General features: G+C 37.7%; 5 protein-coding genes and 2 long non-coding RNA genes across 8 annotated transcripts; 5 read left to right on the forward strand and 2 right to left on the reverse strand.

The window, feature by feature from the left end:
- The first annotated feature begins 639 nt into the window (after nt 1–639).
- Nucleotides 640–2,613, forward strand: LOC133739210 (heterogeneous nuclear ribonucleoprotein 1-like). Its single transcript, XM_062166947.1, has 3 exons — nt 640–656; nt 755–1,004; nt 1,190–2,613. Exons 2-3 carry the CDS (start codon nt 783–785, stop codon nt 1,949–1,951), a joined length of 984 nt encoding a protein of 327 aa, XP_062022931.1. The 5' UTR covers nt 640–656; nt 755–782; the 3' UTR covers nt 1,952–2,613.
- Nucleotides 2,614–2,804: 191 nt separating this feature from the next.
- LOC133739211 (uncharacterized) lies at nt 2,805–4,867 on the forward strand. The gene is made up of 5 exons (XM_062166948.1): nt 2,805–3,276; nt 3,370–3,497; nt 3,590–3,702; nt 3,844–4,029; nt 4,618–4,867. The coding sequence occupies exons 1-5, from the start codon at nt 2,939–2,941 to the stop codon at nt 4,645–4,647; spliced, it is 795 nt and encodes a 264-aa protein (XP_062022932.1). The 5' UTR covers nt 2,805–2,938; the 3' UTR covers nt 4,648–4,867.
- A 13,825-nt stretch (nt 4,868–18,692) lies between these two features.
- Nucleotides 18,693–22,450, forward strand: LOC133739618 (AP2-like ethylene-responsive transcription factor ANT). Its single transcript, XM_062167398.1, has 9 exons — nt 18,693–19,460; nt 19,545–20,133; nt 20,237–20,319; nt 20,502–20,510; nt 20,600–20,688; nt 20,781–20,854; nt 20,953–21,003; nt 21,100–21,176; nt 21,518–22,450. The coding sequence occupies exons 1-9, from the start codon at nt 19,148–19,150 to the stop codon at nt 22,201–22,203; spliced, it is 1,971 nt and encodes a 656-aa protein (XP_062023382.1). The 5' UTR covers nt 18,693–19,147; the 3' UTR covers nt 22,204–22,450.
- Nucleotides 22,451–31,731: 9,281 nt separating this feature from the next.
- Nucleotides 31,732–35,279, forward strand: LOC133739701 (transcription factor bHLH74). 2 transcript variants are annotated; one of them, XM_062167489.1, is made up of 8 exons: nt 31,732–33,370; nt 33,495–33,728; nt 33,814–33,879; nt 33,969–34,037; nt 34,248–34,319; nt 34,445–34,588; nt 34,675–34,756; nt 34,847–35,279. In XM_062167489.1, exons 1-8 carry the CDS (start codon nt 32,771–32,773, stop codon nt 34,870–34,872), a joined length of 1,293 nt encoding a protein of 430 aa, XP_062023473.1. In that variant the 5' UTR covers nt 31,732–32,770; the 3' UTR covers nt 34,873–35,279. The 2 variants fall into 2 exon arrangements, with proteins under 2 accessions (XP_062023473.1, XP_062023474.1); XM_062167490.1 differs by having other exon boundaries at nt 34,535–34,588.
- A 1,296-nt stretch (nt 35,280–36,575) lies between these two features.
- On the forward strand, nt 36,576–38,670 carry LOC133740605 (uncharacterized). The gene is made up of 3 exons (XR_009861327.1): nt 36,576–36,802; nt 38,083–38,189; nt 38,453–38,670. It is a non-coding gene; the product is annotated as an uncharacterized LOC133740605 (long non-coding RNA).
- A 1,502-nt stretch (nt 38,671–40,172) lies between these two features.
- Nucleotides 40,173–41,960, reverse strand: LOC133735524 (uncharacterized). The gene is made up of 3 exons (XR_009859081.1): nt 41,572–41,960; nt 41,304–41,490; nt 40,173–40,410 (listed from the first exon to the last, which is right to left on the reverse strand). It is a non-coding gene; the product is annotated as an uncharacterized LOC133735524 (long non-coding RNA).
- A 10,782-nt stretch (nt 41,961–52,742) lies between these two features.
- Nucleotides 52,743–55,985, reverse strand: LOC133736142 (probable xyloglucan glycosyltransferase 12). The gene is made up of 5 exons (XM_062163578.1): nt 54,902–55,985; nt 54,512–54,820; nt 54,059–54,349; nt 53,843–53,956; nt 52,743–53,726 (listed from the first exon to the last, which is right to left on the reverse strand). Exons 1-5 carry the CDS (start codon nt 55,664–55,666, stop codon nt 53,103–53,105), a joined length of 2,103 nt encoding a protein of 700 aa, XP_062019562.1. The 5' UTR covers nt 55,667–55,985; the 3' UTR covers nt 52,743–53,102.
- Nucleotides 55,986–71,137: the final 15,152 nt, after the last annotated feature.

The raw sequence follows: 71,137 nt of genomic DNA on the forward strand, positions 1-71,137 counted from the left end.
AACCGTCATTCCACTGTTACATGAACAGTTGATAACAATGATCCGCTGGGAGGCAGATAGAGGGAAAAAAGACAGTGGCAGAGTCGTAAAAAAAATTCAAATGAGGGTAAAATTGTCTTTTTTCATGAATGAACAGTGATTATGGCAGCTTTGTATTTTTCCATAAATGCAAGGGCAAAATCGACTGTTCACTGTACTTAGAACAGTGTAACAGTGCATCGACGCTTTATATATGTATAATAATTGGAAAATGTTCAAGTCGAAATCTTTTCTTATGCTCTTTAATTTTATTTGTCGCATCTAGAATTCAACAAGTTCGCAACTACATTAATATACTTGCTATATTATCATTGTCATTATTTGTCTGTTTTGTTTGATTATGCAACAACATATTGACTTAGAATAAAATACTTATGTCTCACTAGATTTTTTTTTTTTTTTTGAGAAAGCTTATGTCACTAGATTGAAAGAGTACAAAATAGAAAGGAAAAAAAAAAAAAAGAGAGAGAAAAGAAGGAAAATGGTTTCTGATATGTGTATATTGGGCCAATAAACAGTAAGCCCAATACTGATCCGCAGAGGCCTCGTAGTCTTTTTCAGATATAAACTATTACTAATTTTCAACAGTGGGCAGTAAAGTCCTGCAACGCTTCAGGGTCAGTTTTTTTTTTTTTTTTGTTATCTTTGTTTATTTCCCTTCCCCCCTGTTTTGGGATTTTGGTTGATTTCTCAGGGTTTTAGGGTTTCTGTGCAGCTTCGTTTTCTGGGTTGTAATTCGTCCAATGGACTCTGATCAAGCGAAGCTCTTCGTCGGTGGTTTGTCTAAGGACACCACCGAAGCCACATTGAAAGAACACTTCGGCCAATACGGCGTCGTTTCGGGCTCGACGGTTACCAAGGACCGCGTCACGAGCAGTTCTCGAGGGTTTGGCTTCGTCTGGTTCTCTGATCCGTCTTCCGCTGATAAAGCCCTAGAAGACTCGCATGTCATTCTCGGAAGAAAGGTACACCATTGTAAATTTCAATTCAATTTCGGTGTTTCTTCTTTAGGTAAGTATCTATTAGGTTTGCTGAGAAAGGAAAATTGAAGCGGAATTGGAAAATTAGGAAATTTAAACTTGAAGAATCGTTTTTTTATAGTTAATGTGGTACATTTAATTTATGGGAATGCATAATTTAATGTTGATAGGTAGATGTGAAGAAAGCGAAACCCAGAAGAGCCTGGGCATACCCCAAAAACCAAGAACCACTGCCACCGCAACAACTGCAAAGTAGTAGTTTTGAGAGTGGCAGTAATTTTAGAACAAGGAAGATTTTTGTAGGGGGATTGTCGCCGAGTGTAACTGAGTTGGAGTTTAAGAATTACTTTGAGATGTTTGGTAGGGTAACTGATGTAGTGGTGATGATGGACAGCGCAACTCACCGCCCTCGGGGCTTTGGTTTCATAACTTTTGATTCAGAGGAGTCGGTGGAGAATGTAATGCAGAAGAACTTTCATGAGTTGAATGGTAAGTTTGTGGAGGTCAAGAGGGCTGTGCCGAGGGAGGAGAGTTACAGCAACAATGAGAGGGGTTATCAGCCGGGCAGTAATCGTCCTCGATATACCGGTAGTCCTACTACATATGGAGTTCTTCCTACTCCTGCACCTTATAATGGTTTCGGAGGGTTTACTGGTGGAACAGGTGTTTATGGGGGTGGTTGGTACCCATCGGGTGGATACGCTGGGGTTCCTTATGGCATTGCCCCAATTGTTCCTCAGGCGTGGGTGTTTCCATACGGCAACACTTTTTATCCTGCCTACATGAGTGGCGGGGGATGGGTGGCGGCTGCTGGTGGGCATAACTTGTATAACAGAGTGTCCGAGCCAGCTGTGAATCGGCGTGGTTTTGTCAATGAGCATGCACCAGCGGATGTGAAGTCATCTGGGGTTGAAGGGGATCGAGAAACTTGATGTTGATGGTGCTGCTTGACGAGGAAAATCAACTAGCTAGGTCTTGACAGATGACTTTAGCCTCTAACCATTTTATCCGTACAGGATGACGACCTTTTGTAATATAATTGTTGCATTCATGATTCAGACAGTTGACTTTGGAGCTTAAGCATTTGCAGGATTGATTTAATCTGTAAAAATGATTAGTCTTATTTGGGAATTGTTTTTCAATCTGCGTTGAAAATGTAGATATTTTTTCCTTTTGTTCTTTTTCTTTAATTTGTAATTGATTGACATACCAAAACATCCCCCCTGAGGTGCGGCGTTCTTTGCACTTGTACAAAAGGCAGATGGGGATTGAGAATATGTATCTGGGTACATGACCGGATGCGCTGCAACATAAAAGTGATTAGTCGTGATTCTATCTGTCTGTTGACAAATGTACATAAATTTTCCCCTTCTTACTTGCAATTTGCAAACCCTTTTCTCTTGTAATTGATTGGCATTACCCAAACATATCATATATTCTTCTTTCCATATGGATTGGAGATACGAATCTGGGCCGGATCCTCAACATGGAGCTTTGGTTGGTTCATTGCATTGCTTGTTTTTCAGCCACATCATTCTTGCGGTTTCTTCTCCTTCACCTACGTAATTCAACAAAATATTGTTCGATATTCGCTTATCGTACTCCTATATCTGATGTTCTGGTCCTCATTTGACGACCAGTGCTATAAAAGAACGACAGGATTCTCCGACTTCAAGCTGTCTGTGGAGCTTTATCCCCGTGTTATTAGGTCCTCCAAATCCAAAAATTGAAAAGGAAACCTAAATAAATAGTTTCATCCAAAAAATTGTAGAACCAGGAAAATTACTAATTATCTTCCAAAAAAAGAAGAAGAGGAGGTTTTCTAATTAGGCAGCACGTGCACTGCACGTGATAGCCTCTCTGAGGCATATGAACACGTACTGTGTGGTGGTGCCAAGAAAACAGGTGAAAGCGCAAGGATGCTAATTCTGAGCCAAGCTCCCACCGGAGCCTTATCGGCCAGCTGTTCTCGCAAGCCCCCTCTCAAATTCACCAACCCGAACCCGCCGATCTTCTCGACCCGAAAACCCAAATTCCTTTCCAGACCCAAGCCGTCGTCCAAGTCCCTCAACCTCACGCTCGCTAAAGCCGTCGACGGAGGCGTCGATTCCGCCTTCAAGCCGCTCCCCAATCCTCCTCCGTCGCCGTTAGACAATGACCAGCCCGTCTTCGTCGGCGGCGAGAATATGCCCTTGGAAGGCGTCATTCAGTTCGACAAGCCCAGGCCCAGCTCCTCTGCTCGAATCAGAAAATGGGGGTGAGCAATTCATCGATTCAGAAACCCTAATTTCCTTCCTTGAAACTTTTACTTTTACTTAGAGGAATTTTGGGATTGCTGTGTGTGTTTCAGTAAGGTGGCATTGCTCGCCGGCGGGGATGTTCTGGCTTTGCTGACGTTCGCTGCAATTGGGAGATTCAGTCATGGCTTCCCTGTTTTGGACTTTGAAACCCTCCGCACCGCTGACCCTTTTATTGCCGGTAGGCTTCTCTGTTTTCTTACTTGTAAAAAGATTCAGACTCTGGTGTTTGTTTTTTTTATGTTGATGGAAAATGGAAATGTGGTTGAGCAGGTTGGTTTTTGAGTGCTTATTTCCTCGGAGGCTTTGGGGAAGACGGACGTGGAATCAATGGTCTGCCTAAGGCTGTTACTGCTTCTGCTAAGTCATGGGCCCTCGGAATCCCAGTATGTTTAAACATTTTGTATCCTATAGTTTCTTCGGTGTAATTTGGTTCTTGGCTCTGGCATTGTTCATTCAGTTGGATTATTGAATAGCTGTGCACATTTTGTTTACATGCTGAAACTTGAGATGCTTTTGTTGGGCAGCTTGGGATAGTCATAAGGGCGTCAACAGCAGGTCACATTCCCTCCTTCAGTTTTGTGTTGGTATCAATGGGGAGCACTGCTGTTCTACTTTTGGGATGGAGGACGTTATTGTATAAATTCCTTCCTGGTGATAAGAGCAAAAAGAGTGATGTATATCGCCGCGGTAGCCCGTTTGAGTTGTTTGAGGTACGAAACTGTTATGTATCTGAATGGTCGGTTGGAAGTTTTACCTTTGTAATCATAATCATTTCCCTCTAAATGCAAGGTTTTGGTGCATTTACTTATTTCGTAGAGGTTCTCGCATGAACTCATGTCCAGGAAGCTGCTCATTGTGCTTAACTCTTTACTTCTACACTGCATAGGAAAATTTGAGTTGATATTTTACAACTTACTATTTCAAGTTTTGATCTTTGTTGGTAAGTAAAATTTCTGTCCTAGAAACTTAGTGCAGTTGAAATTAGAAATCTTGAAAATGGTACCTGTGATCTTTTTGTTCTGAAATCATGGAGGATACTAGAAGCAAATAAGTCATGAACTACCTTTAGCATGAGAATATTGTCTCAGTTGTGCTGTGTAAGTTAATTCTAATCATATGTTCTGTTTATAGTGTACTTTAACTGGACAAATTCAACATATTACCCTTGCATTTGATTATGCTAATTGAATTACCCAATTAAGATCAACCTCTCTTATATTTCTTTTATCACTCTTTTGACGTTTCTTAAAACTGTTCTGTCATACATTGCCTAATCAATGACTGGATAATTGCTGCAGTTGCTCACATCTCTAGTACGAAGATGGTGATGATCAGTTATTGAATGTCCCTGTACCATATGGCGAATACTGATTCTGACATCAGCTCTTCTCATACTTAAGAAGTCGTATGCAAAGCTAAGAGAATAGATTGACTCTGTAAGAAACTGCTTCTTGTGCGCTCTTTGGTTGACTGTTAACAACTGTCAACTAATGTGTTTATATAGATGCTTTGTTTTCCATATAATTTGGCCGAGAAGGTGTTTTGATAGAGGATCTTTCACTTGGTTGCATGGTTACAAATATAAGGTATATCAGCATAGAATTCAAAATTGTTATGTGCCGTGCTTGAGTAGTGTTTTGAATCCCATGATGAAATTTTCTGATTTGCTCATTCTAAGCACCTAGCTCATTGTTTAAAGTTTAAACTGACAGGGTGGGAATATATATAGTTCGAACTTTGACCTGCCTCCTTAAAAGTTATCACAACTCATTGCTTCTACTGCTGAGCAAAGCAGGAGTAGTGAGTCTTATGGACAGGCTGAACTGAAGAAACAAGGCCATCCCAGGAAATGGGCATGACTTGTGGAAGATATAAGGAAATGGGCCTGACTTATAGATAGGATATAAAGAAATGGGCCAGGCTTATAGATAGGATTAAGGAACTGGGCCAACTTATGGATTTGGTGTTTGATGGCATCTTATTGGGCAAGCTTCTTTTATGCCTGTAAAGATAATGCTGTGGGTCTTGAACAAAGCCATGATGACTTTGACCAAAAAAGAAAACAAACAAAAACATGGTGACCCAAAACTAGTGCGAAGTTTTGTTTTGATGACAATGAGTTGCAAACCCTGTATGTGCTCCAAAATGGGACTTGCTGTTTAAAATAAGTCAATAACCATTGATCAACTAGGGTTGAAAGTTGTTGAACAAAAATGAAGTAAGAATGAAATAAGGTAAATAAAGTAGATTTGACATGTCTGTGTGTCTGTTACAAAAGTCATAGCTATACTGTAATTTGTGTAGTGCTAGATAGAGGAAGAGGCTGCTGTAGCCGTTCTCTTGTAATAATTCATGCTGCCTAGGACGTCCCATCCCCCAGAATCTGCCAATTGAGGACCCACTGCCCCTATCTTAACCCTTTCATTTACTTTCTTCCTGGTATTGCTATGTTGATTTCTGATATATCGTCCCATTCTGAATGCTAACCTTTTCTTCTTTGATCTCGCGTTTAATTTAGATATCTTGTATTGAATATACTCATAATTAAACTTTTAAGTTTAGTTTTTTTTTTTGTTTTTTTTTTTTGTTGTCACTTGTCAGGGGATAATTTTTACTCTCTTCATTTCAACACGTGCCCTTTTACTCCGTTGTAACAAAATTCTCACGAGGAACAGGTTCTTTCTTTCCAAGAGCAACATGTTCATAGTTCAGATAAATATGGATCGTCATAATGTATAAAATGAAAGCCCCAAGTAATTAGTTATATAGGGTTTAGGGCCATTACTTATTCACTGGTGAAGGTTTGGAATTTGGATAGGCGTGCTTTTCACCAAATTCTTGGGGGTAGACTGGGGAATAGGCATGGGGTGGGGGGTCAGAAAATGTTTGCACAGTAAAAAAACACCCATAAAATACCATAAAAAGAAACATGCTTTCTTCTCTGTATTAATTCTTGTTCCATTTAACAAGCAAAACGAAACGAAACCACAAGAAAAATCATTAATAAATGGGTTAATTCTTGTTTACCCAGAAATCACGTGGGCACACCAACAAGTTTGTATTGTGCCTATTTACACAAATCTTAGGGGAAAAGACCAATAGGGGTAGTCTTTTCTTAAACTAGTGTCTCCTATGTCCTATGCTTACTTTTGGGTTTAATCTTTGTTTTTTCCTAAAAAAAACTGTTCATACTTTTGAGAAAAACAAAACTAGCCTTCAACATGCCCAAGTTTTTCACCTAACGGTTACTTTAACAGGCGGAATTACTGCTGCTTGTTTCTATCTTAAGCTGAGCCAAATTTTCTGAAGAAATAGAAACTCTAAGCCTAAAAATAGTACAGGAATAAGGCAGGAACAGATTAAATACTAAAACATTGAAAATAACGACAAGATGGATGAGCAATATGAAAATATTTATTCAAACATAATTACAGACTAAGATTTCAGAGCCTCATTCTCAGGAAAACAGCTAAGAAATTACTTTAGCTATCCATAAGAATGGTTACAGATACTTACTTGTAATGGAAGCACACTGCTTTATACTAGACAGGAAGGAAGGAGCACACTGCTCTTATAGCATTCTTGAGAGAAAACTCTTCTGCTCAAGTTTATTATCTAGAATTTTGAAAGCTTTTCTGAAGGTGGATGTTGTTGATGTAGGAATTATTCGATGCTCTACAAATGAAACTAAGGCTCCTTATATAGGGAGCGGAACTCAAACTAGAATTCAAAACATAAAAATGTACAGGACAACTCCGCGATTTTCTGCTTTCCTGAGTGCTCCTGATGATGGAGGTTGGACGGGGAAAAACAGATTCCTTTAGGTGAAATGTTTTTCACCTTCTTCTTTTTGAAAAGCAAAAGCAACTTTTGGGAAAAGTCCAAAAGTACTTTCGGTGCTTTCTACACCTGCTACTTCACATGTTTTCGTCTGTTTCTGAATTGTGACCGAGGACAAACGAGTTGTTATCTGCCTGGGCCATACGAGCAGTTGTTGCATTGTCTTCGACATCTGTATCAACATACATCTTGTACTGGTTGTCTGTTTCAAGCTTTTCAACCCACTGTAAACATGCCAGTGTCGAATTTATCTTCTTTCTTGTGAGAGATAGGAAAAGTTCACTGTTGACTACGTCAGGATGATCGTAAGCAGTGATTATTGTTTTTTCTCCTGCTGCCAGGAAAGTATTTTTTGTATATTCAGAGATGATTTTTTTGATATATTCAAGAGACATGGCTTTCATCCATGGAATGTTTGAATGTTTGTATCCAACACAGGCGGGCTGAAGATATATTCTCTGGATAATTCTCACATAATGATAAGGAGAAATGTATTCCACTTCACCGTTTGGCTTGTGAATCCATTCTGGTGGCGTGGATCCAAAACTTCAGTCTAAGCATACAGTCATTTTTTCTGACATTTTTACTGTGTTGATGATGATAGGGGGTAGGCCTTTGAGATCATCATTGGTCTTGGTCCATAGATTGTGGACAAAACCATTTTCAACAAGCCAGAGCTTGTGTTCTTGAGGATGTTCACTCTGAACATTGACTGAGTATCTTCCAACATAGGTTCCTGCAACAATGAAGAGAGTTGGAGGAATACATGCCTCGGAATTATGACTTCCTATCAGATTATGAAATTCAAACCAATCTGATTCTTTTAGTGCTATGATAGGAACTCTAGCACTTTTTGGATCTTCAAGATAGTGAATTTTTTCACTCCGAACAACACTCTGTTGTGTATGAATTTCTTCAAACTGTGGTCTAGCATTTTCGTGAAGTTCTTCAACTAGTGCAAAGAGAGCTGGGAACATCAGTCCACTGTTTCTTTCCTGAAAGGCAAATAGGAGATTATCTAGGATTGCCTTTTGGTGGTAAGCTAGCCTCCTGCCAGTTCTGAACACAGGATCATCAAATGTTTGAAGTTCATAATTAAAAACATTTATTACTCCAGTTGGAGTAGGTTTGCTTTTTGGCAAAGCAACAGCCTTCAACGGTCTTGATGAGCCTTTACCGTCTGCCGTTTGAGACGAGCTAGCCAATCCTTTACCCTGGGATTAATCAGTTGTGGCTAGTCCTTTTGGACCTAGCAAGAATCTTTTGAGGATTTTTTCTTTAGGATCCTCAGCAGGTTCATGTTCTTTCCCAGTTCTTCTGTTTCTGGGATTGCGACCTTCGTCGTCATCTTTTCGGCTGAACATTGCCATTTCTCTAGTTAAGGCGTCTGGAAGATAGTTCTTGTTTCCTGCAATTAATTCAACATTATAATCATATTGGTTAAGAAATAATTGTCAATTTGCTAATCTTCCTCTATCAGCAGCTTTATCAAGTTTGAAAATTTTGAAATTTTTTACTCTAGCACAATCGGTACGGACAGTAAAGGGTTTTCCAAGAAAACCTGGAGAATTTAAAATTGTTTTCTTGAGAGCCAAAATTTCTTTTTCCCCTGTGGGATAGTTTAATTTTGCAGGGCTGAAATTGCCGCTTCAAAATTTACAGATCTTTTCGATGTTAGTTTCAGGCGTTTTTGCCAGAACTACACCGGACCAGTAATTATCACTCGCATCTGTTTGGAGGATGATTTCATCATTTTCCTCTCTTGTAGAGGAGGGAGATTTTTGCAGAGATTTTTTATCTGCTTCACAATTTTTTCATCATCTTTTATGAAGCTCAATTTTCTTTTGGAACTTGTTTTAGGAGATAACATTGCTGTTAGTCCTGAGATTTTGGGAATGAAATCTCTCCCATAGTTTATGACTCCTAAGAATAGACTCTTAGCATCAGGAATTCTATCTGGGAACTTCCAGATCTTCTCAAGGATGTGAGGTTGGAGTTTTATCACTCCATTCTTGATGTTTATTCCTAGGAAATCAACTTCATCGAGGATAAAGAAGATTTTCTTTTCTCCTAGGATAATTCCATGCTGAACTATCAGCTTTACAACCTCGTGGAGGTGTTTCATGTGTTCTTCTCTGTTTTTGGAAAAGACAAGGATGTCATCAATATAGACGACGCAGAATTCAGCCACATACTTGAAGATGTTATCCATCTTTCTCTGGAAGATTGAAGGGGCTTGTTTTAGGCCAAAAGGCATTACCATCCATTCGTAATGACCTTGTGGTGTTCCAAATGCAGTGAGAGGAATATTCTCAGGATGCATCTTGACTTGCCAAAAACCCGACTTTGCATCGAATTTTGAAAAGACTTTAGCTCCTCTGAGCTGGTTGATCAGTACTCGTACTTGAGCAATTTGATAACTGTCTTTGACAGTCTTCTTGTTGACATATCTGTAGTCAATCACCATTCTAGCTTTTCCTCTATGTTTTCTGCATGATTTCTCACGTAGAATGCAGGAGCATGATGAGGGCTAGTGGAAGGTTGAATTAATCTCTTGTTCAGGAGATCTTCAATGTCTTTTCTGAATTCTTTCTGATCTTCCTCTTTGTACTGAGGAATAGTGTTGACATGACAGATAGCATTCATGTCATGTAATCTTAATTCACAGACCACTGGGTCTTTTTCCTAAAACTTCTGAGGATCTACATCGATATTCTGTTCGAGTAGTTTCTTGATTTTATCAAGAGTAGGAATTTTCTGGGACTCAAGCTTATTCTGGAAGTGCTTGAGGTTATGTTCATGGATAAAACTAGCTTCTTCATCTTCGCTAGTTTCTTATTCAGAAGAAGAAGAATCTTCAACAAGTAATTCTTCTTGTTGTTTGATTTTGAGTATGGGTTCGAATTTGGGCTTGTAGGGGGTCATATCACCACTATTTTGTTGCGATCTCTGATACTGAGTAGTGAAATTTGGACCTACTACACTTTTTGCTTGTGTAAGTCGGTCTGCCCAGAATACCCGTTCTCCCTTTCTGAAGCCTATGGCTTCTTCATCCTGGATGAATCTCTGTTGGAGAATAAAATCATTTCCCAACAAGAAATCTGATCCTTGGCCTTCAGATTGCCAAACGTTGTGGATGATAAATGTTCCTCCACCGATGGTGATATGAACATTTTTTGCTACTTTGTTCATTGTAAGGTGACTTCCGTCAAAAGTGACACCAGTAGCTGTTCTTTTCTTATCTTCTTTCCACAGTTCTTCTGGAATTGCAAATCTCTTTGCAACAGTAAATCTTGATCCATTATCTACAAATGCATGTAGATGATATTTCTTGTGGTCAGGGAATTTTAATCCAATCTCTATGTAGTTGTTGTATCTCCTAGTAGAGACGACTTTCGACTGTTGAAGCTCATTTTCTTGAGCTTGTTCTTGTGGAATGAATGGTTTGCATTCTTCTGGAACAATTTCTGGTGGTTCAACCAGTTCTATATTTTCATCGATTTTTTCTTCCTTTATTTTTGAGGAAGATGGCTCCATGATTTCTTGGAACAGAGGTTCTATTTCTTTCTCTTTTTGTTCAGAGAAATAGTCGTCATATTCTTGCTCAACCAATTGGCTGATCGCCATGCTTGGTTTTTCTTCTTGCTTCAGCTATGAAGCATTCTTTGTGATAAGTCTTTTTTGACTCTTCACAAAACATAGGAAGTCCATTCTTTTCGTGACATAGGCAGTAGTCACAAACGAATGTACCAGGGTTCACCTGATAAGAAGACATTAATGTTTCTGTCTTACTTTATTCCCAGTTGTTGACTTTAAGAACATTCATCTGTCTAGATTCTAAGTATTCTACTTCAGAATCTGTTTCAGAGTTAGATGAATCTTCTTCTTCAGATCAGGCAGAGTAAACTGACCTGTCGTCTTCCTCATCATCAGAATAGGCTATTTCGTAGCCCTTCATATTTGTTGTTTCTACTATAGGCTCATATTCTTCAAAGAGAGCTTTAGTAGATCTTTTACCCTTTTCTGGGCATTTGTTGGCATAGTGCCCTTCAGCTTTACATAACCAACATTTGCAGCTTTCATGCTTGGTTGTTTATGGTTGACTTGGTGATTCTTCTTTTTCTTGAAGAATTTCTTTTTAGGATCTTCATCCTGTTGTTTTTTGAAATTGGAACTTTTCTTGAATTTCCAATCTCTTTTATTACTCCTTTTGAATCTTTTAGAGTAATATTTTTCTTTTTTCTTCCTGTGGAACTTGGACTCATGACATCCCCAGTTGGTTGGCATGTCCAGTATTCCATAACAGAAATTTTCAACTCCTTTGAGTTGTTTCTTGGCCATCTTAGCTCTAAGATTGGCTTTGCATTGCTCTTTCAGTAATTGCCTGATTCTGTCGGCAATTCCTCCAACTGAAAATATTTCAATTGGTTTCTCAGCTATGCTTTCTCTCACAGCTGTTTTCCATGGTTTAGGGAGTTTTCTGTGCAACAGGTTGACTAGATCAGTATTTTCTAGTTCACCAATCGTACAGTAATATTCTTGAAATTCATTCAAGTATTCTTCAAAATATCTCATGTCACAGATTTTGAGAGCATAGATATTTGATTTGGCCGTTTCTTTAGCCTTTTCGCTCATATTTGAGAGATCTCCACAGAACTGACCGTACAGGGGTACTGCAAAATCATACGGAGATTTCAAAGTTTTGATTTCTTCTAGCCAGTCTTTTCCTCTGGCAGTCTCTTTGAAAGAGAAGTAATACTTTTTTGCTACTCCGGTGAAAGTAGTTTCAAAGTACATCTGAAGATCTGGTGCTTCGAATTTTCCAATGGTGAGAGCAGAGGCCATCATCAGGCTATCCACCCATTGGTCAAGAGTTTTTCTCTTGTCTAGAGCTTTATCTAGATCTAGCCAGATACCATAATTGGAAATTGGTACTCTGAGTATCTTGTCCTCTGGGACAAATCTTTGAGAATTTCTTTCTCCATTTTTCCCTGTAGGGGCTTTCTGTATAGGGAGTTTCAGTTTTCCCTTTTCTCATGATGAAAGTTTTGGAGCTTTCTCATTCTTCCATTTCAATATCCTGATAGGGAAGGAGTTTTCTTTCCTTTCCTGGTTTGAAAATTTTCATTTCTTCGATTAGTTTTTCTATTCGTTCAGGATTTTCGCAAGATTCTGCTTCATCATAGAGTTCATAGAGCTTTTCTGCTCTAAGCATATTAACTGGTCTGTTCAGATCAGCTTCTAATTCTTCTTCAGTGATGAGTTCTATTGGTTCTTCAACAGAGAATTTGGTACCACTAACACTAGCTTCTCTAGTGCTGTAGCTTCTTCTAAGAAGATTTTTGTTTACCCTGATATTTTCAGGACAGACGTCACTTTTTCTGTGATTGTCGAATTTGAGACTGATATCTCCAATCTTTCTGCTTTCATAAATTGCCACCTTGGCATTTTCTGCTAGTCTTTTCGGACCAAATAATTTCCATTCAATAGGAAAAGTTACTTCATTCCAAGTAACCTTGTGAATTTGTTGTGAATGATTATTCTGACTGGTGAGGAATCCAATAGTAAAACCTGGGATATTTGATATCCTTGTCTTACGTTCTACTGTGGTACTCATCAGTTTATAGTATATTTTGTATACTATAGCCAATTCTTGCATATCTTTTTTCATTGATATGCCATCTGTCTTGACTCTCAGTCTTAGGCAGTGAGCTGCATCTTTCAAGCTGGTTGAGAAATTTGGAAAGCAGTTGAAATATGCCCACTTGATCGCAGAGAGATGCTTCAAGGGTTCCCAACAGACTAGCTTGAAAATCTGTTAGTCTATTGTCTTGTAAGACACATAGAACTGAACAGTTTATGCCTTCTCGGGCAAGAAGTTTTATGCCTACTTGGACTGCTCCAATGTGCATAAATTGATAATTTTTTGCTCTTGCTTTGGCAACTTCATCAGGAGTGATCATCAAGAGATTTGTTTCTCCTGTTGTAGAAGGGGTTGTAAATTCCAGTAATTTGAAATGATGGCTATCCATCAGGTCAAACTTTCCCCTTTTGTAGATTTGTTTAAAATCTAACTTTGGAATTGAGGAGTTTTTTACCTCATGTTCGATTTCATTGTATTTGAATTCTTCAGCATTTAGGATAACTCCTTTCTTTTTCCCGAATATGCTCATCATTTTGACATCTCGAGTTTCTTTTGGGTTTTCATACCGAATACTAGTGTGACTAGTAGATGGTTCCAGAAAAATCATGTTTGGAACAGGATTCTTTTCTGGTCTTTCTAATGGTTTGAATCCATTAGCTTTCTTTGTCTTTACTGTAGACACTTTATTGTCCTTCAGTATATTTTTCATAGAATCCAGCGTTTGTTGCTGTTCATTGATTTTTCTACTAACACTCGTTAGCTTTTCTTCTTCCGTTTTTGGAAGTTCCTTGATATAATCTATTTTGTTTTCTAATTTTTTTAATTGGTATATTATAGCAGGTAGTTTTTCTAGATGATCTTGACATCTAGATAATTCTTTCTGCAGGTTCTGATATTTCTTATCAGAAGATTTCAGTAGAGAATTCAACTTCTCTATTATTAAATCAGACAGTGTCCCCATTGGGGATTCCCCTTTTGAGCTCTTTGCAAGCTCTGATACCAGTGATTTGCGGATCTAACCAATGCTCATATAATCAAGAGGTTTTTGTTCCTCTTTAAGCGTATATAAGAGATTCCAGTAATCGAGAGTTTCTCTTTTAAGACTTTCTCTATAGTCTCTCAATTTTTTCAATTTTTTTTTTTTTTCAATTCTTTGCTCGTAATATTACATATAGCAATTAACTCAAGTCTGTCAACGATCGAAATTATGAATAGTAAAATTTAACTGCTTTCCTTTGAATATAGAGGATGAAGTTCAGCTGCAATTATAGTTTAGACAAATAAATTCAAGATGGGCCCACCACGCTTTATCAAAAATAAATATAAGATAAAGTATAAGAATGATGAAGAGGAGTATTAGTGGGATGAATAGTGAGTCGTTTTGAAAAGTAGGGAGAAAAAGTGGAAAGTTTTGTGTGAGTGTTGGTGGGGTGTATGGGAAGTATATTGCTAGATTTAGGGTGTATGAGAATTTTCCCTTAATCAATCAACACATCCCCATCTATTATGCATTTCCCAGAAAATGCAGCATCAAACATTAAAGCCTGTGTCTCAACCGTACATTACATACATATGGGTCTCTGTGTGTGTCTAAGAGATTGGGGGTCATGACTAGTAATGGAATCCTTTACCCACCTGCCTCATTTATCTAATGCATAGTGAGAAATAAATATGAAGTGTGCATTTGAAAATTTTGTAAAACCCTAGCCAGCTATGGGAGTATAGAGATATTATATGAGTATTCGCTAATTAGGTTGATGCAAAAGTTATAGAACACTCTGAAGTATTGAATCTTGGAACATATTAACTGTTAGATCATTCATTGTTTGTAGTATGTCTCACAATTTTTTTTTTGAGCTAATCTAAATATTTATGTTTATAAATTTTTAATACTCATAAGCATTATAAAACATCATCAGCTGATGGAGCCCTTATTAAAGATTTTATTTCTAATGAAAAAGCTAGGTAATCACATGCCTCCGGCGGGGGGAACTTCTCGATCCTGGATTATAGATATCGAGTATGGGATCCCATCGAGTATGTATAAGAGAAGGCTGGAGAATTAAATTAATGGGGTGGTTAAGGGGAAGAAGCCAGCATCTGTTGGAAGAGAATCTAAGGGTGATTGTGACGAGACAGGTAGCCTCAGATATTGACATGTCATCAATGTTGCTGCAGCTAGCTATATGCATGCAAAATGGAAATGCAAAATTTCTGTCTGAGAGGGAGGGAGACTGATAGCAGCTAGGCATTTTTGAACAGATAAATTGAGGAGGACTATAACTTATGAGACAGACTAGTAGGGCTAAGATATAATAGACCTAGGAAGTTGTCCTTGCCCAGTTGCCCTGGTTGGTACCTAGAGAGAGAGATAGAGAGAGAGAGAGGGGAGGGAGTCCAGTGATATTATAATTCCAGTTTTTCTACTGTTGGCTTATGTGATGTGGCCTGCCTGGGTGATATTTACTTAGATTTTGTTTTGATTTTGTACTCTCTCTCTCAATGTCTCACGTGATTCTCATCGAGTCCTGCTTTCCATTTAATTCTTCTCTCTCTAAGCGCGCATCAGAGCACCACCAGTGTGGTATACAGTATACTGGTATAGTTTTAAGAGCTTCAAGCTTGGGAACCAGTTACAATGGACCGCAACTTGCTAAATGCACTGGAGGCTAGTTTTGTCATCTCACCAAAACTCCAGGGTAGTACTGTACTACGTGCTTTTAATTTATGATACTCCTTAAAAACCTTTGGGTTTCATATCAAGGATGCAAAATTATATGATGTACAATGTTAGAATCAACATTGTAGAGTACCTGATCGAGTCATTACTTTCATACATATTTGTATTGAACTTATAGTTTATAACCCATGTAGAGTACTCATCAAAGAAAACACTTCAATCTTAGGGTAAAATGAATTGGAATGCTTCTCTATTCTAACCTAGTGAATTCAAAGTTCGATCGGTTGGCTATTATTGGTTCGAGTAGAATTAAGTTTAAAATTTAGTTGAAACTTATGAATGGTTTTTGTGGTTGCAGTGGAGCTGAATAGTACTCATGTGATTTGAAAGAATTTTATTACAATTTGTTTGTTCGAATATACATGAAAAATCAGGTATATCTGAGCTATATTATCTAATTATGCTACTTTTGTAACAGAAATCTCAAAACTTAGCTAAATGTCTATGTGATTGTTTGATAGCATATACAGCTGCATTTTTTTTTCTTGTCAACTGTAAACAGCTGCATTTAACAGTTTTCTACGTTTTGATTTAAGGTCCACATCCCTGACTAATTGAAACCAACAAAATACAAATTGCAAATATTGTCACTTTTATGTTTCTCTGTCATCCCTCTTTCCTGCCCTTTTCTCTACTCTAATCCACATTATCAACGATAATGACATGATCGATTAAACATAAATAATTCTGGTTTCAGAATGCTTTGGCCATCTTGATTTAGGCTGCAGTTGATGAGCTAGCACTTAGTAGAGACAAAACTACATCTCAATAATTTGCAGCTAAATCATACAGTAGAAAACTGTTAAATGCAGCTGTATACACTATCAAACAATTATATACTCAGCTAGATGACCTTTAGCTGAGTTTCAAGTTTTCTGTTACCTAATTGTTTGATAGCTAATTATTGCAACTTATTTCTATTTAGAGCAAGTTCACCCGTTGGGTCATCGGGTCACCTACTATTCACTACTTTTGAGTGTATATTTTCATTCTCTGAGTCACGAAATACACTGTGCAGGTCACCATGGTGACCCAGAAAGTGATCTAGGGTGACTCAGGACACGAAATACACTGTACTCGTGACCCAGATGGTGAAAATAACACTAAAAAGCAGTGAATAGTGGGTGACCCGGTGACCCAATGAGTGAACTTGCTCTTAGCAGAGACCACCCAAACCCTACCACCTTTGGTTAATTTTTCACTGTAAAGAGGCTAGTAAAAGTAAAAAAATCAGAGCATGAAAGTGAATCCAGTTACTTGCAGTAATTAGAACAGGCTAGGCAAAACCAAATTTCCCTCCAAAAACTGAGTTAATATCTCCCAAGGTTCAAAACAAAATCATTTCCATTTGAAAATCTGTCTCTCCATGAAAAACTTTTTGATCCATCTAACACAACATTCCCCACTCAAAAAGAAAACCCTCCATGGCTCCATCACTGAAAAAAGATTTATGTGGACAACTCCCTGCCATTTTCAGCAGAAGAAAGAAGAAAAAAGAGAAAATTTTGACCCATTTCAGATGCAATTAAACAATTCTCTCAATCTATATATGCATGTGATGAAACAGAAACTGAGTACGAATTTTATGCATGGATGAATAGCAGGACAAAAACTTAATCAGAGAATCAAACCTAAAAGATGATCTAATAAGAATTCTAAATGAAATTTTAGGAAAAAGCTTGTCTTTAACGGGGCCTTTACTAATCATTTCAGGAATATTTTAAGACCCACGACCCTTTATTTTTGTCTGGAAGCAGGTGTTGACTAAACACTTGATTTGCTATGTTAAAGCAATTGGCTAATTGGGTTTCTGTTCTTCTAACAAACAAAGAGCTTGATAATGGGGGCAGATATGCTTTAATAATGGTAACATTCAATTGGTGTTATGTCGTGTTACATAAGCAGTAATTTAATATTATTTGAATGAATAAGATACTCAGAATTCACCGAATTAAATACTTAGTAATAAAATCGTCAATTCGGATTTATAACAAAGTTATAGTACACATTTAAACAAAGACCATCTTTCTTGCAATTCTACCAAAGTGAAATCCAGTGCATCTGGTTTTCTCCAGATTTTAGCTTCAATCACATATAGAAGATAGCTCGAGTTTGATCCTGTAATGTGTCCAAACGAATTATAATTATGGGAAAAAAATTTAACCAAGTTCGTTATTTCCAAGAAATATGTCAAATGTAATGCAGTTGTGATCTTTAGTTTCCAATCATAGGAGCATTATGTTATGCCAGGCCAAAACGAACCAATAAATAAATGAAAATCTAGCTCGGATCCAATTCTGATGACCAAGTAGTCAATGACCTTCAGACCATTTCAGAAAAAGTATTGAACAAAGTCCAAGGTTAGCTGATCTCATACCGTCTGATCAAATGTAGCCACACAATCCACTCCAATCTCCATCAAATCGCTCCTTTCCGGTAACCAACATTATTTTAACTGACTAATTCTCATTTTCAGAATTTTAATACTCTTAAATTTTTCTAAACAACTAGAATTTAGGTTCTGTTTGGAATTATTATTAAAATTAGTAAGCGCTCTCTAACAAACCGTTGCTTCCGGTTAAAGTGCTTTCTTACAAAAACCACTTCTTAGAGAAACAATTGGAAACAAAAATCTTAATAACTTACTTGAGTAAGTGCTTACTGCTTAGCCAAAAGAAAATAAAATCGAGTTTCCATTGTTGTAATTTATTGGAAAGGAGTGAACTCTGTCACTGAAATAGTACGATAACAAAGAAAAGGAAAGAAAAGAATTAAAGGGTGTGAACCAAAACTGGAGCAGTTTTCAAAGTTTGAAATGAAAGGGGAAGCTTTAGATTCTGAAAATTGAATGTAAGATGGGGGCACAAAAGCTGTACCAGTGTGTGGTGAGGTGACTGGATGGGCAGATGTCCTGCTCGTCAAATCTATCTTAGGCTCTGTGACTGTAAAAAAATAAAGCAATTGCAGACCCAGTTTTGGATACCTGACCCTTTCTCTCACCCCCATTGGCTGTTTCACACCCACTAGATTCAACTCACTTTCTGACTCCTGTCAATGAATGAACAAGAAAGAAAGAGAGTACAAACAAATTTCACAGTATTATAATTTCTGGGTTATTATTGGGTAATGAGGAAGACTTAATATTGGATCTTGGGTTTTGGTAGGGTTTAAGAAAAAAAAAACACTAAAGTTGGGGTCTTTCTCACATACACGGATCCCTATGGGATATATGCTGGGGTGCTCTCCAGCATTGCGTGTTTACTTGCTTGGTATCATCATATATATTCATTCTTTTTGTTTAGGTTTAAAGAGACCACAGGCTTTGTTGTCCTTAGAGAGAGAAACTAGGAGAGTTCTGTAGGTGTTGGATGAAAATCCTCAGAATTGCTAGACAACAAAAAAGCCCAAGTTTTTATTCATTCTTTCATGTAGGAGATGATTAGTTTATTTGCTGTCAATGATTGAGTTGTTGCCTTGCAAATGCTAAGCTTAGAAGTTAGAAGAAGTGAGAGTAATTAGAAGTTTAGAAAACGAAGAGAGAGAAAACAGAGGAAGCTAGGAAGAAGAAAACAGAGGAAGGAAGAAGCAGAAGCAGGAGTAGAAGATGAAGCCCATACATGATCACAGTCATAACAACAATGGAAGCCATATTAACAATAACAACAACTGGTTGGGGTTTTCACTCTCAGCTCCCCACATGAAAATGGAGGTCACTTCTTCTTCTGACCCTCATCAACACTACAGTCATCAACAAGCTCAGGCCTCCTCTGCTTCAGCTCAGCTTCCAAGTAGCTTCTACAATCTGACCCCACTCTGCTATGAAAATGGTGGGTTTCACTCTCCCTTGACTGTAATGCCACTCAAGTCAGATGGGTCTCTTTGCATCATGGAAGCTCTCACTCGCTCACAAGCTGAAGGTACTCACTCTGCTTCAAAACTTGCACACATATTTTCATCTTCTGTGTTTCAATTCCTGAAATGTTTGATTTCTGTGTGAACAGGAATGGTGCCGAACTCGTCCCCAAAACTTGAGGACTTTCTAGGAGGAGCAAGCATGGGAGCTCATGACTATGGAACCCATCAAAGAGAGGTGGCAATGGCTCTCAGCTTAGACAGCTTGTATTACAATGAAAATGCAGAGGCAGAGCAACAATACTACTCTGGAATCCCTTTCCCTGGAGCTTACCAAACTCAAATGGAGGAAGAGTCCTCTAAGCAAGCCCACATTGTGGGCTGTGATAGTCACCAAATGACCCAGAACTGGGTGACTAGGCAGTACTCTGCTGCTCATCATGCTTTCAATCAACAACACATGAGTAACAACAGCTTGGACAATGGAGGAGTTTCTGGGTCTGTTAATGGTGGAATGCAGTGTGGGGATTTACAGTCTCTTACTTTGTCCATGAGCCCTGGATCTCAGTCCAGCTGTGTCACAGCTCCAAGGCAGATCTCACCCACTGAAACAGAGAGTCTAGCCATGGAAACCAAGAAGAGAGGTTCTGGTAAAATTAGTCAAACAAAGCAGCCAGTGCACAGAAAGTCCATTGACACATTTGGGCAGAGAACTTCACAGTATAGAGGAGTCACAAGGTTAGAGTTTCTTCTAAAACCAGTTAATTCCTTGAATTTCACTATGTTAGTCAAAATTTTGTTTTTGTTTATGTGACCCTTTGTTAATTATTACTCACACCAGGCATAGATGGACCGGTAGATATGAAGCTCATCTATGGGACAACAGTTGCAAGAAGGAGGGGCAAACCAGAAAAGGAAGGCAAGGTTGGTCAATCAGAAACATGAAAATAGAACTCGTAGTATATACGTTTGGAAGTATTTGTTTTGTTTAGTTTTACTGCAATTTTTGGTCCCTACTTGGTCTGTGCTGATCTGACTTGTGCTATTTAATTCTTACCTGTCGTGTTTATGCTGCTGCTGGATGCCATTCCAATCAAATAATGCAGTTTATCTTGGTAAGGCTTTTGTCCTAAATAGTGAAGAATTTAATTTTAATAATCATCCTTTGTAATTCTTAAACTTCATTAATTTGAACCAACTACAGGGGGATATGATATGGAAGAGAAAGCTGCAAGGGCATATGATCTTGCTGCTCTTAAGTACTGGGGCTCTTCAACCCACATAAACTTCCCAGTATGTAAATTTGGTTCAACTCATGGAACTTACTATCAGTTTGTGGAAGATTTTACTGGCTGAAATTTGATTCTGTTGGTCTCTTTTGGCAGTTGGATGATTACACAACACAAATTGAAGAAATGAAGAATATGAACCGGCAAGAGTATGTTGCGCATCTGAGGAGGTAGAGCTTATGATTTGTCTTATAAATGTGTTTCTTGTGCTTGTTAATCTTAAAGAATAGTATTCATGACTTTTTGTACATTTTTTTCTTTCTTTCAGGAAAAGCAGTGGATTTTCAAGGGGAGCTTCAATTTACCGAGGAGTTACAAGGTTTTGCTGGTTTTTCATTTGCATTGAAACACAAACCCCCAGTGTTTAAGGTGGATGTAGTTTTTTTAGACTAATCATATTCTTGGTTTTCTGCAGACATCACCAGCATGGGAGGTGGCAAGCTCGAATTGGCAGGGTTGCAGGAAACAAGGACCTTTATCTTGGTACATTTGGTAAGTTCTTACATGCTAAAATTTCTGTATCTGTTTGCATATTTTCTTTAGTTTTATGTCATGTTCTTAATTCCATAAGGGCTCTCTTGCTGTGATTAGTCACTTTTCCAAAGTTAAAGGACTCTTTTTTATGGCGCCTCTGTTCCCACACTTTTTTAAGGCTGAAGTATTCTGCTTTGGCACTGTAAAAATGAGCCTTTTTAAGGCTGTTCATCTCAGAGTAGATAATAAAGAGGACCAACAAACACTTCCTAGCTAAAAATAAAATACAATTTGATGGCAAAGCTTTAATCAATGTAGTTTCGAACAAATTCTCACAAAATAAGAAATTGAACTTTCAGGCACCCAAGAGGAAGCAGCCGAAGCTTATGACATAGCTGCAATCAAGTTCCGTGGGGTAAATGCGGTCACCAACTTTGACATTACCAGATATGATGTTGAGAAAATCATGGCCAGCAATACTTTGCTTGCTGGAGAATTCGCTAGGCGTAACAAGGAGGTTGAACCTAACAAACAAGTCATTGAGTACAACTCACCAGCACAGAACAATGTGGAAGCCAATACACCCGAAAATAGTCATGGGAATAGTTCAGATTGGAAAATGGCTTTGTACCAAGCTGCACAGCAACAACAAGCAACTGCTGCTACTTGTGTTCAAACACTTGATCAAAAATCAATGTCTTCAGGGAATTACAGAAGTCCTGCATCTTTCTCAATGGCATTGCAAGACCTCATTCGCGTTGAATCAGTGAACTCTAGCCAGCAGTTGATGGATGAATCAGCTAAAGCCGGTGCTCATTTTTCAAATCCTTCGTCGCTGGTGACCAGTCTGAGCAGCTCCAGAGAAGATAGCCCTGACAAATCAGGCCCCACAATGCTGTTTGCAAAACCTCCAATGGCATCAAAGTTCATAAGTCCAAGTACTGCTGCTGCTGTTAGCTCTTGGTTCCCATCAGCTCAGTTGAGGCCTGCAGCTGCCATTTCCATGTCTCACTTGCCTCTATTTGCTGCTTGGAATGACACCTAGAAAGCTTGGGTTGAAATGTCTTAAAGTTTTTGCATGATCAAGGAAAAGGGAAGAAATTGGTGGGTTTTAGTGTTTACGGGGAGAAAATTAGAAAAGGGGATGTTGATCTTTTATGTTATTTCAAGAGTTTAATGGAGGAGGAAAGTAGGGCTTAATCAAAAGACAAAGGTGGGTTCCAGTCATCTGTCTGTAACCAAGTGTAAGAAACTTTTTCAAACCAAACCTTTTGGCTCATATCAGCAGAATATTATGTGCAATATGGAGGGAATTAAAAGGAGGCCCTAATGATTAAATTTCCATGAAATGATGTTTTGGTTATTAATATAAAAGTGGCCCTTCCATAATTGAAATTGCTTTTCAAACTTTTTATCGGTCCTGTCTAGTTAAGTACAAAACCAGCTCAATGTTTCCCAATAATGCAAAAGCCTAAAGGGTACATGCAATGCAGCTCTTTGCTTTGACTACACCAATCTCATCCATGCTCATCAATCTGCATTACACACCATCATTGCAAATTCTATTCCTTCCCCTTTTGTATTTCAGCTTTCCTCAAAGCAACAAACATTCATTCCTTCCCTCCCACTAGGTCATTCAAGAGAGAGAGAGATTATGATTTCAGTTGCTTATTTTTTGTTCATCACTACTAATAAGCACTTTGTCTGCTGTGATTAGAAATTTCTTTTGCTTTTTCTTAATTCTAATCCAAAGAGATATGGTTGTCTCAAAAGCTATTCCATGTCGTGGTGTGGATTGCTTAAGAAATTTTGCTCAACTGAAATCATTCACTATCTCACTTCTAAGTGCTTGCCTTTCACGTGTGAGCTCGAGTGCAATATTGACCTATAAAGTGTTTAATTTTAATTTTTAAGAGAGGACAGTGAGGAATTTGTGCCGGGAAAGCTGGAAGCTATGTTTCCATTATCTATGAAAGCGTTTTGTTCATCTAAATCCATTTGAATGCATCAGATTAAATTACCTCCAGAACAAATGAACATATTACCTTCACATTGTTCTTCAATATCTTATCGAGACCATTACGTTGGAAATTCGCACCACTTCTTATATAGAATCTAGTGAAAGATGATTTCAATAAGCTGTTTGTTATAAGAGAACCCTATTTTGTTAATTGTACACTACAACAAAGCCTTCACAAACTTTGTCGAACTTATTTACTTTTTTTTATTACTCTCAATACTCTTAAACTATGTTTTATTGAACACTCAACTACTTTATTTTAATGACTTTCTTAAGATTCACATTATCTCCGAATAGAGATTTAGAGTTTTGGACTGCTTCCTGTTGTCAATGAACTTTTGAAAACAGTGGAAATTTTCATTTAAGGTGAGAAATCCATGACAGGACATAGACAGAGAGGCATAGATTTGAAGAGGGAAACAACCCACGGCAGCATATATGGAGTTGACAGAAATGACAACGGAATTCAATGGTCAAAAAGATTACAAATTTGTCTGTGTGGAAAAAGATTGCAAAGCAATTGGTACCTCTTATTAAAAAAGTTTAACAAAGGAAAAGAAAGGATCATATCACTAGTATCAATTTTCAACCCTCTTTGAGATTAGTCAACAATTATGATTACCTTCCTGGTTGTATACAGGTTGGAATAGCTCAAAACATAGTCAGTTGATCAAACAGAGAAGCTAGGATATGGTATATATAGAAGGTGAAACCATGTGAATGTGATCAAGGTAGGTAAATAAAGTTGAAACAAGCAGATGTGTTTAAATAAGAACCAAATCATAGGTACTATATATATCTAGGTGCATTGCATACATATGATTTGATCTGTGCTGGCTTAGCCCAAGCCACAAATCATATAGATCATCAAGAATATGACAACAGTACACATGTACTAGGGGTTAACTAACTAGCCCAAGCCACAAATCATATAGATCAATTATACGCGTATTGAAGTTTTATACGCGTATTAACTAACTAGGGGTTCAATATTAAACTTCCTCGTCTACTATATGGCTACAATCTACTCCAATAATTTCACAATATCTAGCAGAATCAATACTGTTCTAAGATAAAACCACTGAAAAGGACAATATGAAGAAATGACACCCTTAGTACATTAATACTGCAAAACCATATAGCAAGCTTATTAAATTTTCACCCAACCCTTTGAGACTTTCCTCATAGTTATCAATGCAACTTGGTAGAGGAACACTTATTCCTCAACATTCAATTTTGTAACTGCTCGTGCATTTGATGATATTCATTCATGCAGTGAGCTTTTTGATATTACTGTACCAAACTTTCTACTTTTCTAGGACACTTGTTAGCTAATTGATCACAAAACTAGTTATGTTGGCCTAATTAATTAGTATCTGGTATTTTTTTTTTGGTCAAAATGAAAATTGGGATATATATATACAAACACACAGACTATACAGATCAAATCCAAGACAAGATTGAGAAAGATCCCCAAGTTGTAGTTCTTGGATATATTTGTTATCCATCATCCAAAGTCCAAAGCACATATAACCAAGAATGGTCCCAAAATCCTTGAGCTGGAGAAAGATCGAGTTGCTATGAACGGTATCAAACTGCATATTATGCAGGTTTTACAGCTCAATGAGATGGTGACCCATCTCAGGTGCTGTGATTATCCATCCAATAAATTGGATACACTGAAGGAAAGAAAGGACCCTTCTCTCTTCTCAATGTTAAAACTAGCTTTGGAATAATAATTGACACGGGATAAAAATAGTCAATACTCACTCTCATTGCTCCCTATACAGGACTCCTGTTTCTCCCGAGGAGACCTACAAAACAGAAAAAATTGAACCACAAATTTGGACCACACTCTTCCCTCTATAATTTGTTTGTTTTTCTCAATTTGCACCTCATGTGACCCTGCCTTAGTGCTATGCTTCTGGATGAAAGATTTATACTTGGCTGTAATATGCAGCTCTGGAATGGAGGATTTCAAACTCAGTTGGCTTTATTTTCTGTCCATCAAATTTAAGAGAGTAGATGAATGCTTCAGCCTTATCTTCATCTTGGCCCCAACTGTTCAGAGCCTCTCAGGCTTTTGAAATATATCTATCAAATTTCATAAATGTCGCTAACCACGATACCACATTACTGTAATTTTCCCCCCTTTATCCATATGGGTTTTCCATTTTATGATTTTGTTTGAGCTTCTAATAGAAATATATCAAGTAGCACCAGTATCCAAATTTTCCAAAGACGCTACCATTTTTTTGCCTTTTTTTTTTATTGGTTTTTTCATTTTGTCTTTGAAACTAGAATTGAGACATAAAATCAATTAGGCAAATTTACAGGATCCTGTGTTTTATGGTGAGACCATTCATATAGGAAGCAGACAGGTACAATGCTGGTTCGCAGGGACCCAAGAAAATTAATGGGTGCAATTGTCACTGTCAAAAAATATCAACACAATCACTTACCTTATGGTTTGTTTTGATTTAATTTGTTTTGTCCCTTGGCTTTTTCTCTACTGAGTTACTGAAACCCTGCATGGACTTTTTACTTACTCACCAACAAGCTTTTTGCTCTCACACATATCCATTATCTGCTGCTGATTCAATGATTCATTTAACTTTTTGTTACCAATTTGTTCTGTTTTTTATTTTTGGGTAAAAACTCCAAATAGTACCTGAACGATTGTGAAAGGTATTTTTTGGTACCTATGAATTTTTTTTACCCTAAATGGTACCTGAAGTATTGCACCGTTACCAAATACAGTACTTCCATTCACTTTTCCGTTAAAATCGTCCACGTGACATATATTTTTTAAATAAAAACTTCAAATGGTACCCAAACTATTGCAAAATGTATTTTTTGATATCTATAATTTTTTTTTTTTACCCCAAATGGTACCTCAAGTATTGTCCAAAATCTTTTTTGTTGATAAAATTTTTAGCTAATTTTGATGAAATGTTAGATTTTTTTATAACGAAACTTGTATTGTTTCAACCTATTTGTAATACTTCTTCCGATGAATGAATATCATGATGAAAAAAATAGTAAAGGTGCAATACTTGAGGTACCATTTGGGGTAAAAAAAGTTTACAAGTACCAAAAAATATATTGTGCAATAGTTTAGGTACCATTTGGAGTTTTTTCCAAAAAAATATATGCCATGTAGGCGATTTTAACGGAAAAATTAATGGAGATACTATATTTGATAATTCATATACCATTTGGAGTAAAACAAATTCATAGTTACCAAAAAATACCTTCCACAATAGTTCAGGTACCATTTGTAGTTTTTACTTTTATTTTTATTTTTATTTTTATATCATATTCCTTTTCTTCTCCAGGTTTGATCCATGACCAGTAACCAGAAAAGACTTGGGCATTCATATCAGAAGCCTAAGTTTTGATGTAATAGTCCTTCCTCACCATGAGCCATAGTCCACTTTACATGGCACCATTCGGCCCATTTTGTTTTTCTGATTTGGGTCTAATTTTGAAAGTCCAGTGGACCTCCAGTGTTATGAAAGGCAATAGGCTCAACAGTGATGGTTTTGGGTTAGTAGTGCCCCATTTCAGAATATGCTTAGTGATATGGTAAATAAGGCACTGGCGGAAATTTCTTGTTCTAACTTTACTTGCCAATTTTATTTCATTTTGTTGCTGCTAACAACACTCCATTGATTCAGTCTGTCACATAAATCTATGGCTTTTCATGGGGAATGCTTTGGTGGTTCAGGCTGCACCTGGCTAAGATAAGCAGAAATCTTAGCTAATAACATTGGTGGGTTGCGCTTGGCATTTCATGTACATTGTCCTTCTATTATGTTTGAATTTGATGCCTAGGCAATGAGCCAATCATCCAAAAAGTATCGGATACCGAGGAAACTCTGAACCTGTTGATAATCTAATTGAAGAAGTTCAGGAAAAAAAGAACCCTAAGAGCAACTCCACCGGTGGAGTTTTGACTGGCTGCCATGTCATTTTGATGATGTGTTGACCGGCTAGAAGGAAAAATTTGCTTCCACCGGGCCAAGCATGACCCAGTCCAAAAAAAAGGGCAAGCCCGTGACTTTTTTCTTGCCCAAGGTCATCCGGCTGCCAGCTCGGCCCACATGAGATCGTGGGTGACGTCATGTGGTGACACGCAGAGAGAGACGCGGAAGTGGCACAGCGTGGAGGACACGGACGAATGGGGAAGTGCCATGTGGCCGACCGCGTCGACACACTGTGATCGAAATTAAACCCAAAAGAAATTCAAACCGCCACCACAAGGGGTGGTACGACGGAGGCAGGACATACCCAAGCTCCTCACTTCAGCCAACTCAATAAACTGGGCTTCCTCGGACTTCAATTGATGCTCCACGACGTCGGAAACGAACCAAGGAAGTCAGAACAGCTGCTGGCGGCGACAATCGCAGCGACGCCCGAAGCTAACCCAGAAACCCAATCAATCAGTCAACAATCGATCGAATTCAAAAACTAAACTTAGCAAGACGTAGAGCACGTCGAGAGAATCAACTTCCGTACCTTATGCAGCCCCGAAGATCGTCGGAGATTGCAGGAACTTCGTCTGAAAACCTGTAGCTTCTCGTCATCGATTCTTTGTTCACCGTCGATGCATGTACAATCCGAGAACGCAGGGACGTAGGCGACGGCGAGACGAAGCTGTTGCAGGTGGTTCACCGCGGAGAGGTGGTCGGACGGAGGAGTTCTGTCCGGGTCGTGGCTTCAGGTCGTCGAGGAGCAGAAACGGGTCGAGAGCTCTGATCGTCTCTGGAATGATCTGGGACTGTGATTCGATCTAAGGGCTATTTATAGCCTGAGTTTCATTTCAGACGAACGGTGCTGATCAAGCAGTGGACTTTTTAACGGTCCAGATCACGCCAGAGCATTTCTTTTTATTTAAAATGAATTTCCATAATTCCTAAACTTCTGAAATTCAAAATAAATAGTTCCGGTGTCTGAAAAATTCCCCGAAAATTCTCACAGACTCGTAACGTCGCGTACTTTATTATAGACTCCAAACAAACTTTGGAGATTCCACCTTGTGAAAAATCCCAATACTTATTCCGAAGACCCTAATAATTACCGAGATCGTCAAATTGTTCCAAACGATCTCACCTTATCTTGATAAATTTTTCCGGGGCTCACAAGTGGCTTCACTCATTTCAAGATAAATTGTCAGTAACTGTAGGTGGCTCATAATTTGTCCACCGAAAATATTAGAAAAATAGTAAATTGCATAATTATGACATTAATTATCCATAAATCTCCATTATTATCATCTATTTACATCAAATATATTTTAATTTTAAAATAAAAAAATAAAAATTCAATGAACAGTGAAAATAAACAGTTAAAACACTCAATGAAGAGTGAAAATGAACAGTTAAGAATCGATGAACAGTGAAAAAAGAACAGTCTTGACTAGTCAAGAAAAAAAACGGGTGGAAACCTATGTTCAATGGCAGTGAACAATTACTTGATTGGTCGACGCTTGACTATTCGACCTTGACATTTATTGACTACGGGTGAATTTACTCTAATAGCTGAGGCATATCTTAGTAGTCGAAGACAAGCGAAAATAGAGGTCATACACTGTTACTTGTGGTGGATTGAATAATGACACATTGGGAATGAGGATGAAGAAGACGTCTAGACATACTAGGCTCTACTGATAGATCCATAATATGAATGATCTTTTTATGTACTGTGGCACTATGCTGTGATTTTGATGGAATAGATAGGGGTCACTATTTTCTTTTGGGCACGAATATAATCTGATCATCTAGAACTTCTATACGTACCTGGAATATGTTCTCACCTTAGTTTCTAACTGGTCTTCATTAATTATGCTAAATACACAAAGCTAAGATTCTAATCGGTCTATATATATAATTATCTGCTCCTGGATTTTCTTTTCTCCATACAGCTTGAGAAATGAGATAGAGAAACGACCTATCTTTTTGTAGAGAATTAACTAAAATGATTGTTATGGTCCGTCGTCATGGGTTTCGATGAGTTGCATCATATCTAAATTAGGATGATCATTACTTCTCTTCTGCGCATGCTTTGCTTCTAGTTTTTGGTTCGAAGAAAAATGAGCTAATGATTTTTACTCATAATGCTGCTGCCATAATTTGTTTAATGTTCTTCTTGATGAATTGTACTTGGAACTGTGTCTAATATAATAATGCAGAAACTGGTGTCTTCTTATATGGAAGAAGAAGGAAGTGTACGTCTTCTGGTTTTGCTTCTGTAAAAACTAGAAAAAGGAAGGGGGTGGCAACTTTTATGTAAAGAAGGGAAAAGCTTTTCTTTGAAAGTATAAATCTTTGAGGCCAAAAAGAGGAGAAGCATGGGTTGTGAACTAAGTAAAGCAGAGATTAGCAATATTTTTATGCAGATAATTTGGGGTTTAGAGAGTTGTTAATTATATAATTGGGGGCTAGATCTTGTGAGATTCGTCTCCTCTTACTCTTAGGTATCAATCCCATCATTGCTAATCAGATTTGGACCACATTTTTGTGGATTGGTTGGACCATCTGGATTAGATTTAAGAACAAAGTCCCACCTGAACCTCAATGCATGCCCTCACGGCCTCACGCGTGATTAAGTCTCTCTCTTTTGGTTCTGTAGCTTGTTTATTAATCTACTAATTACTATCATTTTATTATGATGTTGCTTATTTGTAAGCAATTTCTGCTGCTCTTCACTACACTGATGTTTAACAGATGCAACATTACTCGAGTTTATGAGTTCCGGGCTTGCTCATGTAACTTGAATGAATAATATACGTTTAAAATTAAAACTCAAATAAAAATGACCTGATACAATGTATGTATTCCAATCGGATCCAAATGTTATAATCTCCATATGCTTTTGCAAATGAATGTGACAACTCAACTTGAATTATTGTGATTCATACTATTTGTGGGGTTTTTGAGATTTCAAACATTTTTCATGAGGGAAGTTGACTAAAATCTGTCATTTGCAGGAAAATTCACAAAAGGGAAAAAAAAGAAAAGGAAAAAGGAATTAAATGAGGGGCACTAGAATTCATACCCTAAAGTCATTGAGCTTGATGTAGAATTAAGTAGAAGTGTGTTCAACCTAAACTAAAATGAGGAGCGCTTGAGTACGTTTATTCTAACGCGTCATGCTCATTGTTTATGTTTTGGATGCATGCCCTAATTTATGTTATTTATAGAATATTTTAATTTTTATGATTAGTTTAAGTGGTAAGAGAATGTAGAGAACTATATATGTTCCGATTATACTAAATCAAAGTTCAATCGCCTCTAATATAATAATAATAAAAATATTGAACATTTTTACTTGTCGAAACTCTCAAGTAAGTCAAATTAGAGTTCCATTAATCACTTTATATACCAATCAACTCTCCTTAAGAACAAAAAATTAATAATTATGAAGAACAAGATCTTGTTCTTCGACCACAACCCCACTCTGAAATGAACTGAGAGGTATACTTCAGTGTCATACCCACATTGATCAGTTAGGTACACCATCCCTCTCATCGTATCTACCTATTTTAATTTTGTTTCCAGTACTTCCATTGGGGCCCTTCCCAGAAAACCCTATTCACACTCCATTATTTGTTATACAATACTTAAAAGACTCATTTCTAGATTTACGTGCGTCACACCGGATCACGACCCCCGGGAGAGGAAATTAGCCCGATATTATCGGAATAATTTTTGGTTAAATTTTTCCCAAGCCAGCAAGATCACAACCAGAGTTGACCAGATAATTTGGTTTGACCGGGTTGGTTGGCTCCGAGCTGGAAAACCGTACCAGGACAAGGAGGTAAATTGATGATTAGATTCCATTATTCCTTGTGTTCCTCTCCAAAGTAAAAAGAGAAAGACTCTACCCCATTTCTATTCTATTACCTTAAATCAAACTGAGGCCACTGTTTCCTGCTCTGCAGGCACACCCTAATCCCCTGCAATCCCCACAGAGAGGGCTACACCTGTCATGTCATGTGGGGGTGGGGGTGGAGGTCGATGGAGGCGGGGCCCACAGATGGGGCAATGATGTGGATGGAGGATGATCAATGATGGAGGTTAGGAGCATAATGAGGTTTTCTCTCAAAAGAAATGAAGGGAGGGGTGTTAGTTGGCACTGAGAAAAATGAGTGTGTAACAGCAAAGGAGAGGTCTGTTAGAATAGTTGGCAAGTGTGTCAGTAAAAAAAGAAAGAAATGTCAAAGATGGAAGCAAGCAAGCTTGGGCTTGAAGAGAAGCACATCTCCTACTCAATTTTTAATGAGATAGAAAGAAAAGAAAAATACTGGGGGGGGGGGGGGGGGGGATTATTATAACGAAAATTTCAAAATTATTGTAAAAGAAAGAAAAGCTCTCAAAGTAAGTAAAGAGAGAGTAAAGGTGTGGAAGGGGAAAGAGAGATTATTAGGTTGTGTAATAATTTTTCCAACAAGAGCAGTTGGCAGTAGTTAGTCTCTCTCTCTCTCTCTGCTATCTGTCTCTCTGTCTTTTAAAATCATACCATGTCATCTGTTAACTTGGGCAGGTAAGCAAAGTCTCACTCTTTCTTCCCTATGTCTCTTTCTAGCCATATAGCTCCCTACATTGTCTGTGATCTATAAAAACTTGGGAAAATTTAGATGCTTTGTGTCTTGTTTATGCAAAAATACCTAATTGGTGAAATTGGGCTTTTCCTCTGGCATTTGATTCTTTTCAAAGTTACAATCAAATGCCCAAGTAGGGAGGGGGACTGTGCTATAACCCTGTCCCATTTTCAGTTCTTGCACAATTCAAGTAGAATTTGATGCCTTTTATATTTCTTGGACCCCCATCTAAAGTGTTTCTGTAACTTTCCTTTTTCTTGTTTCTGGGTGTTTATTGGGTTTTGATTCAAGACTTACACTTGGTTGGAAACCATCCCCATTTTCATTATAATACTCATTGCCCGAAGCTGGGAGTGATTCTCTCCAATTGTGGTCAATAGTTGAAGAGATTCAAACCCCCTTTGGCCCTTTCCATCAATCAGATTGATGTTTGATTGAGTTGAGGATATGGAGATTTAGCTCTCTCTCCCTCTCCCTCTTGTTTAAAGAGAAAAAGGGAATCTGCTTTCTTTTTTCCTAGTCTGGTGAGCTGTTACTTAGCAAATGTCATTGTTTGTCCATGTCTACTTTATGCTCTGAAAGGTTCACTTTTCTTGTCTGTGGGTAGCATTTTCCTTTTTCTTTTCTTCACTGCATTTGAGTAAGCTTGATCCTAGGGTTTTTGAAAGGAAGAGAGTTCAGTGTAGCTGGTGCCATATCAGATTTTATGCCTTATGCACAGGATTTATCCTTTCACTTTGTGTCCATGGGATGCTGCAACCAGAGGCATCTGTTACTTTAGCACCCTCTCAGGTCTATAAAGCTGCAAAGGTTGCTTGTTCCTTGTTGAGTCTGCAAGATATCACCAGTCAATTTTGGTCAAAGCCACAACCTTTGCCTTTTCCTTCATATATTTCTAGTTATAGCCCTGGTCTGCTTCAGCTCTTGAGTGGGGAGGGGTTCATTTGAGTACTATTTAGCTGAACTCCAGAGTTTTGGAATTCCAAAATGGGTAGTCATGACAATGAGGATATGGGTTTCCAACATAGGAATGAGGGTACTCTGAATTGTCCCTCTTCAGGGATGAGCACCAATCCACTGCCTGAAAAGGTTTCAAGAATGGCAATGAGTTCAGGCTCTATTTTTAAGCCTTCAAATGCACCTGACCCTTTCTTTGGTTCTGGTTGGGATCCACTTGTTTCATTGAGTCAAAGTGATAACTTTGGAGGTTCCTCAGTTGCTTCTCAGAGTGAATTTACCAATCCTCCTTACCCTATAGCGATGGAAACTCAGGGAATGAGTAGCACATCCCACCTTGTTCAATATCCATCTGATTCGAGTTATGTTGAGATGGTTCCAAAGCTTCCATGTTTTGGAAGTGGGAGCTTCTCAGAAATGGTAGGTTCTTTTGGCCTGCCTGAGTGTGCTGGGATTTCTAACCCTGGGTGTGTTGCAAACTATAACCCAAACAGGGATGGGGGCATTGATAGGACTTCAACAATGGGCACACAATCGCTTGATGATCGCCAAGTATCCGAAGAGGGTGCTTTAGGATCTTCACCTAATGGCAGGAGAAGGAAGCGAGTTCCTGAATCCAGTCCAAATAAGGTAAATTGAGCTATGCTGTACTAGTATTAGACTATCAGTTAGGATATTGATGATTCTGTTTCTCCTTAGGACAGTGATCCATTGATGTTAATTGCTTTTTATTTTATTTTATCCGTGTATGTAGAATGCTGAAGGGGAGCTTAACAAGGATATGTCTGGGGAAAGCTCTGATTACCTGAAAGAACAAGATGAGAAAAAAACCAAACTGGAAGAAAACACAGCTGCAAATTTGCGTGGTAAGCAGGCGGGCAAACAGACTAAAGAGAATTCTCAAAGTGGAGATGCTGCAAAAGATAGTTACATTCATGTGAGAGCTAGAAGGGGCCAGGCTACAAATAGTCATAGCCTTGCAGAAAGGGTATGTTCTCCTTAGTATGTCTTATAGTTGAAGGAATTTCTAGTTCATATTAATTTCTTGAGGGATTAAAACTTTCTGCTTGCAGGTAAGAAGAGAAAAGATTAGTGAGAGGATGAGATTGCTTCAAGAACTTGTTCCAGGGTGCAATAAGGTATATATATTTTTTGATAGTGAATGTTCTGAGTGGTCTTTTAAATTGATATAAGAAACTGATCGGTATTGTACCAATTAACATTTTAGATAACTGGCAAGGCTGTAATGCTTGATGAGATCATCAACTATGTGCAATCTCTGCAACAGCAAGTTGAGGTATGCTGTTCTTCAGTCTCTGATGGAATTGGTTCTATGTTTTGTAATGAAATTTAAGCCTTCAAGTTTATATTGATTCACTGCAACTAATCCACTGCAACTTATTCTAATTATACAGGATAACTATAACTGAATTTAGGCCAAGTGCATGCATTTTAGCTTCTAATGTTCTATGATTTAGTGATGGTTTGATTTTATTTTATGTTTCAGTTTTTGTCAATGAAACTCGCAACAGTAAATCCAGAAGTGAACATTGATATAGAACGGATTCTATCGAAAGATGTAAGTTCAACCTAGTGCTTAATCAAAAATTGTCAATTACGTCAGACTCTTCATTACCATTAACTGAACTTATCTTGGTTTATTCGCCAAACAAAAAACTCATCTCAATTTTGCCTTCTGTATAGATTATGAATCCACGGAATGGCAGTGGAGCTATTTTCGGGTTTAGTCCTGGAATGAACTCTTCTCACCCATACCCTCATGGTATTTTCCAGGGAAACTTGCAAAATATGCCAATTACAGCTCCACAATTTCCTTCCTTGCCTCAGGTAATATAAAAATCTTCAAATTAATGGCTGCCCTCATTCTCTTGCTTGTCGAAAACATTTAATTGAAGGTCATATAAATGTTGCAGACTGTATTGGACAATGAGCTCCAAGGTCTATTCCATATGGGTTTTGATTCGAGTTCGAATATTGATAGCTTGGGACAAAATGGTAAGCGGCACAAACTTCATGTTTGCAATCATTTGAAAGTTTTGTAAGGGATTCTTCTAATCTTGAGATCCTTTTCATTTTCATCTGCAGCAAGCCGCTTGAAACCGGAGCAATAATCTCTGGAACAGATATTGGGGGTGAACTCCCCTCCCAACAAGGATTCAAATTTTCATTAACTGTATTTGACTCAGTTAGAGAAAAGAAAGAGAGATTTCTTCAGTTGTATAGGGTCCTCAGTTCTTAATTGTTTGTTCTTCGAATTTTTAGCAGAAGAAGATGACTTGTTATATCCCGAACTGTGTATAATCAGGCAAGAAAGCAAGAGTTGGTTGGTCAAGAAGATGATTGTTTGTTGTTGGTGTTGTAGAATAGGACCATGCATGAAAGCTTTTGGGGGAAACTTTGGAAGAATTGTTTTTTGTAGAGTGCACCATGATAAGCAAATAGATGGAGTAACAGATTGATTTGATATTCATGTAAGAAATTTCTCCATTCTGTTGCAATAGATTATAATTTGTGTTTCTCCAAGTGTTTTTAGTTGGTAATGTTTTTTCTTTTTCTTTTCAAAAGTTATGAAATTGTTATAGAAATCTTCAGTATGTCACCGAAGTTGAAGTAATGCATTGGCAGATCTGCATTTGACATATAACAAATTAATAAGTTTCCGTAAACAAAAACAGAAAGCTTAAAAACAAAATTGACTAGGATTTTGGCCTCTTCTTTTTGCTATCCAAACTCAACCACCTTAGTAGATTAGAAGATAAATTGATGCGGGACGAGAATGAGTCTGGTTTAGCCGGAAAACTAGAAAAATAAAGAAGCGGCGTGGAATCAAGAAGAGTGATTGGAAAATAGGTAATTCACGCATAATGAGGTTACTAGCCGTTGCAATATCCAAGAAAATTTGGTTTTGGACTTTTCAGGTTTCTCATGCGAAAAGTCAGGTTCTGGATTGTGAATCAGATTAGAGTAAATTTTGGCCAGAATGTCCGTTTAAGATGCATGATACCTTTCTGGAATGGGAACGACGAGATCTTCAAGACTCACTTAAGTGAGCCCTAACAGATTTAGGCCAAAATATATCGTTTTAATTATCCGATTTGTGATTTAATATTTTTAGGCTAGTTTTACATTTGTTTTAGGATTATTTTTATTTGGGTTTTTATTTTCCTTTTTAATTTGGATTCTTTAGGATTTATTGTTAGGTTATGATTGTGATTAGGTTATGACTTGGATGCCTATATAAGCACCATCATGCTATGTATTAAGATCAATTTATCATATCAAATTTAATAAAAATTAGAGATTTTTCTCTCTTTCTATGGTGGATTCCAGAATTATGTCTTTTAGGGTTTATCGCTTGTAAACCCCGTTACTTCCGACTGCGTCATTTGGTATCAGAGCGGGTATTGCCCGCTCCTTAGCAGATGACGATCCAAGGGAGAAGTTCACCACCACCAACCTCAACGACGCTGGTCGTAAAGTATCTATCAAAGAAAGTTTCGTTGAAGAGGAACATGCCAAGGGATTTGCCCTAAGACAACCTCATTAATCCAAAAAAAAATAAAAAATCCTAAAGAATCTAAATTAAAAAGGAAAATAAAAACCCAAATAAAAAGAAAGGGAAATTATGGAAAAGGTCATATTAGAGTGTAAAATGAGAAAATGGTCACCTAGTTTCCCACTTGATAAAAATGTCCATAATGAATTGTTAATAATATTAATTTAATCCTTATGAATAATGAGGTGATGTTAAAAAAGGTCAGTTTTTAATTTTTTTGATTTCAATTCTGCCCTTAAAGCCTAATACATGTTTATAACCTTAATATACTAAACCGCAACCTCTCTACCTCCGATGTCCTCCAAAACCTACGCCTTGATCCCGTCCTCCAAGTCCAAATTGAACAGTTGCCGATCACCGCCGCGCTCTCCAAGTTCTTCTCCGATGTTCTCCCTCAGAACCTCGCCGTCGACCTCGCGGACTTATTCGATGCCCCAAAACGGTGCAGTTTAGGTTTCGGAAGCAGTGCGGTTTGGGTTTCGGAGGTAATTCACTGAATCAGAGTAGAGAACCAGTTTATCGGATTAGAAATTTGGCAATTGTTCATGGCTTCGTGAATTCTGGAATTTAGTTTTGGATGAAACGACTGTTTATGCTTCTTTTTCTTCTTCTGTTTCTTAAAGGATTTGATAATTTAGTATGAGCTATAGGTAATTCAGTATGAAGCTTCCGCACTTTCGTTTTTGCACTTGTTTTCTCAGTAATTCAATTTGTGTATACAATGGATTTGATCCATGAAGATCGAATTTTAGGTAGAAGATTGCTGATTTGAAGCGTTTAAGTGAACTGTGCAGTAGTTCATTTTTTTTTCTTTTAGCATCAAATTCTTTGATTATGGCTTCGTGCATCTCGAGCTATTCATAGACCATGTTTTTTTAAATTTGTGCATGGGTTGTTTCTCAGATGCATTTGACATAATAATTGAGAATGATTAATATTCTAAAAAGTAGCTGCTGGTTCAATTATGGTGTGTCTGGATCTACTGTGTGGTTGAGTTTTTTTGAATTGTAGTTATGGTGTTGCTGCATATGGTAATTTGTTTAAGCATGTTCGGTATTATTACTCCAGTTGTGATCTTAGATTTGGACCCGTTTGTTCTATGTTTTTGTATTAATTACTGTTTACTGTAGGCACTGTCCCAATAAAACCTGAAGTTCTAGATCACGCACCGGTTTTTTTTTACATCCACTATTTGCTTCATAGGCCTTCTCAAACATAAATTTCTCTAGAAAACGATGCTATAGAGCTCTTAGAAAATCTGTTCCCTGTGGAAAAGAGGCACCTAGCAATTAGAAAGGAACTATTAGCTTTCTTGTGTCGAGAATGCAAAAACAAAATGGGACCAAAATTTTTCACTTCACTAGGCTCACCATCGGCCGCATTATCAAGTAGAATCCTTCCCTATGTCAAGTGAAGTTAGTTTTAAAGATCACCTTTGGCTTTGGATTGCTTGAAGCAATGCAACATTTCTGACATATGCTTGGTTGAGTTTTAAGTTTCTTAGGTATTGGATTGTTGCAGCTATGATGTTTTTTTTTAATTTTTTTATATGAGAATTTCTTCACAACCCTGGATATCTTTGACTTCTTTTGTTGATTAACTTGCTTTTGGGTCTTGTTCTGTGTCCTCGACATTCTATTATAAAGTGCTTTCAACATGATTGACTCTTGAATATCACTTTCATGCAATTAAAATGAGGACTAGTTTGATGCAATATGCAGCATGTGATGCCATGATTTTTGGTGCAAAACATCCTTCTTTGCAGGATGGGACCAAGGAATTGTGGGAATGTGCATTAGCGAGAAGCGCAAGTTGAAAATTACTGCACATATGGGCTATGTGCATTAGCGAGAAGCGCAAGTTGAATCCCAGGTAATAAGATTACTTCCATTTTTGAGATTCTCGTGTATAGACTCCTGTTTGGGCAATGAGTATATGTGTAAAGGAAATAAAATGGTTGGAGAACATTTGACAATAATTGATGAAAATAGTTAAGATGCAAAACCATATTTAGTTAAGATGAAAATTATTGATGGGAGCTGTACGTAGTTGAATGATTCCTAGCTTGAGCTTCCTTTTTTGGTTTTTCATATTTAGTTTTCCCAACTTAGATTGTGGTTGTTTGAACATTACAGGTGGTGCCACACTGATATTCGACACCGAGCTCGTTGAAATTTTGGGGAGAGATTCAAAGAACGACGGGGAGCTGTAGTGGAATGATTTCTGGCTTGAGCTTCCTTTTTTTTTTTTTTTTTTCACATTTAGTTTTCCTAAAGGAATTACTTGTGGTAACCAGTGGCTTGGTGAGACAAAACGTTATTTTGCTTTATAGTCATTATCAGATTACACTACTTTTTTAATCTAAGATTGAAGTTTATGTTACTATTCTGTCACTTGCAGCTAGCTCCCCTATTTCCATTTGTGCAGTTTTTAACTCACTTAGTTTATTCAAGGAGAATGGCCTTGAATGGTCTCCAAGTAACTGTCCATGTAACTGACCATGTCACTTACAATGTATGTAACTGACCAAGTAATTGAACATGTAACTGATCATGTCACTGATGTTGTCATTGACATGGTCAGTGACTTTGCCTGTGACTTGAGGTTAACAGTGACTTGGACAACGATTGACAGTGACATGTTTATGACTGTGACATGGCCAATAACTTGGCCAATGACATAGCCAATGACTTGAGGTTAACAATAACTTGGGCAGTGACCTCACAAACTAGGGAGTTGGTCTGGTCAGTGACTTGGCTAGAGATTGACAGTGACTTAGCCAATGACTTGGCCAGTAATTGATACAGAGACATGGACAGTAACATATCCATGTCACTGTTAATCACATGTCACTAACTAAGTAACTGACCATGTCACTAACCAAGTAACTGTCAGTAGCCAAGTCACTGTTAATCACATGTCACTAACAAAGTAACTGACCATGTCACTAACCAAGTAACTGTCAGTAGCCAAGTCACTGTTAATCACATGTCACTAATTAAGTAACTGACGATGTCACTGACCAAGTAACTTTCAGTAGCCAAGTCACAAGTTAATAGTCAAGTCACTGTTAATCACATGTCACTAACTATGTAACTGACCATGTCACTAACCAAGTAATTGTCAGTAGCCAAGTCACTGTTAATCACATGTCACTAACTAAGTAACTGACCATGTCACTAACCAAGTAACTGTCAGTAGCCAAGTCACTGTTAATCACATGTCACTAACTAAGTAACTGACCATGTCACTGACCATGTCGCTAACCAATGACTTAATCAGTGACGTGTATAACAGTTACTGAAAAATTAGTCTATAAACAGTATCTATAATTTCACATTGCATTGACTGAAAAATTCCAAGTGATGTACATGCAACTTTCTCATCTCAACATTACATTCTTTCTTGTTACACAAAGCCACGAGGACAATTAAATACTCCATCATCTGGAAATTGGACCTAACAGGCATACCAGCTGCCTTCTTCACATTCCTAATGTGCATAATCCTATCGGCTCTCAGGGAATTTAGTCTCACATATATGAGGCAACTGCATGAATGAAGTAATTTTTATCAGAGAGAATATGGAGCAACTTTAGCTATACTTAAGCTGTAAACAGAGTTTGCTAATTATTATGTTATACTTTTTCTTAAGCATGAACCAGTATCATGTCTTTGTGTTCATTTTATGTGGTTGAAAAAAAAAAAAGTGACTTGAGGTTAACAGTGACTTGGCCAATGACTTAGTCAGTGACGTGTATTACAGTGACATAACCTAGAAGAAGGATATCATCAGTACCTTAAAAGGCATGTTGCTTGTAAAGATTAAGAAATCCTCCATATGGGGACCAAGAATAAGAAATCATTGCCTTAAAAAGAATGGTATTCATAAACCTTAATGAGAATCACTAAAGTGTATAGAGCATATGGAGCATAGACCATTATAAAACTTGCATCATTGTACAAATCATTCAACAAAGCTTCAAGCATAAAAAAGTGAGATTGCACGGGACGAATATAATCTAGATGCCAGAGAAGAGGAAAAAGACATATATGCAGCTTGTAGTTACAAACTTTAATCTTGTAATCGTCGCCTGCAAAAACCCAACACAAATTAATTAAAACCTGAACTATACCATCTACAAGTTAATGATCTTCTATAGAAACAAAATACAGAATCCCCTATCCCCAAGGGTAAATCAATTTGTGCAAGAGTAACATGGGTATCAACTAGTCAAGGAAAGGGAGCTTGTTTGCCAACAATACTCATACTAAATCAGTTTAGTTTCATTGGTAAGCTATTTCTAAACTCTAATAACATAAAGTTTTCAAAAACAAATCTTACTGGATCTGAAAGTAGTTAAGCTAAAAGCCCAGCATTACAATAAATGTGAAAATAAAACTTGCTCCATTTCTAGATCAATCATAAGGTGTTAAGGAAAAAAATAAAAAATAAAAACCAAAATTGCTTACATGTAATACAAACATCATATGAAATCTGAAATCTGATTGTATTTTATGTATAACCCATACACAAAATGGTGGCATCGTACAGAAGCATTAATTCTTCATTGTCTCTTGCTGCAACTAGAATATTTCTTTAATAATTTTTTAAATATTTTTGAAGGTGTTACATTTCCAAGTATGGCTATTTCCAGATAAAATTGAAAACAAGTACCAACACGAAAATTATAGTCTCAATCTGATAAGCCACTCTACGTGCTCTATCAATTGGAACATTAATAATTCATTACTTCATCATTCCACTACTGCTATTCAGCTCAGTTTATGTAAATTTCACATTCTCCTGGCATCCAATTCAAAATTCCCCTTCCACTATTTTTTCTAATTACAATTTCCTTCAACCTAGATCTATACGATTTGCAACGACAACAAACCAAAACCAGATACTGCAATCATAAAAAACAATTGCATATAACAAATGCCAACGAAACCGAAAATACACATGCACATATGAAATTTGTACCTCCAAACACAAAGAGAGGCTGAGATTTGTGGAAATGAACACCGCGAAGAGGTCCGTCCCATAGCTGGATCACACCACTGTGCAGACTCGCGAGGATCCACGGCATCTTAGTATAGAAGCGCAGTACTCCCTTCACTCTTATTACTCTTCGTCTCAAACTTTGTCAACATCTTCACCACCGCGATCACTGTAATACAATCAAATCAAATCAAAATTCACTACCGCAAGAACAAAATTCACAAACGAAATCGCATCACTAACTTGATACCACAAATCAATCGACCAGTGCGAGATCCGACTTGAGGATCCGAACTCCAGCGACCTCCATCGAGACCGTGCTCGACTCGTCGAGCTACTTCGTCCTTAAGATCGAGGACGGCACCGACAAGCACGCCTTCATCGGCCTCAGATTTTCCGAGCGCAACGAGGGGTTCTATTTCAACGTCGTGCTCTCCGATCATGACGAGTACGTCAAGAGACGAAGAGGAGTCGTACGACGCCGGATCGACCTGAACGATCTGGAGTGATCCGATTACCGGCGAGTCGGCACCGCTTCAAGAACTCGTACACCGATCCTAACGACGCGTCATTCTTTGACATTCACACTCTTTCGAGGTATGTGTCTGTGTGGAGGAGAAGAAGAAGAAGAAGAAGAGAGAGAGAGAGCAGTTGATAAAGGTTCAGACGGGCTTGAGGGAGAGAGAGACATGTAGGTGGCAGTTTTTGTAATTAAATGTAACTCTAGTGGTAGGTTGTGAAGAGGTGACCTTAATTATCATGGGGACATTTGTGTATCCTGAATTATAATAAGACACTTCAAAATGACCTCTTTTATCATTGGCCCTAAAAAGAATCCTAAAACAAATGTAAAACTAGCCTAAAAATATTAAATCACAAATCGGATAATTAAAACGATATATTTTGGCCTAAATCTGTTAAGGCTCACAAAAGTGAGTCTTGAAGATCTCGTCGTTCCCAATCCAGAAAGTTATCATGCGTCTCAAACGGACATTCTGACCAAAATTTACTCCAATCTGATTCACAATCCAGAACCTGACTTTTCGCATGAGAAACCTGAAAAGTCCAAAACCAAATTTTCTTGGATATTGCAGCGGCTAGTAACCTCATTATGAGTGAATTACCTATTTTCCAATCACTCTTCTTGATTCCATGCTGCTTCTTTATTTTTCTAGTTTTCCGGCTAAACCAGGCTCATTCTAGTCCTGCATCATTCTCCTCCACTATGAAAGAACTCGCCCTCGAGTTCCTCTTGAATAAAGGACAAGAATAGGTAGACAAAAGACCAGAGAAAAAATTGGACAATTGAACTTGCGGATTATTGACTGGATCTTCTGCATATTTTGATGGCACAAACATGAACCCAACACCATAGATGAGTCTGTCATATGCATTTTGGCTTTCATAGGCAACCGTAATAGATTCTTCTTGGCTCTCAAGGTTGCATTCTTGAATGACATCGGGTTCTGAATGATTTATTTCAGGATCCAAGACTTCACCATTACAAATAACCATGTGACTCGGATACACATTTACGCAAGCGTACGTATCATTGTCAAGATAGGGAAATATAATGCCCAAAGTTATCGTACCACGGGGATTAGTGGCTAACCCACAATCCTTGGGTGGTCGGAACTAAAGTCACTAAGCAAACAAAATAAAAATAAAGTGAATAAAAAGGCTAATCTAAGGCACCAAGCCTTAGCAATGCTCGGCTTTGGTTTTCACCAAAGCCTAATCAAAACTAAGAGCCTAGTGGTGGATATGCACAAATGAGTCGAAATTTGTAGGAGGTTTTGAATTGGGAATTAACTAAACTAAACGCAACCGAAAAGTAAACTAAACAACTAATTAACAAACTATAAAATTAAATTTGGGTTTTCAAATTAATGGGAACATGGGAGTGTCGGGTGATTCACACTAACTATCTTGCAAATATCAATGCCAATTTTACAAATGCATGCATTTCCTATATGTGTCAAGTCCCGTATCTAGTACCGGTTAAGGCTACTAAACCAATTATCCTTTCGGTGTATCGATTATGCCGGTTAGGGCCACAATCAACTCTCTAATTTGGGCATTACGCCGGTTAAGGCCGCAATATCCAAAATTAGAGGCCTAGAGTGCAAGATAATAGAGACCCAAGCAAGCTTAGCTACAATTAAGCTAGCTAATGGTTACCACACTTAAATCCTAGATGCAACAAGACTAATAAGTTGTCAATTTATCAATCTATTCATCACAATTGCCCACAACATAATTTCAAAGGGTGACAAAGCCTAGAAACATGCTTCTAAGGGCCAATAAATTCGGATTTAAAGCATACACAATAAAAATTGCATTTAATAAAATTAAAATATCAATATTTATATAAGATGAGTTAGGGCTTCACAACCCTAACTCCCAAAATTGAACTACTCACTATCCATACAAGAATCCATCAACAAAAATATATAAAAATTATGAAATAGATAATAAGGAAGAGAGGGGAGAATTAGCTTGGCCACTTCTAGCTATGAGCTAGTATGAATCAAGCAATTTCTTCACCCAACTACCCAAATTAAGGTGTGGTACTCTTGATGATGATTCTTTGAAGCTTGAGTGAGAAATCCTCCAAATACCCAAAAGAAAACTAAACAAAATAAGAAAAATGAAAGGGGAGGAGTGGAAGGGCAGCAGCCCTCCCAAGGCTACTCAAAATGTGTTGTTCGGCGCTGCTGAGAGGAGAAGAATATATATAGCCTAGGGCGACTGTTCGTGTGAGAGGAGGAAAAGATGAGACTGCCACGTGGCAGCATTTAAATGGCTGAAGCAATTAAGTTTAATTGCTGTCCACGCACGTGAAGGAAGGGTGATGATGGTCAATTAAGCATGGCATCACTTCTGCCATGTGTCAAGAGGATAATTAAGCATTAGCCCATCTTTCCTTGCATGCTGCGGTGCTGCTACAGCTTAATTAACCAATTAAGCTTAATTGCATATGTAATCAATTAAACTTAATTGCTAAATTAAGATTTCTGTAATTTCGTCCTTTTGATAAAAACTTCGAATTGCACTATTTTCGCGTCATTTTTCCATGATTTCCGCAAATCCGCTTATTTTCTGCAAAATAAATAAAAATGGATTAATTACATATTAATTGACATGAGAATTAGCTTAATTCTAGTGTTTTAGATACAATTACACACATATAAATGCGTATAATCACCATGTCTTCATGAGCAATTTCATCTTTAACATCTTCTTGATCATCATGGATGATTTCTTGTGGAGTTTCTTCCATTAGAAAATTTTCTGGCTTTTCTTCAGATAAACTATTAATCTCAACAGGTAAAGAAAACTCTTTGGACTTTAACTTCTTCTCAAAAACCTTAGGAGGGTAATTCTTGATCGAAAAATCTCTAGGCAAAAATTTTTCGTTAAGAAGACCTTTCATCTTCCTCCATGTTCGAACACGCTCTTTTCCTTGCCTCTGACGAGAACTCTGCAATTGATCCCACCAATAAGCAGCATCTTTTTTTAGCTTCCGAGAAACCATCTTAGCTTGCTTGTGTTTTGGAACCTCCATGATCTCAAAGAATCTATCCACTTCAACCTGCCAATCCAGAAAATCCTCCACGCTCATGTGACCATAAAAGTAAGGAATATCAATCTTGGTTCTGAGATCTTGGGAATCATGATCAACATCACCTCCACCACCATGTGGAGCCCTAGCACGTTGTCCTTCCCCGCCTCCGTTACAGTTGGTGTTGTTGTTCCTTCCTTCCAACAACCCACGAAATTCTACCATTTGAGCGTTCATGGCTGCCATTTGAGCGTTCACGGGGGCGGTCATCTGAGCAGTCATTTGAGCGGTAAGGGCATCCAAATCCGCTCTTGTAACTGGGGTAGTACGTTCGTCACTCATGGATAATCGAGGTAAATAAGAGAGACAGGAAAGACCTGCTCTGATACCACCGGACGCAGTTGGAAGTAACGGGGTTTACAAGAGATAAACCCTAAAAGACATAATTCTGGAATCCACCAGAGATAGAGAGAAAAATCTCTAATTTTTATTAAATTTGATATGATAAACTGATCTTAATACATAGCATGATGGTGCTTATATAGGCATCCAAGTCGTAACCTAATCACAATCATAACCTAACAAGAAATCTTAAAGAATCCAAATTAAAAAGGAAAATAAAAACCCAAATAAAAATAATCCTAAAACAAATGTAAAACTAGCCTAAAAATATTAAATCACAAATCGGATAATTAAAACGATATATTTTGGCCTAAATCTGTTAGGGCTCACTGAAGTGAGTCTTGAAGATCTCGTCGTTCCCATTCCAGAAAGGTATCATGCATCTTAAACGGACATTCTAGCCAAAATTTACTCCAATCTGATTCACAATCCAGAACCTGACTTTTTGCATGAGAAACCTGAAAAGTTCAAAACCAAATTTTCTTGGATATTGCAGCGGCTAGTAACCTCATTATGCGTGAATTACCTATTTTCCAATCACTCTTCTTGATTCCACGCCGCTTCTTTATTTTTCTAATTTTCCGACTAAACCAGGCTCATTCTCGTCCTGCATCATAAATGCCCAGAGACTTGTATCATATAAGGCAAAGCAATCTTCTTTTAGTTGAAACCTACTGCATAAAAAAGCACAAAGAAATTATAGACAGGAAACAAGTCTCTGCGTTCTCCTATGGTGGTTTCAACATCTAGTTACTGAAGCAGCAACCATCTGAGCTATCTTGTGGTAAGAATGTTGAAGAATATCATTTTATGTGTATCTAAGATTGAGTTTGATCCTTAAGTTTCAATATTATCTTCATCTCCACCAAATTAGACTTCCTGTTGTAAATATTATATATATGTGGCTGTCCACTGTAAATACTAATTAGTTACGTCCTTATGATGTAAACTCTACCCCTATATAAATGGGTCTAATGAGAATGAAACACACACTTCTACCTCCTCTCATATTCTGTTTCTCTCTTCTATCTTTCTCTTATTCTCTAGTTTATAACACGTTATCAGCACGATTTGCTTTTATTTCTTCTTCTTCCTAAACTCCATGATGATCCGCAAGCCTATGGTGCAACATAGTTGCCTATGACCGAGGCTAATGATCTATGAGTTTTACTCTCATTCTCATAATCATTTTTATTCCTATTAAATATGAACATCAAATTTTTTATGCAATCAAACAATTTACATATATTTGTATGTATATGTTATATAATGTAATTGCTGAGATTTATGTTTCATATTCGACTTTGAGAACCATTGTTCCAATAGTCAAGACTCGAGTCCACTGACCGAGTAGTATTAGACCTATGGTTCTATAGACATCACACTAATGTTTTTCTCTTGTTTTCCCTATGGGGTCCATTGTTCATATTTATGGTTTCATATATGAATTTTCTATGATTTTTCATAGCACATACAGTTCTAATACTTATGGATCCTCACATGGCTGTATATGTGGCTAAGGTAATCATTTTTTGGCGCATTTGTCGCATGCCCAAGCATTTAGTGGCACTTTACCAAGCCCTTTCTCAAAGGCAATAAAGCCGAATTCAATTGTATTGATCAATCAGATCCCTTGGGATTCATCTGTGCCATTGGACATCATTCCACTCAAAATCGACGATTTCCTTTGTCGATAATAAAAAACATGTTGGTAATATGATCAAAGGCGGTGTTCTTAACAGTGATTAATTTTAAGCCTATGTTTAGGCATTTTTTTATTTCTCTTTGTTTGTTTAGTCATTTTGAGCATATGTTTTGGCACTAATTAAACGTAATTATATTTCATTATTTTATTCTGTTTAATCACCTATATATTATGTTTAAATTACCTTTATTATAATTATTACATAACTGATTTAGTAATGAGTATTTGTTGCAAATATCATGATAATGTGAATGTTACAATTTCTATTATCATTATATTGTAGTTATTGTTATTAATAACTTATTTTATTACCATTATTTGGTACTTATCATGGTTATTTATTTAATGTAATCATAATGGCCTGACATATTATTAATGCATATGATTATTTTATCATAATATTATATCAATGCACATGCATGATTAACATTTATTTTCTTCCCTAAATCTAATCATTTTGTACATCGATATTTGCTATCTGCCATGATTACATCCCTCAGCTTTAATTATACTTATAGTATATGTTTTGAGCGATGTACACATTGACTACTTGTTGCTTTAATTATATATAATATTAGCAACATATTTATATATTACAAATATGTTTGTCATTTTGTCACACAGATAATTGAGATACTAAATACACATTTACATGTGGTTGTGAATTTTGTAATCACAAGAGATCAAAATCTCTATTTTACTTGATTCAATTACATCAGAAAAAATTTCTCCACTGATTGTTATACAATCAAATAGATCGAAACCTCTTGTTTCTTGATCTCCAATTATGTCCGGATTTTTGTCCCTTCTCTTTATGAGTACATGTGAACCTCTGTTCACTCCACTTTTAGAACATGCTTCTAATTGTAAAGACTCAAACCAAATGTTTTGAGTATGAGGGCTATGATCCCTAAATCAATTATTATTGGAGTATACACTTATACTCACATGGACCACTGTCCCAAACTCGAAATTTGAGTATATAATTTTGACATTTGTTTTCAGTGTCAAATAATAATATGAACCATGTGTTCATTAATAAATTGAACTATGAATGTTCATGATAAACATAATGACAAACATATTTGTCTTGCATATAATGCAACTATGGAGATGATCCATTGCAATTGTTGATAATTTTTTACATTGATGCTTCAAAAAGCTAAGGTAACAATCATCTCTCAAGAGCTGCAGATCTTGATTGATGGCCAGCTCCAACTGAGCTCGTATTATGTTACCTATGGGGAATATCATTGCATATATTTGGTGATGAAATTTTCACCTAAATTAAGTTGTATTAATCAACTATAAGTATACTACTGTATACTATATCATGAACTAAAATTTTCATTGAGCCAAATAAATTTATTTTGGCGTGACTAATGTGTCATTACTATGTCATGTAGACTCATCTACATACATACTCTACATTGTTGTATAATACAACAACAGTTGCAAACCTTCCTAACACGGAAATTATAATTTATCGCATATTTGCGAGTTGTCACTTTAATGGGACAATCCTCCCTCCATTAGGGGGAGCAATATCGTTTATGAAAAACGACATGAATTGGTGTATAATATATATCCACCATGTCTCATTTTAATTTTGAGAAAAAATCTCATTTCATTATCTTTTTTACCTAAAATTTGGTTTGGGCTCGCTATCCCCAGTGGATATCATAAATCTAATTTTTTTGCACGCATATTTTGCAAATGGTCAAACTAGATAGTCTTCCTGCCATTAGGGGGAGGAAACGCTATTGTAACGGCGTGAATTTATGTGGAATATATCCACCATGTCCAATGTTTCAAGCTCCCTATAAAGGAATATTATACAAGCCCTATAACACTCTTCATGAGGTTATACAAAAATCCACATTCTTAAATTAATTTGTCCTTGAGAGACAGCAAATGCTAAAAGAGGCATGGGTACCTGATAAGAATAAGATTTTTATATCTAATGCATGCATATATTTTGAATGTGTGATAGATCTCTAATTGATGATCATTGATGATATCTCATCTGTAATAGCTACTAAATATCATCAAGGGCTGTATACTACCACGTTTCATTGTGTCGAGAAATTATACTATTGGTCAAATTGGAAAGAGGCAATTCCAATGAATTTGAATATTGTAAACGTGATAATATACTTGGACTTTATCAACCCTAAAAATTACAAAAGGGTGTACTAAAGTGAATTGAAATCACTATGACACAAGTCTCTATAAAGAGACATGGGATTATCATTCTTCTCCAAGCGACAACTTTTCTATAAGTACAGTGTTACATAAAGCTGTTATATTGACGAGAGGTTTATAGTAGGTTGTCATGGTTATTATGAAGATCTTAAAGGCAAATTGCTAAAAGTAAATCCCAAATCCTATGTGTCATTATAAGCATATTGCTAAACCAAATCCTTAGTGCATTCATATTGCCAAAGGCACGTCCATGAATGAATGAAAGAGCTTAAAGCTCGCTCACGGAATCAAAAAGTTTAAAGTTCATATATACTCATTCATTTACGGTCAAAGTGACTTATTGCCGACTTATTGCCTCAATGAGTACTATGATAAGACTAAGAAATCGAATTCGTATCATGCTCACAATGTCGCAACATATTCTAACTTTCGCGAAGTTATGAAGTTATCTAGAGCTCATATTGAGCCTATATGAAATTATCAATACACAAATTGATATTTATGGCTAAGTATGCCATACCTACAATTTAATGCTCGGAATATTGTATAAAGGTAAATGTGTCAATTGTTGTTCCTTTATATTGTTATTCTTTGCTAATATCTTTATCTATAATTTGAGCATATGAAATTGGTTCTACTTGAGGTAAGATATATTATCATAGTTTTATTGGTATTACCCTAACCTTCGCAGGAATTGAAATTCATGATGAGTCCCCTTTATGCAAAGCACACATAGTCTCACCTATGTGATCGACACACCATATCCAATATACATGGTGCATGTATTTTATTACATACATGATTGAAGCTTGCAACAATCAGGGGAAGATTCTCATCAGGGGGAGCATTCAAAATTATGATACCAAGAACATATGCGCGTTGTACTCTTTTTCTCCTTCGACCAGGGTTGTTTTTATCCCACTGGGTTTTTGTTACCTGGCAAGGTTTTTGACGAGTCAACATTAAGCGCGTCAAACACCATATCATTTAGTGGTGGACATCCAATGGGGAGTGTTGTAAATATTATATATCTATGTGGCTGTCCACTGTAAATACTCATTAGTTACGTCCTTATGATGTAAACTCTACCCATATATAAATGGGTCTAATGAGAATGAAACACACACTTCTACCTCCTCCCATATTCTGTTTCTCTCTTCTATCTCTCTCTTATTCTCTAGTTTATAACACTTCCCTATATATATATGTATATGAGGGCCTTTCCACTAAGGGATCCCTTTTTTTGGTCTTTTATAGGGATAGGGCATTAGACAACTTTTCGATCACATTTTGGCATCTCAACCGTTCAGTGGCTGGAGTCGTCGACGAAGGGTTCGACGTCGAGCTCGATGGGCTTCCATGGTTTCCGGCGAGCTCGCCGCACACAGCTGAGTTTTCGATCGCCTTCGCCGCTTGCTTGAGGCCGTCTTGGATGTCCAGAGGGTGCGATCGCCGCCTTCCCGACGCTGGAGGAGCGACGGATGTCCGCTCTCGATCCGGCCTGTATATATATATATAATCTATATATCAGATCCTATCCAGAGCGGAGTTCCGCTCTGAAATTAAAATGTGAACTTCTAGTTTTGGGTCGCTTTTCGGTCGCATATCCATATCTCGACCGTTCAGTTTTTAGGTACTAGTGTATAGATCATCTCTGCAAATTTTCAGCCAAATTGATTATCGTTAAGGTATCTAACTCGCTTAAACCAATCGACGGACTGAATTTGTCAACCTGAACCGTACTAGCTTTAAGGCAGTAATCAATGCCTTAACGATCATCAATTTGGCTGAAAATTTGCAGAGATGATCTATACACTAGTACCTAAAAACTGAACGGTCGAGATGTGGATGTGCGACCGAAAAGCGACCAAAAACTCGAAGTTCACACTTTAATTTCAAAGCGGACCTCCGCTCTGGATAAAATCTATATATATATATATATATATAAAGACAAAATGTCAAGATTAAACAGACGATTGAATTATAGAAGAAAACGCCTCCAAGTACTCATATCAAGGAAATAATAGCTCACAAGCAACCAAATAATATATATTAAGACTGGTAGAAGACAAAGGATACCAAAGTGTATGGCTCTGCTAGGGTTGCGCTTCTGCTGCCCTTGGCCTCCCCTCCATCGTCGATGGACACCTATTCTGATTCCCTTCTCATCGGACTCATCGGACATGACAGCTGCTGTCTCCTCCACGAGGCCAAGGCTAGGCTTCTCTCAATCCCAATCTGTAGGAGCCCCGGTTTTGCTGGGGCATATGGATAGATCTCCCTCGTTCTGGGGGCGAGGGGAAAAGCTCCGATTGGGCGTTGCCGGTGGTGAAGCAAGCAAAGGCAAGCCTTCGATCTATAACTCTGGCGACGAGTGGCTATACTTCTTGCCGAATGGATGCGGTGGCGATACTGATCTCGACTGCAGCACTGAAGGGTGGCTGATATCCGTAGACGAAGCGGGGCTCTTGGCTGTGGTGGTGAAAAGTGGTGGCTGGCCCCTGCTCTGGTGGATGGTCAACGATCGGGTCTCTTCTGTGACGTTCACGCGGGGAGGCACTATGGGTCATCATGCTACGCTCGGGGATTGGTCATGGCCGGTATTGCAGATGCTGCTGAAACTTCAATTGAAGCGCAGCCGAGTTTGGGTGTCCAGATCACAGTGGAGGAGCATGTGGTTGGGCTGTCTTTGGGCTCCCATCCAAGCCCAGATCTCGGGGAGTCTGACGAAGGAGGTGGACGTGGGACTACCTTCGCATTGGTCGGCATGGATGCTTGGCCAGCCGGTGCCAATATTGCTGTCGGCGGCGGGAACAACTTGGGAACAGCTAGGTTTTGTCCTTGATGGGCTTTGCTGGTTGATGATTGGGCCTAGGGCTCTAAAATGGATGTTGGGCCTGCTCTCTCTTGGGTCCACAATAACTAATGGGTTTCTATACCCATTTTTTACTTAGTATTTTTTCAAATTTACTTGCCTATTACTATGCATTACTGTCCATAGTGAAATAGGCTTTCTTGAATAAGTGAGCATAGGTACCGTCAAATGATCGGACCTAATCTATGTATCGCTGTGGTTTCACCACAAACTCTTTATCTGCCCAAAGTCGGTAGAGGGAGGATATGTAATGGTCCTTTCTGGCCTGAGAAATATATATCGACATGATATTCTTCAAAAAAATATATATATAAAGACAACTATATTAAGAAAGTTTTCAAGTCTATTTATAACCTTGAATTGAATGAGAACAAAGGGAAATCAATCAAAGTCTATTTCAATTCATAAATTTTCCTTTGTAACATGAACGTTTATAGGAAAAAGCACAGTTGATCATCTTTGGTTGTGTAACCGATTTGGGTTATGTATGAACTTCGTGCCAATAGTGATGAATACATCCTTTTCAGTTGTTGAAATGTGAGAGTTTCTTCGTGCCAATAGTGATGACTACATCCTTTTCAGTTGTTGAAATGTGAGAGTTTCTCTAAAGATAGTAGAACTTTGGGGCATCCTTGTAAAAGCATCACTAACATGACTGCCTCAAAAACGTAAAGAAATTGTGTTTGATAATTTGAAGGACAAATTTTCTTACAAAAGAATTGCTACAAACAAAAGAATTAAGAAAACATCAAAAAAAGATTGAACGGCATCCCCTACTTCGTACCCTATACTTCTCCAGGATGACAACCATTGTCCAATTAGCACATATTTTTTTCTTCTGGGTTGAATCTATGGGGAGTCTTGGAGTCTCCCCCCTCTACAATCTTCTCCCCAGTGCTCCTCTCTCGAGTTTTCTGCTTAAATATTCGTGGTTGTTCCTTCTTGCCTGTGGTAACTGTGTTTTAGATCATCATCCATATCCATATATCTCTACAAAGACTTTAACGTGTACTTTCTAGTTGTCTTCACTCACTCAACCTGCTCACCAATCAAGTCTAAACCAACCAGCAGGAATGAAATACCCTGAAACAACAAGAAATAGAAATGGATGCCCTGAGCAGACAGCAGGCTCCGAGCTGAAGCCGTTAGAAGAAGGAAAGCCAATGCCAGCTCCTTTGTGTATATTCTGTTATGCTTCTTCTTCTTGGCCTTTTGCTCCTGCTGTCGAATTTCTTCCTTCATTTCGGCAAGGTCTGGAACCGAGACCCCCCTCTGATGCTTTGGCTCTTTCTCGACTAAGGAGACAAGATCACCCTCTGAGGAACGCCCAGACTTCTTGGTAACCACCCACTCGTATGCACTCCCGAGCTGGAATAGGCCGGATATCATAGCATTGAACTTGGTCACTGACATGGTGTTTTCAAAGAGAAGGTAAGGAACAATGAAAGGGAAGGCTTTTGGGGCAGGGAGGATATTGAGGAATGACATGGTTGCAGGGATGTAGCACACAACCCATGCTGGGAGCTCAGCTTCGGGGATGAACATTGTCATGGGAAGAATTATGCAAAATAGGGTGAAAGAATAGAAGGGCAATATCAACTTTCTGAGCAGAAAGAAGAGGAAAATCAAATTGAATTTCTTCCAAATGCTGATCTGTATGTGACAAGCAAGTATATATTAGTGAACTATTATCCACCACAAACCCTTTACACAAGCAAAACAAAGGCAATTCGGACAAAGAGGAAACAAATAGTGCAGAAAGTATATACCTTGGATTTGATGATATCGGGTAAACATAGGCGAAACAACTGCATAGGTCCCGAGTGCCATCTGTGTTGTTGTTTCCGGTAAGCTTCGTAAGATTCAGGTACTTCGCACTGGCACTGAGGCACACATACAGAAAGAGGCACTAACCATTAGTCCACAAGTACAACAGAGCAAGATTTTACTTCTACCACAAATAACTTGGCCAAAAGAAAATTTACCTCAACATCATTGAGGAAGATGAATTTCCAGCCATGAAGATGAGCACGGACAGCAATATCCATGTCCTCAACAGTGGTCCTCTCCAACCACCCACCAGAGTCCTCGAGAGCCTTTATCCTCCACACACCAGCTGTCCCGTTGAACCCAAAGAAATTAATGAAGACACTATTTACTTGTTGTTCGACTTCAAAGTGGAATGTCAAATTAATGTTCTGCAACCTTGTGAGTAGGTTCTCATCCCTGTTCACAAAGGACCACCTAGCTTGGACCAGCGCCAGTTCTTCATTGTCCTGAAAATGTCACCAAAAGTTACAATCTTGATAAACTTATCGTTCGTTATCTTAACAAATGCTAAGGAACCGCAGTTTCTTATTAAAACCAGAGTGTGTCCGTCTTCATGATAATTGCATAGGTTACAACACAAGAAAAAGACAATTATCAGTATTTGGTACCTGGAAGTGTGGGACTGTTCTCTTGAGGAAATCAGGAGCGGGCTGAAAATCAGCGTCGAAAATGGCAACAAACTCGTAGTCTTTGACATAGCTACAATTCATTGCAGACTTGAGATTGCCAGCCTTGTATCCATCTCTAATCACTCTGTGCCGATACAAAATGTTGGCCCCTTCCTTGTGCCATTTCTGGACCTCCTCTTTGATCATAAACTGCGTAGTCGGGTCATCCGAATCGTCAAGAACTTGAACCAACAACCTCGACTTGGGCCAGTCTAGATTGCACACAGCACCAATTGACTGCTGATAAACCTGAAAATTCCAAACACCAGAGTCAGAAACAACATCTCTTAACAGAGAGAGACTAGCAGCAAGCCGAACGGCTACGTGTACCTCTTTCTCATTGCACATGGGGATCTGAACTAGCACCATAGGGAAGTAGCCATTCTCAAGATCCAAAGGACCGCCTTTCGGAACCGGCTTAATCTTCTTGAACCGGATCCAGAAACACCCCAGGCACAGAATCAACCTATCCAAGCTCTGAACCATGAAGAGCACAATACAGGCATTGGCCAAAAACTGAAGCGGCGGAGCGAGATACCCGACCCGAATCAAAACCCATTTGGAATAGACCCAATCGAAAGCCCCCTTAACCCCATCAAACTCCATCTCCCACAAGTACTGAAGCTGCAGGTGTGGAGCTCCACCAAAGTGCCACCCTTTAAAATACGCGGCGACCTCAAACCCCAGCAGAACCAGAGAGAGCAGCAGAAACAGCTTGATGCAGAAATAGAATCTCGACTTCACCGCCGGGTTCTCGTGCCCTCTGCCGCCGCCGCCGCCGCGTGGCTCGCTGTCGGCGTCTGTGTCTGTGTCTGTCCTTCCGGATGCGACGCGGCGTCGTATGGCGGAGGCCAGGCCCAACATTGCCGAGCCCAGGGAGGTGAGGCAGCCGGCGGCGCGGTGGGCCTTGAGGAGGAGGACCCAAGTGAACTGCTTGGCGTTTTTGCCTCGGGCTCGGCTCGGGGAATCCGCCATTAGGAAGTCCTCGTCGGTCGGACCCTCCAGCTCCACCATGGACCAGTTCGGGTTCTCCATCTTCACCACCACCGGCGTCCCTCGGTGGCTGTCCTCTTTCGACCACCAAGACGGCGCCATTCCCGGGTCGGATCGGTATACACAACCAAATCAGGATTGTTGTTTGAGAATGGAACAACAGCAGCAAGGAGAAGAGAGAAGACCACCCAGAAGAAAAAAGGCTAACACTTTGATCTCATTGTCGGTGGACGCGGACGCGGACGCGTGGTGGAGAAAGCTATGACATTCACCGTGAGGGAGGGAGGGAGGGGCCTTATATTATATGTGAAAGAGAGAGAAGAGAAGAGAAGAGAAGAGAGACAAAGGAAGACGAAGAAGAAAGCCTTATGACTTTGTGCTGAGGCCTAATGTGCTACCATTCAATTACAGCTTGCAAAATGAGGCCTCAAGGGAAGGGAAGCAATAAGAAACAATAATAGCGAAAGCACAAAAACGAAAAAAGAGATTTCTTTTGATGATTTGTGAAAGAGATGTTAACAGCTCAACACGTCTTTGCTGTTGATTCGGAATTTAAACACTTAATAAAATCCTTCCGAGGTCAATTTGACATTGGATCAATTTGTCTCTTTCTTCTTTTTTTACCATAACACCACCAGATTTTGGAACGTAAAAATTCACACAACCACAGATTTAGTGCTGATTTTGGGTTTCCATTGAAAACCCAAGTGATCCAGGACAAATTTACCCAGATTTCCAGATAAAAGTTTCCTTCTTTTCTTGATTTTGGGTATCTCCTATTTCACCTACTGCTTTGAAAACACAATAAAATCCAGCAACAACCAATAACGTAAGCCCTAGCCACACTTTAAATTTCCTTCCCAGGTTACAAAAGAAGCATTTTGTTTTTATCTCTGTGGGTAACAATCAAGAACTTACAAAAGGGTGCAAGAAATTTACTGAGATCCTGCGCGTGGTGGAAACCGGAAGCTTCCCTCGTCGTTCCAAATCCATCTGGGTCTGGGTGGGCTGCTTCGCGTGTGAATTGAATTCAAACCTCATAATTGGACAACCAAATGCCTTTTTACCATTTCTTCTTCCTTTTTTTTTTTCTTTTTTTTTTTTTTACTATTTCACTCTAAAAGGGTAAATATAAGAATTGAATAAAGGGAGGACAAAGGTGACGATCTAACAACCACCAAATGCGTCTCGATGCGACAAAAAGTGAGGAAAAAAAAAAAGTACTTTGGGTTTTGTTTTTATTATTTATTTTACTTTTGCTCTTGTTTTTTTTCCTAATAATAATTTTTATTAATGTTAATTGTTGGTGGAGAATAGGAAATGGTTTAGAATTTTCATGGCCGTCCCGTTTTAGAGTCTAAGATTACCCATAGTAAAAACTTAAAAGTAAGGGGAAAATTAAAGACATAATCCACGCCCCAGCAGAGAGAGTGTATGACACTGCCAATATATAAACACGAATCCAAAAAGAAAAACGGTGATGGGTCAATTTAAATGTGGGTATTTAATGAAAATTAGGTAAGGTGGATGGAGATCCTGCATTGATCCTGCATTGATCATGGATTTATGTGGATGGCGAGAGGATTTAAATTAAAGGGTCTTTAATTTTCATGGACTCATTTCAAAAAAAAAAAAAAAAAAAAATTTAATGGACTAAGCTTACCAAATTCACTTCATCTTTCTATATTTTAACTTCTTCTTTTTTTAACTTTTTTATCATTAAATATTCTGGAGTTTTTCTCACTAAATTTTCTGAAGTCAAAAATTTTTAAATTTATTTTATTTAATATTATTATGCTTGTACTGTAAGACTTACAGTCTCTCAAAAACTGTTATTTAGGTGGACAGTTATAACTTACGCATTATTGTATTAATCTTTCTTTATTCTTACCATATATATACAAGTGAGAATTGTTGAGAAAGTTTAAGTTGAGATTGAACAATTACATGTATTTATATCTATTATATTCCAGGATACAACATCACATAACCTAGCTTGATTTGTTGTTCGTGAGGATGTTATGTGGTTGGTGGAGGGTACATAGTGGCTCTAAGATGTTATCGGTAATGATTTTTTTAAAAAAAAATTTGTGAAACTTTGATTTTATGTATATTTTTATTGTACTATTTTTTTATTTAGTGCACTTCTATAGACATAGACGCATCAAATCAAACACTTTCAAAACAAAAACAAATCAAAACTTATAGCAGTCATAAAAATCGTTGTAGATTAACCAAATAGAAGTGAAATGATTCCATAATTAGAACTGAAGCTTCTTGATCACATCAACACTCCATCGAGAAGTGAGATCATGCATTAGACTTCACCTACATGAGCAGAGTAAGGTGAGTGCGACGCGCTTCTCTTGTGAATACGATAATAATGGTGCGCCAGTCAAATTCAACCCCCACAGAAATATACATGGTCTAAAATAACCTAGGCTCCTCGCTTTGTAATTTCCACCGACAATGATCAGTCTATTCTATGAACAGAGATAATTTCGGTATATTCTGTGGAGTACTAGGTTGTCTCGTGGTCGCGACCACAAAAAAGTCCATGCTGATGAGCCGCACCGTAACAAAGTCTCCGAAAGTGAGAGCGGAAAAAAGCCCGCATTTTCAAAATTCAAAAATATTAATATGATAAAATGCAGAAAAGACACTGTTGCCAGAAGATGACTGGCTGACGGGACAAAAGCACAAAAGCGCTTTCCTTCTGGATAAGGGGTAAAATTGACATTTCAAAATCAAAACCGAAAAAGGCACCTGCCGCCGTTCGTTTGTCGGAGAGTTTAAGTGAGCCGTTGGATCACCCCACGCACGTGATTCACGTGACGAGCAGGTTTTTATTACTGAAGTATTGTGACACGGTGAAAGGAGGATGAGACGCGTGGAGCGGCGGTGGACATTTTGGGAGTGACTGACAGGCTGCCAGCCATAGCAGGCTGTGACGTGGTGAGCTCACAGCTTCCTGTCCGCAATTTCCGGCTCACCGGCGTGTCATCTTACTCCCCGCCTCTCATGGAGAACGTTGGCTTCTGTTTGCGTCCGGTAGAAAACGACATGTCATTGACGATGAGCCAGTGAACGATCCGTAACGCATTATTTTTGAAATAATAGCGAGTTTATATTTACCATAATTGAACTGTAGGCAATGAGGTGCACGTATCACTAATACAGCAGTACCTTGCGAATTGACTTTGCTGTCAACTTTTTCGGATTTAATTGCTGATATGTTTCCGCAAATAGAGATTGAGAGTCTATTTCTAACGATATTACGTGCTTGGTGGCTCCTGAAAGAGGCTGTTAGGCAGGGATAGAGGGGGAGGCTGAACCGAGGGCGACCGGCGATGCAGGTGGTGGCAGGCAGCACTGTGGTGTGATCCGGTCAAAGCGATCCAAGGGGAGGTGTGGTTGGCCAGTCGGGCGACCCGTTCTTCCTCTGGTCTCGAGTTGATGATGGTTGTGCTAATGGTGTTGACTGATATTTGGCTGAACTAGGTTGGGCGGGGAGGATACTAGGCGATCTTGACGGCGATGGGAGCTTCGCCGCCTTGTTGGGCTGCGGGTTGGTGCGACGACGAGCGTTTGGTGTTGCTGCTCCGGCGACGAGGTTCTGTCACTAACCTGTGTTGGGTCTGGGCTTGAGCTCGGCCTGTTTCTCTGTTTGGGCATTGGGCTGGATTTTGGGTTTTTAGTTTTTTTACAGATTTAATTTTTTCTAAATAACTCCCTACTTTTTGGGGAACATACTGGGTTTCGGCCCAATCAGGACACTTGAGTACCACTAGTCTACAAGGTATGGGTTATTTTTACACCTAGTTAATGAATCTTTCGGAGTACCACAATTGAGTGCATTGACGAAGGGATCTTCACAATAGTTTTCTTTGTGTTGATGGAATTGTCATAGTTTGTAGGCTTTCAAATAAGTGAACTTCATTGTACTAGTGGATGGTACCCGTATTCCCTTACCTGCTTGACCACTGATGTAAGGTACAAGCATATAGGACTTATTTGTATGTGTCGTTCTGGCTTTGGGATTAAATGAAATCTCTATTACTCTGTCAAAAAAAAAAACTATATTACGTGCTTCTAACAAACTCCTTTTTATCAAAAACATATTTCAAATAAAATACAATTTAGTTGATTCTCAATTGAATAATACGGAATTAGAGTGTGTAAAGCAGTTTTAAAAAATCTTTAATTCAGTTACATCAGTTGAAACTAGCATGTGCCCACACTCTATGTGTGTGGGTGTTTTTTTTTTGGGGTAAGGAAGTGAGTAGTTTCTTAACCAAAACAGTTTTTCTACAACAGTAACTACTATTTATTTTATTTTAAAGAATTTAATTTATTTTTATTTTTTAAATTGACATTATTGTCCTTATTGGTTATTTCAGTTTCTAAAGTTTTTTAATATTAAAGGGTATATTCGTCAAATTTTTCAGTTTTGGAGAGCAAACTCTATTATCTTAATAATAGTACAGATAAAGAATAATACAAAACTACTTCTTAATTTGTGAACAATTTATACTAATTGAGAGATTTGTTTTTCCCGATTGTTTTTTGCTTGCAACCATAAATCGAACTGACAATCTCCTTATTTCGATTTTCAAACTCCAAAGCAAAGCTCATTTTTCTGTTAACGAACGAGATCACATCACATCTCATGAGAACATGTCATCCCCATATAGATTTCATTCATTGAAGCATTTGAAGAATAAGAGAGGAATACGTATGAGCACTTGATGTAGCCGTTGTCGGTAGGGCTGTCAATTCCGACACGACTCGAAACCCGTACGAAATAAAGCGGGTTGAACCCGCACGATTAAAAAGCGGGTCGGTGGTGGGTCAACCCGCCAACACGAAATGAACCCCTATAACCGGATTGTACTATGTTTCTTCTTGAAATTTTGGACGTTCGAAGTATTTGATCATAGGATTAGACAATTTAATATATTTCGCTTTTTAATTATTTATGAATTATATATAATTATTTATATTTTTCGTCTTGTGGAGTTTTTAGTGAATTTAATCAATTTATGCATTTTTTAGTTAAATGGGTTCCATTGTTAACGCTTAAATGGATCATTTTGTCTAACAAGACACGACTATTTATTAAATGGGTTAAGCGGGTTGGAAACGGGTAACCCATTTAATAAATAGGTTGAGTTTGAGTTTAAATTTTTGACACAATTATTAAATGGGTTGGGTTTGGGTTTATATCTTGCGACACGACAAATACCCTAACCCGACATGAACCCAACCTGACACGACCCATTGACGGCTCTAGTTGTCGGTCTCCATCCATCAATATCAACCATTGTCTCGGATCAAAAACACCGGTATTTGTCGGTGTAATTTTTAGTTTTCCATTATGGTCACTTAAAGAGCAAATCGCCTCCTAACACGTGATCCCAGACTTAAGAAGGGAGTCATCAAACCTAGTGTCCATAAGACATGAAATGTAACCATTTCAGCATTGTGTGGAACGAGCCAACAGAATGACATAATGATTTCCTCATCAACAAAAGAAGAAGAAATTGATAATTAAGAAACATCTCAGAACATGACCTGTAGACTAGATTTCAGAATCATTAAGTAACAATCATAACCAAGACATTTCATATAAGATTTCACATTGTTTATTCTAATAGTCAATTTGGCAACGCCAATTACAAACCATAATCAATAACTCTGTACGTGGATGACAGCTCTCCCTAATCCCTAAGTGCCTTTGATCATGATATTTTTTCCCTTTCCCACCTGAATACATAATTTAGATTTTAGAATCCTATAGAAAGTCCCTTAATCCCAGCTTAGCCAATTAAACAAAGTTATAAACACGTAAAAGTTGCATGTTTTGAACTTTGTTTAAACATGTAGGGCCTTAATATTGTGGCATCTTCTTTATCTAAGATTCTAATCGAGGGTTAGGTGATAGGTGCGACCAAAGAGCACTGCTCTTAACCCGTAAACAATATACTACAATCACTAATGGCCAAGTGGACGGTTTATTGCCAATTTGAGATACTATATGATGAATAATTAATCATACTAGCTAGTTATGTCACAATGATATATGCTTGTAACCGTAATGTTTTACATCACATGGTATATACATATATATGTGGTATCAAGGTACACCGACAGTATATAACAACTAGCAACTTCATGAAATCTTTAATTAATCACGACACGAAGGGTAAATTAGATCGATGATTAGTTCCACTACTATTATAAAGTTATAAACCCATTAGTTCCACTCACATCTGTAAAAATATTACTGCTCAACATAAATACTTGAAAGTATATTTGTCATGAAGAATTTATAATTAATTTTTTTAAAAAAAAATTTCAACTATTTTCAAGCACTGACGCAAATAATTTGATGTGTTTGTGACGATTATAAATGGCCAAGAACTCCAGTAACTCGTTTGTCCCTTCCTTTTAAAATTGTAGGTACTTTGTGCTGAAAATGACACACTCGGAAAAACCTAATGACACTTCCCTCATTGCTTTGTTATTTATTTATTTTTAATATTTTTATATGCAATTGCCAAATGATGCCTTGTAGTCAAATTACTTTTGAAATCTAAATTAAGTGGGATTGTCAAATAATAATTTTCGAAGCTGACCCACTTCAATTAAATTAAAAGGACAAATCAGAATCAAAAGGAGAGGTGTCCCAATGAGTTGCGTCGATGCACTATGCATAATGCATGCTTGCCTATATGATAATGTGCAGCCGTGTTCCCCTGGTCAGCAGCTGACCATGGGAAATTTGATATTTTTATATGCAATTGCCAAATGATGCCTTGTAGTCAAATTACTTTTGAAATCTAAATTAATTGAAATCGGACGGTTGACAGCTAAGTGATGAAATCTGAGATGAGAGCTGTCAACCGTCCGATTTCAATCGGACGGTGAGTGACTAAATTTCTCATGGTCAGCTGCTGACCAGGGGAACACTACTGTGATAATGTGATGCATCAAAGAAAAGTAGGGATAGGTCTACTACGTGAAAATAGAAATGGGGTTGCATTGAAAAACTGGGAGTTTGTAATGCCCATCAAGAATTAATTGACAATGTCCAAGTAATTGGCTCAACCTAATCAAACCAATTATTGATGTCCATGTCTTCTCATTCTTCTTCACCCCTGTTCGTTTTCTATCCTCTCTCTGACTTTTGAGTATGTTCAAACCGTCTGACTTCACTGTCCTTCTTGTTGTAGTCTTGTATATGGAAATTTTGACTAACTACGTACGTCTATATACGTATACAAGTCTATTTCAACTCTTTGCATTGATTATTTCTTTTAAAGTTTAGAAGTATCACACAACTTGTGAATAGAAAAGAATTTAAATAAGGGGTGCGTGTATTTCCACCCTACTAAATATTTTGTTCACCCTATAACCAAATTTTTTCTTTAAAATCTCAAAATTGTCCTTAACAACAATTATAAACATAAAAAAATGAAAATGAGAAATCAATTTTGTTTCAATTAAAACTTTACCCAATAGAATCCTAATATGAATTATCATAACAGCTTTCTATACCAAAAAAATAATAATTATCATCTTAACTTCTTCATCGCTAGCCGACCAAACAAACAAATAATTAGATGAAATTTTCAAGCTATAGCAACAAGTTAAAAGAATTGTTGGTTAGTATTATTTTGTTCTACTTCATGTGACTTGTGTTTGATTCTATGTCATAGTAGTTGATGAAGGGAGAAAATGGAGTAGAGAGAAAAAAAAAAAAAAAAAAAAGACTAAAAAGAAACTAGAAGGCATGGGGTTGATGGTGTACTAATTTTCTTTTTCTCTTTTCATTTCCAATTTCACATTTTCAATGGTAATATCTTTTTTTTTTTTTAATTATTCGAGGGTGAAATTGGAAATGTCATGATAAAAATTAAATTGTAGGGTGAACAAAGCATTTGGTAGGGTGGAAATAGCCTCACCCTTTAAATAATAGTTCATTTTAGAGAGGAAATGTTCGCTTTATTAAAAAAAAAAAAAAATCTCTCATCCCCAAATAACTTAGTGATTTGAACGGCTCGTCATTTAGGTTTTATATGATTATATGGTGAAATATCATTGTAAAAAATCGACTCGATTAGACATTGTTTGGTCATATATTTGCTGTATAGTTTACAGGCAAAAATAATTCGTAATATGCAGTAAGTTTGAAATGATAATTACGGCAATTAAATGACTAAATATCTTATAATTTGAATAATTCTTCTTCCATCAAAACGGTCCTTGGATGAATTTGATATTTAGATCACTAGTTTCCACTTTGCACTGCGAAATGAAAGTCTTGTTGGTAGGAAGAGGATCCTCTCCAGACCAAGCTAATCACCTGAGCTTCCTAAGCTTTTGATGACAAGATGCCACGCGTATAAAACTGCATCTAATAGCTGTTATTGCTTGAACTCAATTTTTTTTTTTTTCAATCAAAACTCAGAGATGAAGCTGACTTGGACTCTTTCTCTCCCTTCTCTCTCTCTCTCTCTCTATCTCTCTCTCTTCATTCATCCATTTATCGGTGACGGCAACCACTCCCAACCCAGCCCATCGTCACCACCGCCATCAACTACCCCAACCATCATCTTGCATCGTTTCCACCATATGGGCATCAGTTAAAACATCAACAAAAAGCAATTGGATATCGTTTAAAGTAAGACCAAAATCGTTTCAATGTTTAATCTTAATTTACAATGTTTAATCTTGATAGCAGAAAAACACTTGTTTTTGTATATATCTGTTAAATGTTTGGATTGGAGAAGCTTTAATTGGGGAGAGTTTGGGTGTTGGTTTTGAAAGATCAGGAGGTGTGGTTTATGGGTTGATTTGAATGCGGATATGGTTAATGGGTTTTGTGGTTTGAGCTTGGTGACTGTTCAATTGAAGAGTGTTGGTTTTTTGGTTGAGGGCAGAAGGTTGATTAGGTTGTAGTTCGTAGGTGGGATATACTGCTTGGAGTATTTGCAGACTGAGCTTAAAAGAACGAAGACCAACACTCTCCGGATTGTGCAAGTGAAAGAACAGAAAGGAAAAGAAGAACAAGAGGCTAGAGAGGAAGTAAGGAAGGAAGGAAGGAAAAGAGGAGGGAAATAATAGGAAGAATTATAGGCCATTAGATCAAACAATGGACACGTGTTGTCATCTGGTAAAAAGCTTAGAAAGCTCAGGCTCAGGAGAGGATTCTCTTCCCTTGTGGGTAATAGTAATTCATCAAAAAGACGTCCCTCTCCAAAAAAACCGTCAAGCTTAGGAAGCTCAGGCTCAAATAAACCGTCAAGCCATCGTACTATTCTAAAGCAATCTCGGCCACGGCAGATAGACACAGTCAAATCCATCACGATCAAAATTTTGGGGTTGTGGTTATAAGTAGATATCATATAACGCAGTATTACGCATGCGTTTCTTTGTTTAATTTGAAATAATGCCTAAATTAGAAGAAGCTTCAACAGCTAGTTCCAGTTGTGGAAGTCAAATCTTGACAAGTAGGTACTAAATAGCGTGGCCACGAAGGGACAATTTGTTTCTCAACAATCAACATGACTTTGTCCAATATTGAATACAAAATTTCTATCAAAGGTCGCCATCGTCCTTCAGGACCATTTCTGTTTTTCTTGTGCCAACATTCTTCTGCAAGAAGAATACCTTTTCTATGGAGATTTACTAATTACTTAGGGTAAACAAGTTGATGGCAATATGATCGATCGATCCAATTATTGACCGTGAAAAATAATATATGAATTCAGATGCTCCATAATTTCTTACCTAATGTGTTAATCTATCAATTTGGTATAGAGTAAATTATCATGTGATTCGAGAGTATCACGTGTCCGTAGTTCTAATCAACAGTACAATAATGTGATAATTTTAAGGTGGTGAATGTAACCTCATAAATATTAAGCGAATTTGACTATAATTGGGGAACTACCTTTATAATATCTAGTTGAATACGGCATTATTTTAGACTCTTTTTAACACTGCATGCTATACTAATTAATGGTGCAGCTGGCTGAGACTAACTAATCTCTTTCCACGGTTTTAAGTTTCTTGCTATAAACAAGTGGCAATTCGGCCATATATGATCGAAATTAATCATGGGTTTTAACATTTAACTGTATGCATATCTCTCACAAGGTTACTTGCTATAAACAAATGGAAATCAATTATTGATGTGTATGGAATATTATTAATCCAGTAGAAATGCTAGGTACATTGTTTCATATCTACCTAATTTGGTAATTTACCTACTTAGTTAGAGGCCAATTAAGTACGTTTTCAGGCTCAACAATGATTTTAGTTATTTAACTATGAATTATGTGTAAGTGTAACATCAAATACAGATACTAACCTAGCTAGGTGTAACTGAAAATAATAATATTGTTCTTGTCTGCATGTTTCGTCTTACAATGGCTACGAATCGATACTGCCCCAGTTCTATATATATTTCAACTTCCAAACATTTCTTTTAAGAATGAATTATATGTGATTATATGTGATGACTGTAGATATAATACCAAACCAGTTATATACCAACATCATGCAAAATTATATGTTAAAGAACTGAGAAAACAAATTAGAAAAAAACACCTAGCATGAAACTAATTAATTAGACCAATCAGCTAGAATGTTACCATGTGGATCGATGAATTGAATCATAGAATAATCAGGCCAATCAATTAACATTGTCGATGGCAAAGGGAGTCATAAAATTGTATTGATTTATAATCTCCTTATTTAGTCGTTGTTAGTGAGTGATCAGTAGGGAATAGAGGTGTTACTTGCTGCAATAATATTAAAACGTTGTGAAAACAAATAAACTTAAAAGGGTAATAATATGATAAATGAAGACGTATTCAAGGATACAATTTTGGTACAAGATTGGGACTAGGATGAGGCTTTAACGTAAAATTGGAAGAGAAATAATGTATACATTGGAAGAACACAATCTAGCTACTTCTTACCTAAATCGGAGAAGCTTTTAATTTGATCGATCGGTGTAACTGAGCAATATATATATGGGCATTATGTTGACATGTTCTTCGTGTTTTATGGAAGAGATGGAAACCAAACCATACAAGTAAGCATGATGACAATGAGGAAGTAAACTCCATATCTATATGTCATAAGCATGTATGGGTATGATGATATGAGGTACGAGCTGTTTTCTTTGTTTGCATGAGCTAGTGTTGGTGTTAGGGTTTGCGTCATTCTTTAGCCAAAACAAGAAATGAAGAGAACGAAGGAGAACTACAGTTCTCTAGTCATACAAATATTAAATCTTCATGCACTTATGGAGTGATGATGGATCACAACGAGCTTCAGTAATTCTCCAACTATACCAGCTATTACACCAACATCATAAATTCTATCCGATCAACCTACACATCTTTTACTTTTGGAATAATGTAGTTTCATTCAAGATAATTTTTATCCGTGTGTATAATGTTATGATAAAGAATTTATATTATCATATGTATTGATGCTCCATATTATATACAATGTATTTGAAAAAAAAATATCTTCAAGAGCATGATTTTTAGCTAGAACTTTCAACCATATCGCACACCATTTTTGAGCATATAATCGCATATTCTTGTTTTTTCATAAAAACTCTTAAAAATTAATTTTTATACACTTTTCGAACTAATAAAACTCAGAAACCACAGTGCAATCTTTTTTTTATGATTTTGCACAGTCAGAAGAGAATAAAATTCATGATGAGAATGGAATACACTAATACATAGATCCAACCCCAACAACAACATGGTTGAAGAGTAACGATGGGTCCATATATTGAGGCCGAGGCTTATAAGAGTAGTTGGATTAACGAGACTATTTTTTTTTTTTTTTTTGAAATAGAAACATATAATTTTTAAACGGGCTAAGACGTACGGCTCACTAAACACCTCTAGCCCAAAAGAAACGAGAGGAAAACACTCGTAACTGGAGCAAAAGATGAAACATGAAAGCTTTTGCTGTTGGGTTCCCTTCAATCATAGTACCTCGTAAGTTAATGATAGCAAAGAACATTAACAACACCAATGCATTACCATGAAACATTGTGCTTAAAATTTCCGGAGTGAACTCCAATTCTGATCGTGTAAAACGTAAAGAAACAACAAAGATCGAAAAAAGGAAGAAAAGAAATTAAAAGGCGTCCACGAATGTCAGCTTCGAGCTCCTTTGTTGCTGCAGAAAAAGCTGTAAATGTCACTAGAGATGGCCACTGTGTCTGCTAAAAGCATCATCAACACCTATGATAGCTTATTCCATGAGTGTCCCTGCATTGCAGGACATTGCTTCATTTTGAAGCAGATGTGAGCTTGGGACCAAATAAAGCTCAATAGCTCATGCAAATGAATTTTGAAATTGGTATTCAATGATAAAAGACCTCATCCATCCACATGCAAATAAATTGGAGAAACATTTTTGCTAGTAAGAATTTTTACTGTCCTTGCTAAGAACAATTAATCTATTTCGGACTCAAAAGCATCATCAAGCCAGCCCACTGAAGTATACAGATAAGCAAGATAAACAATATCTTCCTATGCTCAGAATCAAGTTCAAGAATGCCCTGATCAACACGCTCCTCTCCTTCAGTATCTTTATACATCCAACAAGGCAACAACCACTGAGCAATGCACCCCGAACTACGTAATTAGGCTTCACAGGCATGGAACCTATCATATACTTACGCTGCTTCATCTAAGGAAAGACCCGACATGCTTTCTCCATCATATCAAAATACTCCAGGCCCTTGTGTTATTGTGTACCAATTGGTTAAAAGGTAAGATTGTTTGGCTTCGATCACTCTCTGTGTTCAATCATTTTACCAACACTCAAAAGCTTCATCGCATGGCCTTTCATGGCCAAGAGTAATCTTCACCAAAGAAGCTGTCAGATTTCTTATATACCCCTTTGCATACCCTTTTCACATTATTCTCTCCTTGTGCAAGATCATGGAGCGAAACAAAACAGGGACTGTATGTAACTGCATCGAATAAATGGCGTCGAGTCTGAATAATTTCAGTTTCTTTGAAAGTCTTTGTATCTTGATTGTAAGAGACCACAAGCTGGTTATCACACATCATCAGGATTTCCCCATTACTCGAGAACATAATCGGTTCATATATATTTTCAAACTGGAATGTACATGCATACGGGTACTCAATGACCCGAATTTTAGTCCAAGAGTACTTGGACACCATAGTCCTTCATAGCCCACATATCAAGTTTACCACCATCAACACCAAACACACACAATGAGAGACAACCTTCCCACACCCCAAACGTACGTCAAACAACCATCCTGAAACTAAAGTCGCTTTGCATGTTGAAGGCGGTGGTAGTCTTCGAAAATTTTCTGTTTCGAAATTGAAAGAATGTATAAACTGAGAACCATCAAAATTGGTGGGAACCCAATGAAGAGCTTCATGCAGAAGCGAATTGAATGGTAAGCTTACTCATGGAACATATATCCTAGCTAAGCTTTCGGATTTATATGGAAGGATTATTAATGGATTATAAAGGTCACATTGGGATTCTCTCTTTTGGGCTATTAAATGAAATCCTTTAATCCAAATCCATACAGCCAAACGTGAGCTAGGCCCAAGGCCTAGACCCGACCCAAAATAGCTGCCTGAACCAGCTACCCTAACCAGTGGGGCCGCGGGGTACCCGGTTTTTTTGGTCTTGTGGAGGATGAAGGGGAAGGAGGACATGGTTTGCTTGTTGCTCTTGTGGCATTTTGTCACATTTACTCAAGGACTCAAGGTTGACGAATCGACGGTAAATGACCCATTAAGCAGTTTGCAACTTTGCAATAGAGTAACAAAAAACCTTGCCCTCTTTACAAATTACAACATAACAAATTAACAATACAAAGACAAGACATGAACTGAGATGGACTCTGAGATAGAGACAGTTAGCTCATGAATGAGTACAACATGACACGACATGAACTGATCATGAGTATAGTAGACAAATAGAACCAAAGACAAGTAAACAGATAAAGTCTGACCAAAATATACTTGATCAAGAAAACAGATCAAGTATAGTAGACGCAGCATGACACGGATAATACTTGGCTGACCAGGTGTGGTTAGCACCTCCTGACCAGGTTTTGGATGCTCCTCTAAATATCCTGCACGTGTCCCTCTTTCTTTTCCAACCTTTTTATACTTTTATCTGTTTACATAATTATCAAGCCTTAATATAAAATTCAAAAGCATAGATCTAGCCTTCAACATGCCATATTTCACCTAACGACACTCTGTCTAAACGGTTACTTTCAGGGCGGAATCACTGCTGTTCTAGGCTTCATGAATAGTCAATCTTAGCTTGAAACTATTAAACAGAAAAAATTGCAGTATTCAGAAACTTAAACATATATTTTCAGACTACATATTGGGCTTCATATAGAACTTATTTATTTAACATGAATACAGAAATTCAGAGCCTCATTCTCAGGTAAACAGCTAAGAAGCTGTTTAGCTATCCATAAGAATGATTACAGTTACTTACTTGTAATGAAAGCACACTTCAAACAATGATAGGAAGGACGAGCAAACGACTCCTATGGCTTTCTTGTTTGAGAGAATTATATTCTGTCTCAATTTTCGAATGCCTTACAAATGAAACTAAAGCTCTTTATATAGAGAGCGGACCTCAAACTGGAATTCAAAATGCTAAAATATACAGTATGACTCCGTGATCTTCTGCTTTTCTGAGTGCTCCTGATGATGGAGGTCGGACGGGGAAAAGCAAAAGCATCTGGGTGAAATGTTTTTCACCTTCTTCTTTTCTGAAAAGCAAAAGTATATTTTGAAAAGGAAACAGTTGCTTTTTGTTTTTGGTGCCTTTTTCTTTCACCAGCTGCTACATGTTGTCATCAGTCTCTGAGTGGTGGCCAAAGACAAACGAGTGATTATCTGTTTGGGCCATTCTAACTGTTGTAGCATTGTCTTCTACGTCCGTGTCGACATACATCTTGTAGTGATTGTTATTTTCAAGTTTGTCCATCCACTGCATGTATGCCATTGTTGAGTCTATCTCTTTTCGGGTGAGAGATAGGAATAGGTCACTGCTGACAACGTCAGGGTGATCGTAAGCAGTGATGATTATCTTCTCTCCTGCTGCCAAGAAGGTATTACTGAGATCTTCAGAGATGATCTTCTTTATGTATTCCAAGGTCATGGCCTTCATCCATGGGATGCTGGAGTTTGGCTGGCCATTATACCCAACACAGGCAGGTTGCAAATATTGTCTTGGAATAATTCTCACATAGTGATATGGAGCAATATATTCAACCTCACCATTTGCTTGCCGGATCCATTCTGGAGGGGTGGATCTAAACTTCAGACGAAGCTCACAGTCTGTTTTTCTAACATTCTTGACTGTATTGACGATGATGGGTGGCAAACCTTTTAGATCATCATTAGTTTTGGTCCACAGATTATGGACAAAACCATTTTCAACAAGCCAAAGCTTGTGTTCTTGTGGATGTTCACTCTGAACATTTACCAGGTATCTTCCAACATATGG

The sequence above is a fragment of the Rosa rugosa genome, chromosome 3, assembly GCF_958449725.1.
Source record: "Rosa rugosa chromosome 3, drRosRugo1.1, whole genome shotgun sequence".
Lineage (NCBI taxonomy): Eukaryota > Viridiplantae > Streptophyta > Magnoliopsida > Rosales > Rosaceae > Rosa > Rosa rugosa.

Coding starts and splice junctions, on each gene's coding strand:
- LOC133739210 (XM_062166947.1), top strand. CDS start 783: ATGGACTCTGATCAAGCGAAGCTCTTCGTCGGTGGTTTGTCTAAGGAC. Junction 1,005..1,189: donor ATGTCATTCTCGGAAGAAAG/GTACACCATTGT, acceptor TAATGTTGATAG/GTAGATGTGAAGAAAGCGAA.
- LOC133739211 (XM_062166948.1), top strand. CDS start 2,939: ATGCTAATTCTGAGCCAAGCTCCCACCGGAGCCTTATCGGCCAGCTGT. Junction 3,277..3,369: donor GCTCGAATCAGAAAATGGGG/GTGAGCAATTCA, acceptor TGTGTGTTTCAG/TAAGGTGGCATTGCTCGCCG. Junction 4,030..4,617: donor GCCCGTTTGAGTTGTTTGAG/GTACGAAACTGT, acceptor TAATTGCTGCAG/TTGCTCACATCTCTAGTACG.
- LOC133739618 (XM_062167398.1), top strand. CDS start 19,148: ATGAAGCCCATACATGATCACAGTCATAACAACAATGGAAGCCATATT. Junction 20,855..20,952: donor TATGTTGCGCATCTGAGGAG/GTAGAGCTTATG, acceptor TCTTTCTTTCAG/GAAAAGCAGTGGATTTTCAA. Junction 21,177..21,517: donor CCTTTATCTTGGTACATTTG/GTAAGTTCTTAC, acceptor TTGAACTTTCAG/GCACCCAAGAGGAAGCAGCC.
- LOC133739701 (XM_062167489.1), top strand. CDS start 32,771: ATGGGTAGTCATGACAATGAGGATATGGGTTTCCAACATAGGAATGAG. Junction 33,371..33,494: donor CTGAATCCAGTCCAAATAAG/GTAAATTGAGCT, acceptor CCGTGTATGTAG/AATGCTGAAGGGGAGCTTAA. Junction 34,320..34,444: donor AACGGATTCTATCGAAAGAT/GTAAGTTCAACC, acceptor CCTTCTGTATAG/ATTATGAATCCACGGAATGG.
- LOC133736142 (XM_062163578.1), bottom strand. CDS start 55,666: ATGGCGCCGTCTTGGTGGTCGAAAGAGGACAGCCACCGAGGGACGCCG. Junction 53,957..54,058: donor TCTTCCTCAATGATGTTGAG/GTAAATTTTCTT, acceptor TGTGTGCCTCAG/TGCCAGTGCGAAGTACCTGA. Junction 53,727..53,842: donor CCGATATCATCAAATCCAAG/GTATATACTTTC, acceptor TGTCACATACAG/ATCAGCATTTGGAAGAAATT.